General features: G+C 38.3%; 2 protein-coding genes across 5 annotated transcripts; both read right to left on the bottom strand.

The window, feature by feature from the left end:
* Positions 1 to 18,996: 18,996 nt before the first annotated feature.
* LOC141419886 (serine protease 27-like) lies at positions 18,997 to 26,888 on the bottom strand. Of its 4 annotated transcripts, none has more exons than XM_074063984.1 (9): positions 25,944 to 26,888; positions 25,261 to 25,429; positions 23,649 to 23,908; positions 23,358 to 23,491; positions 22,936 to 23,236; positions 21,468 to 21,603; positions 20,879 to 21,126; positions 19,947 to 20,080; positions 18,997 to 19,428 (listed from the first exon to the last, which is right to left on the bottom strand). In XM_074063984.1, the coding sequence occupies exons 1-9, from the start codon at positions 26,098 to 26,100 to the stop codon at positions 19,156 to 19,158; spliced, it is 1,812 nt and encodes a 603-aa protein (XP_073920085.1). In that variant the 5' UTR covers positions 26,101 to 26,888; the 3' UTR covers positions 18,997 to 19,155. The 4 variants fall into 4 exon arrangements, with proteins under 4 accessions (XP_073920085.1, XP_073920087.1, XP_073920088.1 ...); XM_074063986.1 differs by having other exon boundaries at positions 23,649 to 23,804; positions 25,370 to 25,429; XM_074063987.1 differs by lacking the exon at positions 25,944 to 26,888 and having other exon boundaries at positions 25,251 to 25,394.
* A 3,041-nt stretch (positions 26,889 to 29,929) lies between these two features.
* Positions 29,930 to 60,135, bottom strand: LOC141419413 (uncharacterized). Its single transcript, XM_074062202.1, has 3 exons — positions 59,890 to 60,135; positions 58,358 to 58,442; positions 29,930 to 35,135 (listed from the first exon to the last, which is right to left on the bottom strand). The coding sequence occupies exon 3, from the start codon at positions 32,549 to 32,551 to the stop codon at positions 29,930 to 29,932; it is 2,622 nt and encodes an 873-aa protein (XP_073918303.1). The 5' UTR covers positions 32,552 to 35,135; positions 58,358 to 58,442; positions 59,890 to 60,135.
* Between the last annotated feature and the right edge of the window lie 11,954 nt (positions 60,136 to 72,089).

Genomic DNA, 72,089 nt, shown 5'->3' with positions numbered 1-72,089 from the left:
TCTGCCTTTGGGCCAGGGAAATTCTAGATCTGCATGCGTGAACATTTGTCTGTTAATAAGGGCACTGCCTGAGGCTAGCGTTGAGTAGCAGATATTGTCCATTGCCTACTGAGGCCCAGAAGATGCTGTATTTTACACGAGTCTAAAAGCTGCAGGTACCTGTTCAGAGTCCTTGAAGGAGTTTGAGTGTCCTATGTCCACTTTGAGACTAGCATTGATGCAGAGAGTAACTTGAATTTGATTTTCTATTTCATTTTGAAGGACATATAGAAAAATCCAATGTCATGTAGCTTTCCCCCAGCATTCCTTTATGAAAATTATTATTTCACCATGTGTGGTTAAATCTTTGATCAATTTTAGGTTAATTTTTATTGTCAGTGGAAGATTGTGGTATATTCTTATTCTTTTAATTGTGAATATCCAGTCTTTCATTAATATGTACAAAGTTCTGTCATATTCCATTGAGTGGGGTACACACTGTGATTTGTAAATTACCTAAGCATACATTGGGGTGTAGTTACAGTTGGCCTACTCTATCCCACTGGTCTACATTCATATTTATGCTAGTGATGAGCTGCTTCCTTTATTACAGTGCCATGTTGTGTTTTCACATTACACACTGTGAGGTCTCTAGTTTGTTATATTTATGATTGATTGGTTTTATGGTGTTAGTGGAATTCAAAATGGATTTTATAATTTGTTTATAATTTCTTAAAATAGATTAGTGAGATTTTGAATAATATTGCATCCTGTTTAAAGAATCCTCTTAAGTAGCACAGACATTTCACCAATGTTAAGCCTCTTGTCTGTGGAGGGTAATATCCAGAATTTCTTTCTTAACTTGCAGAAAAATCTTTCAGTATCATATATTGAGCATAATGTTAGCTGTGGAGTTCAGTTGTTTTTTTATAGTTTGTGATTGTCCAATGAGGTAGTTCCTTTCCATTCCTATTGTGATAAATACTTTTATTCTAAAATGGGGTTAAATTTTTTGGCATCAAATAATGTAACCATATGTTCCCCTTCTCTTGCTGTTCAGATGATATATTGCATTAATTTATGGCTATTGAGGCCTTTTTCAAATTCAGAAATAAGGACACTTTGATAATTTTAAGTACACTTTTTGGATGCCATGTATTGGTTTAGCTAGATGTTAGGTAATGATTTTCATCAATATTTATTATAAATGTTGGTCATTTTATTTCTTTTCTTACAGTGGAATAAAAATGATTCTAACCTTATATAAGAGTTCCATATTAGAAAATTTTAGAGAAATGATATACATATGTCTTCAAATGTCTGGTAGAAGTTACTGGTGATGCCAAAGATTCTATCCTTTGCACTTACCTATCTCCTTTATATTCTATTCTATGTGACAGTGACTCTGTCACCTACATTCTATTACTCACTTTAGATGCACAATATTTCTTTTACAGTGGGTAGTACTATTTCTCTACCTTTGTTCACCATTTGAAATTGCTTAAACTCCTTAATCTCATTACATGTATATATTGAGTGGTAAAATTGTAGCTAATAAATTTTATTTTTAAAAGAATAGATGTGTTCTAGTCACTATCATTCCATTGTCTTTCAAATAAATTATACTGTGGGGTTAGAACAAGGTACAGAAAGTCTTTTAAATTTTATCCAATGCAATGAATCTGTACATCTCTTTGAGGAAAACTGGCACATGTACTCAGTTGATCGTCATAACAGAAACACAAATGATAGTCCCAAGAATGAAAGCCACTTGAAGTCACACTTGGTCTATGTTAGTTCTGAGTTATCAACCACTGGAACTTCTGTTAATATCCACCCAAAGCCTAAGAGCTGTGCAGTTACAGACAAGAAAAACAAAACACAATCTTAGACAGGCTGATGCAAAGTCAAGATCACTATAACAAAGGATGATGATGTCATTAATATCTATACTATTCAGGTACTGGGAATCACTATGTAACAGTGACAAACACATGCACACACACACACACACACACACACACACACACAGAGACAGAGAGACAGAGAGAGAGAAACAGAAAGGAACCCACTTAGACTGAAGAGTACATACTCCCACAAAAATATGTGATGCTGATATGTCAGTTTACATCATGTACTGTATAAATTGAGTTTTATGCTCTTGGAATGAACATGCAAGAGGAAAATCACAGACAAGTGCCAAAAAGCATGAATGGTTATACAAGCACATGGTGCTAGTGTTATGAATACATATCATGTCCTATAGAACATGGAGGCACATATAACAAAGGCACAGACAGAAAGAGAATTTAAAAGGAAGCTGAAGGGGCACACTCACTACTCACTACAATGGCAACACATGCACAAGAATATATACACTCTGAATACGGTCATCATAGAATAGTACCACAAGGTGACATTTCAACTCCAACATGGAAATTTGAAGTCCTACTTCTGATTGTGATGTCAAAAAAATGAAGGTACATATGCACTCTGTTGTTTTTTATAAGTATCACCATTCTTAAGGGGGAATCAGCACTCAAATCACTGGTCTTATATTAAATTCAAACTTCCTCAGTGTATGTTCATTCCTAACATCCTTATTTTGACCATTTACATTATAAGTAAAATACTGCAATTGAATTTATGGCCTTGTAAGTGGCCTAAAAACAAAAAGGAAATTTAAAGGGATAAATGAAGAAGTGAGGCTTTGGGGCATGCAGTCTAGAATTCATTCCTCAGGAATAGTGTTACATGGTTACATTAGGGTTATACCTGTAGAGAGTAAATGTGCTCCTACATGAGCAATAAAATTCTGCTTCATGATTGATTTCACCCCAGTAGAAAAACACAACCATTCATCTATCCTCCCAATGCAAGGCACTAGGCAGAGTATCAGAAGAATCCCTAGAGAACTCAACTACTCTGCTTGCTGAAACACAAGTTCTGTACCCCTCTATCAAAAGCTGGAAATGTCCATCTCACACTCACTGATTGTGACTGCAAGGGGAGGCTGGTAGGTATGACTGAAGCAAATTTGTGTCCTTAGTCAAGGACACAAATTCCTGTATACCATTGCCCATCACCAAGAGACTTCAGGAAAATCACATCATACCTGACCACACATGGGGGTGTTGGTCTGCTATAGCAAGTCTGAAAGACTACAGTTTCCATCTCCTGGTCATGTCACAGCCATTCCTGCTTTGGATCATGCCCTCATGGACAGTAACAAGCAAACAGGGTGGCTGGACAATCCACTAACTCTGGGACCTCATAGTCCTGGAAAGGTACCTTATTGAGGGAGGAGACACCAAAGGCCTAAAGACTGGGTGGTACAGACTGAGTCTCTGCAGATGATATAACATGGGCCCAGTGTTTACTGGGGTGTTTCCATAGCTTCATGAGGCTTCGATAGAGAGAGAATAGGCGATAACGTGCAATAGGAAGAGGTACTATTGTTGAACATATTGACAGTGGCTGAGGACACACATAATTGGAGCAAGAAGCAGAGGATGACAGCAGGAACTCAGTTGGGTGAAGGCCCATCGCAGCAGGTTCAATGCATGGTCACAGAGGCAGCTGGCCCACAGTCAATCCTGAAGGGCAATGTTCCAGGGCATCACTAGCTTCTGAGCAAAAGTGTATCCTTACATAAATGTACTTATGATGGCAACAAATCAGGCAGGGGGATTTGAGGATCCTGGAGGAGGAAGAATATTAGTTGGCTCAGGGTGGTCTCCTAAAACCAGGTGTTTGAGAATAGTGATGGGCTGAAAACAAAGTTAGAAAAACATGGACAAAATCTGTGTGTGGATCTTCTTGCCCTGTATGTAATAGGCAATTGTGGATGCAGACTGGCAGGCAAGGTCAAACACAAAAGGAAGTATAATATAAAGCACCCTTCATTCAGTGCATACATTAGAAGGGCATGTGTTCTTTGGATTGACCAAGACAAACAGCAGTCTGCATAGATACTCTTGCAAATGTTCTAGTCCTATTACCTAATGCCAAAAAAAGAAAGTTGGTCAAGTCTGGAGTCACAGCTTCAAGGCATGTGCTCTAGATATGTAGGCCCTAGTTAAAGGCAGCATCCATGAATGTATGTCTAGGAGCTATGAGATCTTTGTGTCAGAGTGGTTCCAGAAATAGCCATCAAGGGCTGTTCAGACACTGAATTAAGTAAATTCAGGCAAAAAGACACATACCCTTGGGAAGGCCATCTGCAGTGGCTGTGCAGCACCCAGGATACACGGGCCATGAAGAATTCAGGAAAACTCTGTATTTTAATCAGAGAATAAAGAGAATTTATATTCAGAGTTACTAATTTATATTCAAGGTTATTTATTTTTGGCAGTACTGAGACTGCCAAAAAAAACCAGGGTCTTCTCCAGTTTGCTAGGCAGGCGCTCTTCCACCTGAGAGATGTTCTCTGCCCTTTTTGACATTAGGCGGTTTTCAGTTAGGATGTTGTATTGTTCCCTGACACCATTCTTGGACCACGAGCCTACTACTTTTGGTCTCTTGTGTAACCACCACACCTAAACATTGTATGCACATAGGAATAAAAAAAAAAAAAAGAGAGAGGAAATGAAGCCCAGAGAGGATAGGTCACTGGTCCGAGGTCACAGCACCCCCACCAGGCAGGGTTTCAAGATGCAGCTGAATTTTGGCCTTGGTGTGTCCCCACAGTGTAACTCCAGGCCTATGAACAGAAATAAAATCTTTTTTGCCACCCCCCCCAAAAAAAGTTAATTTCAGAGAATGGGTCTTTAAATATCAACAAAATCCCAAAGCCTTACTGAATCCATAGTAGGAGCCAGGAATACTGTCCTTTTGCTTTTTAGCTAAGGCCATAATCTGTAAGACTGTCTTCCCAATTTTTAAATACATGGGTCACTTGTAGGAGATAAACAAAAGCTTAGACAGAAAATTAAAATATTTTCCTTGGTTCTGTAGCCTGTGTATAGGTATCACTAAAGGTTATGGTTCCATAACCATAACTATGTGGTACCTTGGCCAAGACAGCAGGCTTGCCACTCCAGGGTCACCACCTGCAGTGACCTGGATAGGATCTGTTCCATCTCCCAATCTTGACAGGTCTGCAGTGAGAAAACAGCCCATCTCAAGTGCAAGACTTAAAAGACAAAACTTACAGGAAAAATTTTTAGTAGAGTGCTTAGTCAGATTTAGAAGTTTAGAGTTAGGTACAAGAAGTTTAGTAGATCAGGACAGAAAAGCAGCTCCAATCCTCAGCCATATGCTGAGATTTAGATTTTTAACTGAATTTATGTTTTTAAACTTGGGATGCTGTGAGTCAATGGGGAGGCTGAGAACACTGAGAATGTAATTCAAATAGGACTTTTTTTTTCTCCCCAACCTTCTCTGTCTCTGTTGTCCTGACTGGAATGGCCAGTCCAGGGAGGAGACAAGAACAAGCTACTTAGTAGGAGTGGTGAAAGAGGCCTTCATCATGGCTAAGGGATCTTTAGAGAGAAGTGTTTTAGAGTTCAACTCTTTTCATACCTTTTGACACGACGGAAAGGGAAAGGTTAATATAGAACTGGATTGAAGTCAGAATATGAGGAGGAGGGTTTTTTAATGGAAGATGGAGAAAGCAGAGAAGGATTTTTCTTTAGGAAGAGAATATAATAAGAAACACAAGAAAGACAGGTGAAGGGTCTAGAATGTAGTTAAACAAAGGCCTGTATGGAAGGGAACCTTAGACCATGTCCCATAATGTTGGAGGTAGTTTTTGAGATTGCACTGAATTTGGAAATTGAAAGTGTTCTGTTCTTGTCAATAGTTACAATTGTCTAATTTATAGCAGGTCCCATTGTGTTGCAGTACAAAATCAGCCCTTTGTGCCTAATTATTTCTGTGAGACCCATGGTTTGGAGGCTTTTGAGGAGACATCCCAGCAGACTGTCCATCACAAACAGAGTTCTGGCCCATTTTTGTGGAAAAAGCAGTGAGTAATGTCCTCAGTGGTCCTACTTAGTAGGACAGACATATCAGAGGGCCAGAATATCCTCCCAACCTATGCCTATGAGGGAGTTCCCCTGAATTTTTTGAGTGGCTTTCAAAAATAACAGGTAAGTACACCAAGTAAGGAAGGAGTCTCTTGTCCAGCATTGGGATTTCTGAGATGGAGTCCTGGACTCTGATAGTCAGTGTGAGAGAAACCTGGAAAAGGGAAAACTCACCAAATTGAAGGCTGCCTGGTATTGGATGGGGGTCCAGGGATGGGGTGTGGTCCCTGACATTCCATCAAAAAAAGGAGACAGAGAAAAAGATAGGAGAGATCAAGTGATGAAAAGAGAGGGAGAAGCATCAGAGGACAGGGGAGGATGACACTAGTCTCTGCTCAAGGTCTTGGAATTTGTATGGGACAAGCTACTGCTGCCAACTGCTTCCCACTGCAAGTTCTGACAAGTGACCCACACATCAGTCCCAGGTTTTGTCACCAAATGTTAGATGAAAGAGAGGCACAGAAGGAGCATCAGGAGATGGCTCAACATCAGCACAGGCTTTATTCAGCCTGCTGAGGTAGGTTTCCAGCATTAACTAGAATGCACTGCTGTGTACAGGGTTACATTAGATACAGGAAAATCAGGTAGAAAAGTAAGAGGAAGGATGCTGTATGGAGAAATTTTCTTGTGGGTCATTAAAGAATGCAGTTCCTGTGCAACTAAAGAAGATAAGCTATGGTTAGATCATTAGTCCACCCAACTGTCCTAGCCACCCAAAGACAATGTTTAACAACAATCCCTTTGTTAGTCCTTTGTGTGCATTGTGGTGTTTCCAGTAAACCACCTGTAGTGGGAGGGAGTCTGGACCTAACATGGCTTCCCTTACTGTTAAACATAATAGCAACATTGGTCCTTAAGGTCCTGTAGCTCTGAGGTGATTCAATGATCTGGTGTCTGATGAAAAGTTTCATTGTTGACCTGTTCTGGAGCACATCTGACCCACAAACTCCTTTCTCAGCAGATTGACTCAGTTTCTTCTAGAATTCCTTCCTTCACTCAGTAGGCTCCTTGACCAAACGCAGCTGTTGAAAAATCTGAGCTGTCAGCCATAGTCATCAACCAAGTTGAAGACTTGCTGCTCAACATTATGTGAAATTTGGAGGTGAGGAGTTGATCATGGAGAATTGGGAAGAGGAAATGAGTCCTACCAGGATACAAGCTCTCCACAGAGTAGACCTGGAGAAGACTGCCCTGCATCCTTTCCAGTCTCACAGGTAGAACAACTGCCCCAGGCCAACCACTTATAAAGGGTGATGTTTTTCTTCTGTGACAAATCCTACTTCTTGGACCCTGTGATTTCTGAGGAGTATAATCTCAGCATTACTAGGAAAAGGGTTCTCCCTGGATGCATGCCTACCTATTGGGGGTTGTATTTGAACTAACAGTGCATGAACTCTGACACTGTCACCACCTTTATTTCAGGCTCCAATACAATTGCTGAGGTTGGGCTTCTAGATGTGATCTTGTGAGACTTTGGGAAGTCCCAAGATAACGAGTATGAGCCAACTCCTTTACCTAACAACCATCCCTTCAAGAACATCACCAAAGACTTGTGGCTGAATCCCCTGAACTACTATCCTAGGGAAGATGATATCATCCTCAGAGTCAATAAAGAATAATATGGGTGAGCAGCAAGTGCTGGAGTCAGAGCCTTCTGTCACTATGTCACTACACATATTGCCACAAAGGCTCTATCTACTCCCTGACTTCAAGTAGTTGGGTGTATAATGTTCTTTCTCTGAGGACATTTGAACCCTGCCAACAGCATGCACACAGCTCCAAGAATACTTCTTTTAGGTTGGGAAATTTTGAGTTTTTCGATGAGGGTGTTTGAGGATATCATTGGGTGTTATGTCCTTTCTGCCCATGGTGGAAGTCAGAGTAGTAGAAGTGTTTTCCAATCAAGAATCCAGGCCACCTTGAGTTTTTATGTGGGCTGTCTCCCCATGCTTCTCCCATTTCCTTTTCCTCCATTCTTCATTTCTCCTAACGCATGATACTTTTAATCTATATCTGCATCTGTCTGTCATGCCTTCCAGACAAGGTTCCTGCAATTCACGTTGTTTATCAACCTGGACTCACCATCAGAATCTTCCTGGTTGGCCATGACAGAGTGTCTGATCCATACGTGTAGTCCATGCAGGAGTCGTGGCACCAGGCCATGCTCATAAATGTGGATATGAGGTACCATCCTGGAACCTCAGTCAGTATCTGTATCAATCCCAGGTGACATGTTCTCATGGAAACACAAGCTACAAACATGCAGTATGCTGTTGTTTCAGACATGAACAAGAACACTTCTTTTAGGTCAAGACCCATGAGAAGGGGTCCCAGGAGGCACTGCCACATCCATTTATTCTACCAAAAGCAAGAGTCCTTTTTTCTCATCCACAAGGTGCTTCATAGTGAAGTGAACACAGGCAGTCAAGAATCTCCATCATCACTTAGCAACAACTAAGACCACTGGGCATGAGGGTCTTGGTTTTGCAAAAGAAGGGAACAGTCCCTAAGACCATTAGGGTTCTCAGCCTGAAAGTGTCTTGACAGCTATCTGCCCTCTTGTCCAGATGAATTCCACTGTAGGAAGCTGAAACCAGCACCAACCCCTCTCTTTGGCAGTCCTGTGAAAACTCACCATGTCATTTCAAACTTGTTCTACACTGTTTAGGCTGCCATTAGCTGCACTGTGACATGACACAGAAAACATGTATTTGACCAGACACATGGAATTTTACTGTTCAGAGACCCACTGTTTGCAGTTTCTTACTCAGTGCAGACCCACCAGTGTCATTTCCTGGACATGGTACTGTCATTCAGCATCCTGTTCCAAAACAGAGGCTGACTGGTACCTAAAGAAACTTCCCACCTTTCTAAGAAGGCATTCATCTGCCAACCACAAGTGTGACAGCCTGCAGGACTTGCCATCACCCAACTGGTGGTTTAAGTGCATTTGAGAGGGGTTAATCCCTGAAGACCCACCTCCACTGCAGTCTCCCAGGAGTTCCAGAGGGTTACTGCTCTATTAGCCTGTTGCCCTGGTCACAGCTGTTCTCAGGGTCAGTATCCCTGCATGGTGAGTAAAGGAAATGTGGACTCTCTCTGTGGGGTTCCAGAGGAAACAAGCAATGAATTCTACATTGGTGGTCATGCTAGAGTGGCCATACTCAGGCTGCTGAGCAACACCCCAGAGCTGGGGAGGACTGAGCTATGCATTCAGGGTCTGGAGGCTGTAATGAGACAGGACCTGCATTTCCTCATGTGGGTCCAATGCACTGAAAGGCTTGATAGGGATAGAGAGGGTGGCACTAAGGGAGGATGTGGAGATGGTGGAGAGCCTAACCAAAATACAGCTGGCTGCGGCAGCAGTAGGAGGAGCATATTTTCAGTGATCCTAGGAACAAAGAAAGGGGCTCCCCCAATCCCATTCTGCCATGGAGAAGTTGCAAGACCTCCAAGCATAGATCAGCACACAGAATACAAAAGCCAACAGGACATATGCTCTGCTGAAGAGGAAGATGGCCCTGAGGTATAGCTGTCACCTTGGTCACAGACCACCCATTATCCAAGACATCCCTGCATTTTAGAAGAGAGCTCTTTTTTTTCAGTTACAAACTCAGCATAAAGTTTTTTTCAGTTACAAACCCAAGCATAAGGTTGCTGGTGTAAGTGTTGGTGAGGGTCAGTGCAGTGCTGGGATTCGAAGGCTCCACTACTCATGATGCACAATCAGAGCAAACAACAGGTGGTTTGATGGCATTGGCATAACTATGAGGAGAAAGTATGTGAGAATTTTGGGATGAGTTCTTGTCTTATGATTTGGGATAGAGACGCAGGAACAAAACAAAGCTTGTAAGGAAGCCTAGCATAATTACTTGAAAGGAGAACTACAGGGAATTTCTCAGAAGCATAGCCATTAGTCTGACACGAAACACTCCTGAGAGCTTATCTCATCTTTCTCTCCCTTATTGTTGGCAATGGGCAAGAACTTGCACTGTCAGGTTCACACACTCTCTTTCCTGGGTGTGTAGCAACCTAGGATGCCTGGGATGGATTCAGCCTGGACCAATGTAAGCATGTAAATGTGCCCTACCAGATTGTAGTTACATTAACAATGGATGACCCTAGATGATTTCAAGGCCACACCATGTGGGAATTTGGATTGGTTCCACATAAAAGGGTCTATTTCTATGTGATAGTGAAGGTACTCATAGGATTCCATAAGAAAGGACCACAGAAGATCCTTTGTAGCATACAAATTTCTTTTAAATGCCTGTCAGCTCCTGGGCCCCATAGCTCCTTGCCCAACATATTGACTCAGTTGCTTACAGAATTCCATCCATATCTCAGCATGACTTTTGACCAAATTATAGCTGGTGAACTGCCCAGAGATGTCAGGCACCATCTGTGACCAAAATGAGGACCTGCTCAATTTTATGAGGATCTTGGTGGTCTGTGTTTTAACTTTGATAACTGGGAATACAAAGTATGCTGTATCAGCACCCAAGCTCTCCATTGAGTCAACCTGGAGAAGACTTTCCTACATTCCTTCCCAGTCTCACTGGTGGAGGAACATGATGCTTTTCTTCCTTGTGAACACCTACTTCCAGAATCTCATGAACATTAAAGAGTAAGATCTAAGTGTCAATGGTAAGACATTTCTACGGGAATGGTTCCTAGATATTAGAGTATTATTTCTGAACTCACAGTGCATAGACTCTGACACTTCAGGATGTGAAAAGGGGCTTCCAGCATAATCTGGTGGGTTGGGAATTCAAGCATAATCTGGTGAAGTTCCAGCTGGTGACTGCATGCCACATACCTGACCTTTTTGGAATGGCTAACAGCCCACAAGGGCCCAGGCTCCAAGAGGATTGCTGAGGTTGAGTTTCTGGATGTAGTGTTGTGAGACTTGGGGTTTCCCAATCTCACTGGGATGGGCCCCATACCCTTTACACTGTTCCACTCCCTACCAGATCATCATCAACTATTTGTGGCTCAATACCCTGCCTACAACCATAGGGAGAAGGCATCTTGAGAAACAATGGAAGGCAACAGAGGTGAAAAACAAGCTGGGCATGCAAACCTGTCAGCATGATCATTAAGGCCCCACTGTACATCCTGTGTATGACCCCAAATCATGCACTGTGTGTAGATACAAAATCAGTAGCCAAAGGAAGTGCAGTGGGATTTGAACTGGGAGTTATTTGGAACTCATACACTGTAAAGGACCACACTGTGATATGGGCTGGCATGAATGCTAATTGATTTTGAACTCCATTTTGAAGATGCTTTAGGATCTATAGCAAGACCTACCTCACTGTAGATATGATTTCCCTAAGGCCCTCAGTATATCTACTTACACACTGCCACAAAGATAGTACCCTGAGTCTTCACATTCTCTGAGAGTGTCCCAATTACATTGTGAGAGAACAACTGAATCCTGCCAGTGCCAACAAAATGCACTCTACTCTAGGAATTCTTTCCTTAGCCTGGGGCATATTTGAAATTTGCTCATGAGGATGTTTATTGAGAACACATTTTAGGATGTCCTCCTTGCCCAGATTGGGCGGGAGAGTAGTAGCACTGTTCTCTAATCAGAAATCAAGCTAAATGAAGTTTTTAGTTGTGTGGCACTGTAACTGTGAGTAGGTCTATATTTTACCTTGCTCTGTTGATTCCCATACATGACAAACCAGCTCTCTCAATAAAGAAAATTGCAACAATTTTGGATACTCTCCATCAGTTCTTCTGAAATAGCTGCACAACACAGGCATCAAAGCTCTCAAGCATAGACAAGATGGCAGGAAGGTCACACTCTTGTCAAATGTACAGAGACTATACCATCCACCTCTCATGGCCTGAGTCCTTGATAAATGCATCCACATCATTATTACTTTCTGTGAGAAATGAAGAGGACCAACAGGATAAAGACCACAATTTGTGGTTGTTTTATTTACTGCATGGCAGTCCTTATGTGCAGAGTTCCAAGCCTGGGAAAGGGAAGCACAAGCTGATTTTTGTAACAGTGTAGGGGTCACAGATCAGGATTCTCTCCAAGAAGAGGAGACTACCATATGGTTGACATCTATTCTCAGAAGGAAAGAGGTGTCTGCAGTATCTGCTCTGTCCAAGGACTACAAGGGATACTACCGAGAAGAAGCCAGTTATAAGGGTGATAAGCCTTTAGCTCATTGGACTTGATATCATGAATCAACCTGAGGTTCAGGCATGGAGTGTATTGGGAGGACATAAGCAAAAGAACTTGGCTAATCTTTATCAAGTGAGGGTTGCCCCATGGGTAGTCTGTGGGGAACCCATGCTTCCCTCCACATTACAACAGGATGTGTGTTGTTCTTTTAAGCCACTGCTCTACTAGACACACTGTCTTTTTGCTTTGAAAAATATGTGGGTAGCTTTCAGTGATTTGGGGTCACGTGGATTCTGCACTAACCTGTTTTTCCCCTTGTGAAATGGCATGAAGACAGAAGTACCACAAGCCAGTAATGTTGAGTGGATTCCCTGTCACTGATGTCAATTTGCATTAGACTGTAGAATGTGAATACTGATTAGGGATACCATGACTAAACTTAAACCTGGCAACCCTCAATTGCCTTGCCAAAGCAGATGTGATCCTGGGAGAAGCATTCCATCAGGCAAGGGATTTCTTCTGTGACAAATCCTACTTCTTGGACCCTGTGATTTCTGAGGAGTATAATCTCAGCATTACTAGGAAAAGGGTTCTCCCTGGATGCATGCCTACCTATTGGGGGTTGTATTTGAACTAACAGTGCATGAACTCTGACACTGTCACCACCTTTATTTCAGGCTCCAATACAATTGCTGAGGTTGGGCTTCTAGATGTGATTTTGTGAGACTTTGGGAAGTCCCAAGATAATGAGTATGAGCCAACTCCTTTACCTAACAACCATCCCTTCAAGAACATCACCAAAGACTTGTGGCTTAATCCCCTGAACTACTATCCTAGGGAAGATGATATCATCCTCAGAGTCAATAAAGAATAATATGGGTGAGCAGCAAGTGCTCCACCACAGCTGAGGCTGGGCTTTGCACAGTATGGGCTGGACATTTCTTCTTGCTTTGGACTAAGATGTTTTTACACCAGTGTTAAACTCCTTCCCTTTCCATGTTTACTTTGTCACCATGAGGAATTCCTTCTAACCACATATTTTGCACACAAAATCTATGAAAACAGACACAAATCACCTAACTGGTAGTTCCTGTGCTGCATATTTAGCCTCTCCAGTCAATTCACTAGTGATAAGCAGCTGTCCTGCAACCTTTGACATGAATACTGATCACTGCTGATCCTCTCAGACATGAGGCAAGTAGACAGGCAGGTAAATGAAGTGCATGAGATATATGGTCTGTCTTCTTAGAATACCAATTTCCACATGTTCAGGAATTGATAGGTCTTTTTTGCTACAGCTTTACCAACTCCATGCCTCTATGTGCTTTTCAGAGTTAGCCCATGACTCTGACTCCCCTTAACTGGAAATAGGAAAACGTTGTCACGGTCCAATTTATTGGGAGTAGCACACTAAGTTCTTTTTTTTTCTAAAACCTAAAATCTAGGCGATCGCAATGTTTTTGGTCCATTTTATTTGATCAGCACTTCCTGGAAGTGAAGGCCTTAGGCACACAAATAAAAAGGGAAAGAAAAAACATCAGTGTGTGCAGAAACATATTTTTTTAACAAAACTGATCTCCCATCACTGGGTCAAGACAAAGCATAGATGAATTTTCACAAACACTTTCATTTGCAGTTTTTGTGTGGCGAGTAGTACACCTAGAAGATTGTTACATCCTTAGGGAGACTTCAGGATTTACTGTGAATGGAGGTTGTGGTCACAGCAGGTGATTTAACAGGAATGTTTTCTGTGTGTGTATGTGTGTGGGTGTGTGTGTATCCAACAAATAAGGGTTGTGCCAATGGAATTGTTGAAGGGTAATTCTTTTTTTTTATTATTCATATCTGCATACAACACTTGGGTCATTTCTCCCCCCTGCCCCCATCCCCTCCCTTACCCCTCCCACCCTCTCCCTCTCCCCTCCATCCCTTCCATACCCGGCAGAAACTATTTTGCCCTTATCTCTAATTTTGTTGAAGAGAGAGTGTAAGCAATAATAGGAAGGAACAAGGGTTTTTGCTGGTTGAGATAAGGATAGCTATACAGGGAGTTGACTCGCATTGATTTCCTGTGCGTGTGTCTTACCTTCTAGGTTAATTCTTCTTGATCTCACCTTTTCTCTATGAAGGGTAATTCTGTTGGTGTGTGGATTCCATTGAATTAGACTGAGAAATGTAGAAGAATGCAGCTCCCACTATGAGAAAGCACACTTTCCAGACAACAAGATCAGGTTTTTGTATGTTCCCTGTGGAATTCTCCAGTAGACAAAAGTAAATGGAATTCCAAAACTAACACAAAACTTATCCTCTAAGTGCTTTCTTTACATCAGGGTCTTTCTGTGCACATTTAACCTATTTCCTTTGAGCCCTTAATTACACTTGCAGTAATGCAAAGAGACAGCAAGTGGAAGCACAAGAAAAACATACTGGGCAACGAACCCAAAAGTGACTAAAAGACAGGTCTTTTGGTTGTGAATGCCAAAATTCTCATGCAATGTAATTTGAAAGCTCTGGTAAGCACAGTGCATTTATTTCTCTTCCTGTTTCATAAAGACAACACTGAAACTGGTTTTCACACTTTCTATCACAACCAGCTGCATCCTTCTGGATGGTCACAAATTACCAACATTAATTTTCCCCAACTACACTGGGTTTACCTTCCTGTTCTTGCCTCGCAATTGTTTTCTTTTTGCTCTCTTCATTCTCCTGTTCCCTTCTCCTCCAGTCTCCATTTCTTCTACTGCCTGGTCTATTGATTTTAATCTCTCTTCCAATGCTCACCAGGCAACTATTCTGCTATTCATGTTGAAATATCAACAAGGATTCAACATCAGGATCTTCCTGGTTCACCACGACAGTGGATGGAGGAGTGGTGGTTAAGTTATACCCCAAAATCTCGAAGGTCAGCAATGTATATTTGTCAACACCAGATGATGCTTATGAAATGCTGCTAGTCAGAACCTCAGTCAGTATCACAGCAATCCCTGGTGGCAACTTCTTATCAGGACACAAATTTCAAATATGCAGTATGTTGTGTGTTAGACACAAGTAGAAATTTGTTAGAGACTTATGAGGAGTAACACCATCACACACTGCCACATCCATTCATTAAACTAAAGCAAGAGTCAATTCTTTCATGCACAAGATGATTCACAAATGGGTGAATATAGGCAGTCAAGACAGAGACTTGTTAAATTTCACAAGGTATGTCCCATAAGCAGTCTCCATTGAGTGATAGACTTGGAGAACTGCTAATTCAGGCTGTTACCTATGTACTAGTTGTGCATGCTGAGGATTAGCACCCTAGCATGATGCCAAGAAGGGAGTATGAGCACTGTGGGACTCCAAAGGAGATCAGGATAAGATCTGCCCACCAAGTGGCCTTTCATCTGGAGTGGGCTTTCTCAAGCTACAGAACAGAGCCCCAGGGCGGGAGCCTTAGGCAATGAAGTTAATGTCTGTAGTCCAAGATGAGACAGGTTGTTTCCTGAAGAGCTTCTGATGCAATTTGAAGCCTTGGTAGAGATGGAGTGGGCGGTGTTATGGGAGGAAGTGGCTGGTGGTGTTGTAGGTCATGGAGGTGGTGGAGGTCTTAACGGCAGTGGAGCAGGGCAGTAGCAGGAAGAGTATGTCGTCAGTTATCCCTGTGTGGAATACCACATGGCACAGCAAGGAAGGGGCAATCAAGCAGCTGCAGGAACTCCAAGCCCAGCCCAGTTTACTAAATGCACAAGCATAGTCTCCACTGAAAGGGAAGATGGCCCAGAGGTGCAGACTTCTCTTTGATCACAGATAGCCCATTTCCCATGCCATCCTACATTTTGGATGATAATTTTCTTTTTTTTTTCTCTTACTGTCACACTGTGCCACCAGTGCACAAGGATTCTCATGTTAAGAGGGGTCAGAGGCTTTATAATATGAGTGTGCAGGCACTCTATTGGACATCATGCACAATCAGAAAAAAATATGGGTGGTTTTATGGCATTGTCATAGTTATGTTAGGTATAAATATGGGACAACTTCTTGATTGGTGCTTGTTTTGCGACCTGGGATAGTGACCTCAGACAAAAGGGAAAGCTTGGAAAGGAAGTGTAGCAAAATTATTGACTGTCTACTAAAAGAGTTGAAAAGAAACATCCTGCAGGGAATTTCACAGGATAACGCCATGCAATGCCATTGAGAGCTAGTCCTATCTTTCTTCTTGTTTTTTGTTGGCAATGGGTTACAATATGCACTGTTAGTGTCACATACCCTATTGTGTGGTTGTGTAGCCTCCTAATACACCTAGGCTGATTCATGCTGAACCAATGTATACATATGACTGTACCCTGCTGGGTTACAAGCACATTAGCAATGTGTGACCCTAGATGCCCTCCAGGCCCCCCCATTCATATAAGACTGGTTCTATCTGAAAGGTACTGTTTCAATGTGAAAGTGTGGGTGCTGTTAGGACCCTGTTAGAAAGGAACAGAAGGTCTAGTCATTAGCCTTGTGCAACCATCAGGCAGTACCCCCAGGGTCTGAAGCTCAGATTCCTGGGCAAATACTACACATTGCCAGAGTTGGCAGTGCAGAAACGAACAGTGTAGCAAACTCCAATCCCTGGAACCACTAGGTGACCCAATGACCTCATGCAGGACAAAAACTCCCATGAGACATTAGGTCACTTGATATTTAATAAAGGGACTATTAAGGCTCTCCACATGAAAGTTTTTAGGCAGGTATCTGACCTTTTGCACAGCTTAGTTCCACTGCAGAAAGCTGAAACCTAGAGCCCAACGACAACCTATGTGATAAAAACTATCCATGTTACTACAAACATCAGGTCATTAATTTTAATTTTAGGTTGCATTGTGACATGTCACGAGAAAGTCACTATTTGGCCAACGTCACTGGGATTTTCTCTGCAGGAACACAATATTTGCTCTCTATTTTCAACCTCAAGACTCCTACATAATTATTTCTTACAGAAGGTCATATGTGTGGTGCTGCCACTCAGTTCCCTACTCCAAAGCAGAATCTGAGTAATATGTAATGACAATTGTGATGTTCTATGTTTGTATAGGATAGAAATGAGCTCCACCTTTGATTCAAAGCAACTTGGCTCTAAACTTCTGGTCTAACAGCCTGAATCTCATGCTTCCACTCCCAGCTGTACTTTATATGAACAAAGAGGGGTTAAATCCTGGACACCTGCCACTAATAAGCCCTTTTTCTGGAGTGCTGGATCTTTGAGACCAGGTCCTTCAAGCTTTGCTTTTGTCACACATATCTTTGCTTAGGATCAGTATTATGAGTAGAGTATCATCCAGGGGCAACTTGGTACACTGGATCTTGCCACACTAATTTAGATTCTCTTTGAGAATTAAGTAGTTTCTGCATAGATCAGTATTGTCAGTGTTTCTCATGTACTGGGCAGAAAATTTGAAAACTCACAGTGTTGTGTCAGTTACACAAACATGATGCCCTATATTTGGCATCATTAGTGAGAATGTACTATACTTTCAGAAGTCTTTTTGACTGAACATTTGGTGGATTTTTTTCCTCCCACCCTTCCTCTTCATTATTGATGAGACCCTCAGTTTAAGACTATAGCACATTTTAAATCTAGCATCATAATTATGCCACTTTAAATTCACAGTTTATTAATGTGTTCTTTTCTTTGCTTCACTAAATTATTAGGCTTACATGAGAACTGAAATGCATAAATTCCTGTAGGAATAGACATAGTTGCTAATTAGTTTTTATTATATTTAATATGTTTGTCTTTGTGGGATTTAGTGTTCTTAATCCTATATTTCTACCATATATTTTTTATCTGTCAGTTTAATTTGGATAAGTTCTCTTCTGTCCCATTGTAATCATCACTTCTTTTTTATGTGGAACTGTCTTTAATCAGTTCCCTCCCAAACACAAGTTTAATTTTTCAGTATTTTCATATTTTCCTTATTGTTATATAATATGTTTTATCATTTCTTTATCTTTATTCACCATACCTTCCTTTCTTTACAAAATGGAGACTTACTTTGATACTATTCATTGATGTACAACTGTACTTAATGGTGAAGCTTATATTATTCTATTATTTTATATACATGAATATGTATAAAATGTAATGAATACATCAGGCACTGTAAATAACTAAATAAAATATAAAATAATTAAATGTAGTATCATACAGTATAATTAAAGTCTGTTCTTTGAGGTGATTATTAAATTAAACAGGAATGATTTATATTGTGATACTACTAGATTTGATGTGGTTAGTGAGATAATTCCTATAGAGACTAATGGTCAAGTAGCATATACACATATATATCCTGAATTAAAGGATAATTTGCCTCCTAGGTAGGTTGAAGCATGTTTCCAGGAAATTTTTTCATGCTGCTCACAATAGCACAGTATGTAAATGTAGTGTTTTTTCCTATGAATGATCATGGTTGAGTGCAGGTAACTAAAACTATTCATAGTATTCATTCATGTGTGCATTATTTATTGACAGCATGCAAACTAACTATGTTTATTCATTAAAGGTGCTATTTTGTTGGGATAGAACATTATATGTTTTCCAAATCAAGTCCTTATAAATTGCTAAAGGGATAAGCACTGTTTTGTGTCTTAAAAGAAAATGCAGATGGTTTAAAATAGATGAGGTATGTTAATAGTTGTAAATTATAAATTTGTAGATTAGGAGATTTACAAATGTCTTTTTGAGGTTTGATTTCCCTATCTTTGTAAAAACTTTATTTTCTGGTAACCCATACCTGGAGTCATTTTCTTGTTAAATAACAACTTTGATTTATTTGAAATGAATATAGTTAATCAAAGAACAGTCATTAATTCAGGCAGTAAGCATAAGTCATTTATTATGCAGGGAAAGACTAAAAGAAATATGTAGGAATAGCTTATAGGGCATAAATCAATATTTTCTCTTTATTCTTCAGGTATCTTGACTATCATAGTATGAACAGATGTATACTACCTGTTCTAGTCACTAGGCTACAAAAACATCTGTGCTTCAATAATAATTACTGAGGAAAGTAGCAGTGTGGATGGATATTTAAGGAAACCAGAGGACTTAGGTTTTTCTATCCAAGGCATACGGTCCTGGTTTAAGGGATGGCCTGCTTTTGCTAAAGTGGATAAAATCCAGGAGAAGTGTGGGCTCACTATGGTAGCTAGAGATTTGAGACTGGTGAAGCCTATCTGTCTCCATTTGCCATTGCCAGATATTGGTCTGCACATAACAGCACTGCCTGGACTCACTGGCTCCTGTAAAGTCAAATGTAGAGACAGATTTAATTAATTAACCTATTTTATTATTTAATCTTAGATTTTATAACTTATAGATGTAATATAGATGATTAAGTATATTGTTCTTATCCCAAATGTGTTCTAAATAATTATGACAAATAAGATATTTGATATTTAAACTATACAGTTCTCTTGTACAATTGAGAAAATAGAAAATGTTGGACTTACTGAACCTTAAGATAAAGGGTAATGTAATTATAAGAAAAAATATATAAAATGTCTAACTTGTGGGTAGTATAACAAAAATGTCCAACAGTTGTTTTATGTGAATATATTATAAAGAGCATGTGTCAGATATAATATAGATTATTAGCATATTTAGAAGTTCTACAATTTATTTAACATGTGTTCACTCTTACTGAGTAAGGATTCACTTTCTTATATTCATCATTCAAAGATAAATTTTTATAGAAGGACAAGCTATAGTTTCATGATTCTGAAAAAAAAGGGAAAGAAAATAAACCTCATCTGCTCACCATATTTGTGTCATAGCCTTTGGCCTGAGTAATGAAGCAAACAATAGAACTGCCTATGTCTGGGTAGAGGTAGGCACAGCTTGAAGCTCCCATAACCTGCATCTGTAATATTTCTGGGTTCTCATCTGTCTCTCCTAGGAAAATAGAATATACAAATAGTTAAATATATAGGTTACAGTGAAGCAGCCAAGAAGATGATTTAAACGTGTACCTCTAAGTTATTATGCTAAGAAGTTCTGTTGATTTTCTTATCACTACCATTAGCTTCTTACCCTCAAGTCATTCCATTCATTTTACATTTCTTTTGAGTCATTTTAGCAAATATAATTACTTTTAAATTTCATTTCCTGAAAATTAAGTTGTATATTTTGATTTATAAATCAGCTGGGTGTTGATAGCTCACGTCTGTAATCCTAGCTACCCAGGAGGCAGAGATCAGGATTGTGGTTCAAACCCAGCCCAGGTAAATAGTTCACAAGACCCTATCTCAAAAAACCCTTTATAAAAATAGGGCTGGTAGAGTGGCTCACAGTGAATGCCCTGAGTTCAACCTAATATAGCAAACGCCCCCAAATAAAAAGCCCTCCAAATTCCAATTCAAGTGAATATTCAATTTCCTAAACATGCCAAAACAAAACAGAACTTTTTTCCAAAGTTAGAAGAGTTTGGAACCTAATCATCCCTGTTTTATTTACAACATTTGAATGTTCATATAAACTTCCTCTTACGATATCCTTAAAATCCTATTGAGTCATCATCAAAACAATCATTGAATGAAATAAAAATACATGTACAAATAGGTTTCTAATCTGAATTAAGGTCCTAAAATTAGGTATATGCACAATTGTTGTGAGACTTCTTAAACTTTAAGTTAAAAGTATAATCTTTATTTTTTTAAAGCTACTCTCCTAATGAGCAAAACAATCACTAACCTGGTTTAAGAATTCTTGGCCCAGAAAGCCAACATTCTGAGCTATTTAGATTCTTCAAGTGCCCCAATGGTGCTAACATCTGAATGGAATTTTGGCCCTCTTGAAGGAGTACCAAAGCTAGATCATTTCTTGCTGCTCCACTCACCAACCGGAATCTCTCATGAAGTAGGATAGTAGTTACTTTAACAACTCTCAGAGGTGCCCCAGGATGCCTAAGGCCCAGTATCGCTATAGTGTCTTCTGGATTCCTATGTGGATACATAGAGATTACTTAAAATGGATTCACTACAGAACCTGTACTCTTAAAAACCACATTTGTCTTTTTAAGATATGGTACATGAGCCTTGCATTTCACCTCCACAGAAATCAAGATACCAAGAAGTTAGTACTTGGGAAATAGGATTTCGGAAGAAAATACTAATAGAGGTACATGTTAAATCAACTCAATGTTTGCCTGAAACAAATAAGTAATGGACCTAAGAGGTGATTTTGGGACAAAGAAAGCAAAATTTGCCCAAAGAAGGCTTAAACAAACTGACTTGGTGGTAATGGATTATATAGTATTTGAAGAAGCAGGACATAAACTTACATGTTCCTGACACAATGGGCAGCAGTGAGAACCCAAGAGCTGCTAATTATGGAGCCACTGCAGATTTGACTGCCACAACTGATGATCATAGCCTGCCAAGGCATAGTATATCGCAGAGAAATACGATCTGCCAAAACTGAGCAAAAACAAACAACCAACAAATGAAAAAAAAAAGAAGCAAAAAAAAGCCAGTAAGAATAAATTTCATAGAATGTTATAGCTTTCTAATTTTAAATGTTTCAATCCCTTTAAAACACATTGACATTTTAAAATCTGACTTAGAAACATGAGCTTCTGTATCTTTTGCAGCTATGATATTTCCCTGAAAAAAAGTTCCTCTTATCTTTCTATACCCATTGTTTATTTATAGAGCAATTTTAAATTGTCTCTAGTCAATAAGTGGGAATATATATACAATGAAAGATTGCTGCTCCATAGGAAAGAATGAAATTATGCTATTTGTGGGAATGGGTAGAACTAGGGCTCATCACATTTAGTGAAATAAGCCCTGCTCAAAAAGCCAAGTATCACATTTTCACTCATATGCAGTAGAAGGGGGTACAGAGAACTTGACCAAAATATAATGTATGCATATATGGAATTTTCACTTGAAATCCTCTTGTACTATTAATGAATCCTAGATAAAAAGAAAATTTATGAAAACAATCTGACTATAAAAAGAATAAAGTGATAAAGATGAAGGTAAAATCATAAATAAGATCCTCATTGTAGATTTCTTCATCTGTGTGAGAAAGGATTTGAAGTATATCACCAAAGAGATGATATGGCCTCACTTATTCTTAAAAATCATTATTCACTATAATATGGCAACTTGAGATAGCTAGTAAATACTTATTAAGTAGATTAAAACACAGACTCTGGGACTGAAATATTTTTCAAAGGCAGTAAGATCAAGTAAACAATGAGAAATAGTCATTGATGATATTGTGATAGGTTTCAGAATAGTCAAGGGAAGAAGAAAGATAATAACCCTAATGTAAAATAAATGCACACAAGAGCCTACAAATCACTATTTATCACTGACAACAAAACAAAACGTCTTTAATAAAAAATTATTGTAACATATACACAAGGTGCTATATAGTAGTAGAGTACTCTCTGTTAGAAGAATAAGTTTTTGAGTATCATTGTTAGCCCTACTCTTTTTTGCTCCCGAGAAGTTGATAAGTTATTGCAATATTCTACATGTCAGAGTAATCAATCAAGACAATTATATTAATAACCACTGGCATCTATATTCTATAACATTATGAAAGTTAAACAATATTGTTAATTATGACGTTTCTTTTTAGACCGATAAATAAATCACTCCAAAGATTTCATAAATTTAAAAAATATGCATTTCTCAAGAAAAGAGTTTTCTCTTCTCCTTTCACTCTTTTGTATTTCCAATCCCTTGTTAATTTCCTTCTTATACTTCTCTTACTATAATTTTATTGGGCCTTACTCTGAGGTTGTGGCAGAGAAATGAAGTGGGGTCGAATAGAAGCAGTTGTAGAGGTTAAAACTGAAGCATTCCTAGCAGGAGAGACTGAAAGGGAGATGGAAGCAGAGGTAGTTATGAGTCCTTGTTGGGACCATGGTGCATGGCTGAGCCATGTAACTCCCTGAATCCAGAAAATGAAAGGGCTCACTTGGCTGAAGACATAGGGCTTTGTGCAATGTTCATCAAAGTGACTCAAGATTCCCACCTGTACCCATGTATCCTTTTGTTGTATATGGCACACCAAAGGTGCCCCCAAGTCACCCTGTAAGAAAGAGGGAACAGAACAGAGTATCAATTGATTATCTGAAGGATGGTAGGAGGTATCTTGGTGTTGGAGGATAATCCTTTTTATTTCTGACTTTCACATTCCCTTTAATTGTCACCTTACAGCCAGCCTCCCCCATAGCTTTCTTGGCCTCCACACAGAAAGTAAATTCATTCAGCTTGGGCCAAAACTGGGCACAAGTGCTGGCTTGCAGGATGTTTAGGTGCCTTTTTTGCAAAATTCCAGGACTTCCTGATGGAAAACAGAGAAGAAATGTTTGTGAATTTTGTTGATTTGCTTTAGACTAGATTAGAGAAATATAATAAATGCTCAGTTACTCAAGAAAGGATATTACTATTTTTCCAAACATATCATTCCATTCTAATCCAGTGCCTTTTTCATTATTCACCTCTCATGAGGGACCAGCTGGGTAACCAGCAGTCATACAGTTGTATATTCTTCTCTTGCTCCAAACTTTCCTCCAGACAAGTAGGAAGAACCAGGGGTTGAAAATGTAGTGGCTGCTTCAGAAAGATTAGCCCAGGTCCAAGAGGTCCTTTGGGTCCTAAGTAGGGCAGAGCACGATGAATACCAACAGTCTGAGCTTGGGTAGGATCCTGTAGATCAATAAGACCCACTTGGACCAAGGCCAGAGCTTCTGAGCTTTTTCTGGAAGGAAAATTCATTAGAAATATTATTATTTCTAAATTTCAATGTGGAAAAAAACCCTTAGATCATATGAATCAGATAGGGTCCATGTAAGCACCAAAATACTATTCCTATTCCCTATTCAGTCAGCACATGTATTTAACACTAGGACATTATTAATGATATTAGGTCATCCCTAGGCTCAGTAGGCATGAACGTCTTCAGAAATGAAAAGTAAAGTATTGGTGGAGTGTAGCTCAAGTGGTAGAGTACCTGCCTAGCAAGAATGAGGCCTTGAGTTCAAATCCCAATACCATCAAAAAAAGAAATGAGAAGTAAATTACTTTGTCAGTATCCTTATTAAAAAGTATTAACCTACACTATTGTACTCCCTAATATTTATAGTGCTTAATACTTACTCATAAGAATTTTGAAAATTAGGAACTGAAATATCTCACATAACATGTGAGAGTTCGACCACTTTTTCTACATGAGCCCTGTTTCTCTTATCTATATTAATGGTTCTACTTCAGTATGTTAAAATAAGGAAATAAAATGTTTGCCAGAAATCTTTTGAGCTAAATAGTATCAAAATATAGATCGACAAATTGAATTTTTAGGACAGCATATCTGGAGTTATAAAAAGCTAAACAGAAACTCTAATAAGATGCCTATCCACTGGTTATGAGGTTACATTCTGATAAACCAATCTTAAGTTGAAAACATTGTAAGTTGAAAGTACTGTCATACACCAAACTTAATTAACAGCAGTGGTTGTTAACATGCATAGCTTAGCAACACAGTGGGTAACACAGATGCTTGTCATAATGACTATGTGATTGCATGGCCTACTGGGAGCTACCACTCACTACTACTGACTAGCATCATAACAGAATATCATAATACGTACTAAATATTCAAAGTTCAAAATATAAAGTATGATTTCTACTGAATCCATGTTGCTTTTGCCTCTTTATAAAATCAAAAAGTAATATGTGTAAGTATAGGTTATAATTTAAGGTTATAGCATGCTTTAAAGGTATAGCATGCTTTCCATCTTCTATATAGGTGAAATTATATAAAAGCAAGACATAATTTTACAATTCACAATGTTTTTTATTTGGGTACTAAAATTAACCCCAAGAAACATATTAACATAAATTTTAGTGGTATATGAGGAAAAAAGAATAAAATAGGAAATGGTTGTTAAGAAAACAATTCAATCATTTCTATAGAAAAGGAGACTCATCAAATTTGATTATATAAATAAAGAACATCTAGTTTGTTCAAAGAAATGTATCCATTAAAAAATCATAAATTTTTCATCACTTTATTATGATACATTAACCTTGAGATGGCTTACCCAGACTTACATGAAATTGGCACATCTTGCTGAGGTAAGAATCCACTGTTCATTCAAAATAGAGCCAGCACAAAAATGGGAGAAAGAGAGATGCATAGAAACCATCCAGGGAAATTCACCTGTTTCTGCCTCCCAGCAATTGGGACAACGGGAGACAAGGCCAGGGCGTAATCCACACTCTAGAATGAATCCACATGTATAACAGAGTAAAGTTAGTATTATTATCCTCTTCATTGAATTTCCTGACTTTCTATTTTAGGAACGAGTTTGAAAATTTGATGTCCTGAACTTTGAGGAAGTGCTTGGGATTATTTTCCTAATTCACAATAAACTTAGGTATAGTAACAGAGGGTATCTGTATACTTCTCCTGATAAAGATAATTTGACTTGTTCTGTTCATTCCTCAAGGAGAATAATAGAATCTATTTAAGCAATCAGATATTTTTGAAATATTATGCTCTGAAAGGAGTGGTACTTATAAAACTTAAGTCATAAGCCCTTACTGGAAAAATAAGGTATTAATCTCTCAATATTTAGAGATCTCTTAACTATTGGTTCAGAAAAATATCTTCAATTTAATCCTACAAAAATCTATGAAAACCTTTTGTGATCTACTCAGAAATTTGGTTGCCGGCTTCAAAAAGACTCTTTATCTAAGGTAGTAAGTCAAACAGATGACTATATTTAACTTGCCTGTGGTCTCGTGAGAAACAACAGCTGTCTTGAAGAGCCAGAGAGCCTGGAGATTGTCTTTCCAAATCATACCTAGGCGACACTCAGCCAGGGAAACATTGAGAGGCTGTTGTCCAGACTGATGCTTATAGTTGGGTCCAGATAGAGATCCAGGCATCAGGGGAAACTCTTTTGTTAAACTTATTGCTGGAGGAGCATGCAGGGATGAGAAAGTGTGAGAAAAAATAGTATCTTCAATAAACTTTGAGAAAGACAGTTCCTGGAGCTGACTATCAGAAGAGGTTGAGGGCAAAAGCACAGGAGAGAAGGCCAGAGAAGAAAAGTTGAAGCAAGATGGGAAAACACAGTGTGAAAGATAAGGACAAGAAGAAAAGACTAAACAGGAAGGGAACAATGTACATGGATATGTAAGAGAACAAGAAACAAGGAAGGAAAAGCCTGGGGAAAGATAACTAAGAGAGACAGAAAGGACATCAAGGCTTCCTTTTGTGTCAATAATTTCTAATATGCTGCCAAAGTTCTTGTGACCAATTATACTAGGAAACCACTTGCTCGACAAGGTAAGAAGGAAAATGCTTGTGAGCTGGCTTGGCTGGAGATAACTGCTTTTAATTTTTCTTTCTATGGTACTTATCTCTGTTGACAAAGTTATAAAATACTGATGTGCGGTAGAAATAGTCTCAACAGGTAAAAATGTTACAAGCTTAGACTTGTTATCCAAATGATCAATTAGCAGAGTTTTTCCAATTGTTCCAGTCTCAGGAGAAATCAGTGACACAATTTTGTCAGCTTTGTAATGCAGTAGTTTTGTTTTAGGTTGGATCCAGGTTCTGAATTTATCAGATACAGGAATAGAAAAGAATGTTATATTAACTTGAGGCTTGGTCCATGGTGTGGCTGGTTGAGTTTCAGACTGGATCCAGGGTGTAAATGTTCCTCCTTTTAGCATTGTCTGTGGTTTGACTACTTGAGACAAAACCCAGTATCTAGTCATAACAATTTCAGACTGGGTCCAGGGTCTGACTTCTTGGGTTTTTGACTGGATCATAAAAGAATCATGATGAATTGTGCCAATTTCAGATCGGATGAAAGTACTGAACGTACCGAATTCTGAATAAGTCTGCAGTCTGACAGTTTTTACTTGAAGGTAGAACCTAGTTCTGACTGTGTTAGCTTCCTGCTTGTCCCAGGGTCTGGTTGCTTGAGTTTCAGAGTTGGTCCCAAGGTTATCTGTAGCAATTCTTTTCTGAGTCCAGTGCCCAATTATACCAACTTCAGTATGGGTCCCAAGACTCACTGTTTGGGAATAAAGTTGAATCCAGGATCTAACTGTGTTACTTTGAAACTGTAACCAAGGTATTACTGTACCAACTTCAGTCACAGGTGAAATTTTTCGTACTTGAGTTATAGTCTGCATCCAACTTTGGAATTTTTGAGTTTGAGGCTGGCTCATGGGTGTGATTGAATCTATCTGAGTATGGAACCAGTATATTATTGTATCAGGTGGGGTCCAGGAAAGAATTTTTAAAGTTCCAAATTGGGTCCATAGTTTAGTTGTAGCAGTTTCCTGCTGAGTCCAAGGGTTGGTTATACCACCTTCAAACTGGGCCCAAGAAAGTATCCTTTGAGATTCTAATTGGAACCAAGATGTAATTGTATCATTCTGAGTTAGAGACCAAAGTGTGGCTCTGCTATCTTCAGGCCACATACTTACTGCTTGAGATTCAGACTGGGTCCAAAGTTTTATTTCAGAAGAGGTCCAGAATCTGACTGTATTGGTTTCAGTAGTGATTCTTGTTTGGACAGCATTGCCTTCAGAATTGTATCCAGGTCTGACTATATTAGTTTCAAGGTGGATCCAGGGATGGGCTATTGTCCTTTCTGGCTGAAACCAAGAAAGAACTTTTTTAGATTCAATTTGAGTCATTTGCTTTATTGTATCATTTTGAGTTAGGGTCCATGGTGCAACAGTATTCATATCAGACATGGTCAAGTGTTTTGCTGCTTCCATTTCAGCTTGTGACAATAGTGTCACTGTTTCAGGTACTGGCAAAGACAAGCACCTAACTTGTTGAGATTCAGCCTGTGTCAATGCTCTGATTGTACTAGTTTTAGGTTGGGTCCAGGGGTTGACTGTGTTTGTTTCACTTTGGATCCATGGTCTTATTGTACCAGTTTCAAAAATAGTCCACAATTTTACTGTATATTCTGACTGGGTCCAGTAGTCTAATGTGCCTATTTTGAACTGGATCCATGGCATGACTGTAGCGATTTTATGTGTGGCCTGGAGCTGTACTTTGTCACTAAATGATGTGAAAGTAGTGAGTGTTTGAAAGGTTGTTTGAATCCATGGTTTTTCTGCCTGAATTTTAAATGAAGCTTTGCTAATATAAGAGTCAGGCTGTGGCAAAGATATGGCTGCTACATGCACAGGTACTATCCAGGATAAGATTGTTCCAAATTCAGGTAAGGTCCATGGACTACTGTTTTCAAGTTCAGAATGTGTCCACAGAAGAGATGCTTGATTTTCAGATTGAACCAAGGGTTTGGTATTATCTGTCTGATGTTGCACTGACATTCTGAATGTGTTAACTTCTGGCAGTAGCCAAGATTTCTTGGCTTCAGTTTCAAGAATTGTTGAAATTGTGCCTTTGTCAGTTCCAATCTGTACATAAAAGTTTACAGTGGAAGAGGCAGTCTGCTTAAAAGTTGTGGCTATTGAAGCTGCAGGTTCTGCCCAGGTTTTGACTGCTAAAATCTCAGCCTGGATGCCTGTTGTGATTTTGGAAGCTATAGCCTTTGACCCTGATTTCGTTGATGTAGATTCATTTCATATCCCCATTGTGATTTTGAAAGTTATAATCTGTGTCTCTAGATTTAAAGATAAACATTCAGCTTTGGTTCTCTGTTCAATTGTGGAAATTGTGTCCTCTACCCATGTCTTGATTTCTAGAGATTCATTCTGGGTCCATGACATGAGTGCATCAGGACCTGCCTGCATCCAGGTAATTACTGCTGGAAATTTAGCCATGGTCCATGAGGTGATTACCTCAAATACAGATTGTGTGGAGGTAATTACTGATGGAGACACACTGTTTCCATGGGGCAATTGTAGGAAATACAACTTCTTTCCAAAGCTCTTCTGATGTAGGTGTAGCCTGAGTCCAGGACATCACTTTTTCAGATACAGATTGTACCCAAGGATCTAATATTTGAAATTCATCCTGTATCAATGGTGCAAGTGTTTCAGATATAGACTTTAGAGATTCAGCCTGGGTCCGAGGTATGAATTTTGAATCCTTGGGCACTGGAAAGGGATCTACTTGTGGAAATTCAACCTGGGTCCAGGGTATGGTGTTTGAAGATGTAACTTCTGACCAGGTATTTATTGGGTGATATTCAGTCTTTATCCAGGATATTACTTTCAAATCTCTGTTGTCTATGCAGGGAGATAATGTTGAATATTCAACCTGGGTCCAGGGTCTGACTTTAGCTATTTGAGCTTCTTTCAAGGATTCTACCGGTGAAGATTCAGACTGTATCCTGTGTATGACTTCTGATGCTTTAGCACTCTTCCATGGGTTTATTTGTGGAGATTCAGCCTTAAACCATGCAGTTGCTATATTTCCCATTCTTAAGAAGGAATTAAATGTTGTAGAAATAACTTGTATGCACAATTTGACTGTTTCAGTTACAGGATCTGTCCATTGTTCTTCCACATGAATGCATGGTGTGCCTTCCCCAGGCTCAGACTCAACCCAAGGAGATATAAATGGAGTCTTAAATTCTGACTGGATATTTACTTTTGGAGATTCAGTCTGTATCTTGGATTTGACAGTTATAGTTTCTTCTTGGTTCAAAGTATTTATTAATGGAGATTTAGTCTGTGTCTTTAGTGTGACTTTATCAAGTAGAAATGTGTAAAGATTTGTTGCTAAAGATTCTGTCTGTGTCCATGTTGTAATTATATCAACTACTGACTCTGCCTAAGTATTTACTGCTGGAAATTCAGCTTGTGTCCACTGTTTGACAATTTTAGCTGTATCCTCTATCATAGGAATTTTAGATGCAGCTTGATGCTTGAATATACCAGCCTCTGGCAGTGTCCAAATCTTTACTTCTGAGAATTCACCTGGATTCCATGATGAGACTATTTCATAGTTAACTTCTGTCCAGGCCTTTTGTTTCTGAGACTTAGCCAGTGTCCACATTGCTATTGTATTAGCTTCAGGCTTTGTCCAGTGATTTGTTGTTGGGCTAACCGCCTTGTTAAAAAGAATGACTTGATTAAATATAGAGTGTGTCAAGACATTTGCTGCAATAGTTTGGTTTTGAATCAATTGTGTGAATATTTCTGTTGCAGATTGTACCTGAGAATTTACTGACATAATTTCAGCTAGGCTCCACAGGGTATCTCTACCAGTTACAGTCATCGTCAATGGATTTACAGCTGGTATTAGGGTCTGAGTCCACGTTGTGATTATATCAGATTCAAACTGTGTCCAAGGACTTTTTGCTAAAGAAACACCCTGAACCAATGGTGTTACTGTATTATCTATTGCTTGTATCCATGGATTGATGATTTCAGAATTAGCCTGAGCCACCTGTAACACAGTATCAGTTTCAAGTTTTGTCCAGGAATTTGTTTTTGCAATTTCAGCTTGATTCAATATATTAGATACAGCTTCTGTTGGATGCTTGACGTTTGTGAATTGACTATTTGTCCACTCTGTAAATGTATCAGTTTTAGACTGTGTCCAGTGATTTAGTGTAGATGCAGCAGATTGGTTCCACACTAAAACTGAATCAGATGTTAGTTGTGTCCAATGTCTTACTGTTGGAGACTCAGCCTGGTGCCACGGTGTGAATGCAGAAGAGACAGATTGAATCCCGGGGTTTACTGTTAGAAATTCAGACTGAGTCCATGTTGTGAATATATCAGCAATAAGTTCTGTCCAGGAAATTCTTCCTGGATATTCAGCCTGAGTCCACAGTACTGTTACTGTATCAGATACAAGTATTGTCCATAGATGTACTCCTTTTAATTCAGCCTGGAACCAAGGTGGTTTTATTCTATTTGATAAAGGCACTGTCCTTACACTTACTGGTGGAGATTCTAGAAGAAGCTTTGATGGTGTGATTGTATCAGTTACAGATTCTGACCACAGATTTCTAGATACAGGTTCACTCCGAAACCGTAGTGGTGTGATTATATCAGATACCATCCGTGGCCATAGATTTACTGAGGAAGATTCAGTGTGGGACCTGAAAGGTATGACTTTGTCAGACAAAGGCTCTGGCAATGGATTTCCTGCTAAAGATTTAAAAGCCTGGGGCTGCTGTGGGAGTATACATAAATGTTCTGGTGAAGATTCAGTCTGAAGCCATGATGCTGTTATTATTTCAGTTCCATGCTTACTCCATAGACTACATGGAGAATATTCAGCCTGCAGCCATTGTGTTGTGACTCTATCAGCTCTAGTTTGTGTCCACAAGTTTGTTGGTGGATATTCAGCCTGAGCCCATGGCAGTGTGACTGTATCAGATAGAGGTCCTGATGGAGAATCACTCTGGAGCCATACTGTGACTGTAGGAGCTACAGCCTTTGTCCAAAACTCTACTGTTTGAATTACAATATCAGTCCATAGTTTAATTGTATCTGACATAGATACACTCCATAGATTTATTGTTGGAGACTCTCCCTGAGACCATAGTGTAAAGCTATTGCTCATTGTCTTTGTTAAAGGACTTAGTACTGGAAATTCATCTTTGGACCACAGTTTTTCTACATCTTCTAGTGTGTGAACCCATTGATTTACTACTGGAAATTCATCTAATGTCCATATTGTGACAGTTGTAGATTGTGACCTGGGATTTCCTTTTGGAAATTCAAATGTTTTATTAGTCCACATAGCATCTATATCAGATACAGTCTCTGACCAGAGATGTATTTCTTGAACTTCTTGCTGAATCCATGGTGCAGTCCAAGGATTTATTCCTTGAGTTTTATCCTGAATCCATGTTTTGACTACATCAGATTCACCTTGTATCCAGAGGTTTGATGATTGAGATTCAGCCTTGGTAAAAATTATTTTTGTTTCAGATAACAGATGTGCCCGTGAAGTTGCTGGTGATTTAGTATAAGTCCATTGCGTGACTATATCAGTTTCAAACTGTTTCCTGGGATTTAATGCAGACTTAGTTTCATTCCACAGGGGGACTGTTCCAGTTTCAAACCATACCAAGGGATGTATTGATAGAGAAGCAACCTGGGTCCACAATGACACTGAATCAAATTCAGAGACAGCCCATGTATTTACTGCTGGATATTTTGTCTTCAACCACAGCATGGCCATATTACTTACAGTTTTTGTTGAGGGACTAATTTCTGAAAGTTCAGCTTGGGCCCACAATGTGACAGTATCAACTACATTTTTGGTCCAAGCATATATTGCTGATTTATTCTGGGTCCATGTTGTCACAGTATCAACTATATGCTCTAAAAATGGAATTAATATTGGAGACTCAGCTGAGGTCCAAGGTGTGAAAGTATCAATTTCAGATAATGTCCAGGGATGTAGTATTGGAGATACAAACTGGGTTGACATTACGGATATACCAGTTTTATATTGTGTCCATGCCTTTAGTTCTTGAAAATGAAACTTTATCTATGTTGTAATTGTCCAATTACTTATTATTGGAGTTTCAGCCTGAGTCCATGATATGACTGTGTTAGTTTCAGAGTGTGTCCAGGAATTTATTTCTGGAGGCTCAGGCTGTGTCCATTGTTTTACTGTACTGTCTTCATTTTGTACCCTAGATTCAGATACATCAACATCAAGCTTCTTTAAGGTATTGGTTGTATAGCTGCTGTGTTGTAGCCAGCCTTTTAACTTATCAGCCATAAATTGGGTCCAGGGACTGACTATTTCAATTTCAGACTGTATCCAATTGTTAGATGTTTGAGAGACTGTTACCATATGAGTATGCAACCAAAGTCTGACAGTGCCATCCTGAGTTTGAGTCCAAATTCTAGGTATAGTACGTTGGGTCCAAGAGTACACTTTTTGAAATTCATTTTTCTTCCTCTTTTTAAACATATCCATTTGTGTGCAGTACCAATTTAAGATTCTACCAGCTGTAGTCTCAGACCAAGAATGGTTTGTTTGAGACTCAAGTTGATTCCAGGTCCTAATTATATTAGTTGGTGTCTGAAACCAAGCTCTGACATTATTAACTTCTGGTGTTGTCCATGGTGTAACTGTATTAACCTTAGACTGCATCCATGGCCTGAATGTAAATGCTTCAGATTTTTTCCATGCTTGGATACTTCTACCTTCAGACTGAATCCCTGTTCTGACTATATAAACTTCAGGATGGATAAAATGTCTGGGAGTTTTAAAGTCTGTTTTTGTCCTCAGTCCTGTGTGATCAGACTTAGACCAGAACAAGTATCTAGCTGTACTAAATTCAGGTTGGCTCCATAGTATGACTGTTTCAATTTCATTTTGGGACCAGGACCTAATGGTTCCTGCTTTGGGCTTCAACCAATGTTTGTTTTTACTTTTTTCATCCTGGGTTCTAGGGCTGCCTATTTGAAATCTATGCTGAATCGAGGGTCTTACTTTTTCAGGTTTAGTCTCTATCCAAGGTTTGAGTTTATCAGCTTTCAGCTGAGTTAAGGGTTTTCCAAACTGGGTTTCTGAATAGGTCCAGGTTTGGACAATGTCTGATTCAGGCTGAGTCCAAGGTCTGCTCATAGCACCTTTAGACTGAATGAAGGACTCAATCACATTAGCAATTGAATGGCTCAAGGACCATACTGTATCTTTAGTTTTCATTTGGTATTTGAAGATAGTAGCCACATGCCCACTCAGTGTATCAATACAATCCATTTGGCTTGATGGTCTCATCTTACTGTCTTCATATTGGGTCCAATGTCTAGTAGAATCACCTTTAGATAAAGCCAAAGATAAAGGCATATTGAATATATAGGATATCAGATTTGATTTAGATTCAGGGAAAATCCAGTGTATATCTGTTTTTTCTACAGTTTCTTGGGATCCCAGTATATCCAACACTGGCTGAAACCATGGTTCCAAAGTATGGATTACTGTAGTATATGGGTTTCCAACTTCATTGAGTGAGGTCTGTGTCCATAATTCAATCTTGTTAACTAGTAAAGGAACCCATGAATGCATTTGATAGTTTCCTAAATTAGCACCAGTGTTTACTGTTTCAACTACATGATATGTTTTAGTTATAATGTGCTCTTTACTAGATTGATTCCACATCATTGTTTCTGTTTGATCTGGCACAGTGTGGATGTGTCCAAGATCTATAATCAGGGGTAATTTCTAGCCAGGATCTACCTATGAATTGGCCATGTTTAGGAAACACACTAACTTTAATTTGAGAGTGAACATTACTAATATCAGAAGAAACTTGGGATCCATCTCTGTCACTTGAAAACATAATCCAGGATCCACCAGCATTAATTAATGATAGAGTAGGAAGCCCAGTTATGCCAGCAAATGGTTTAGTCCAAGATGTTACTGAATCAGTCATACTTTCATGTTGATATTTCATTGTATCTCTATACAGGTCTTGAGATACAGGCATATCAACATTTTGGGGACTCTGATGTCCAGAATTAATCAAAGATGCAGAAGTATCTACTATTGGGGTATTCCAAGGACTATTTATTTCAGGAAGATCCCACGTTTTGGCAATTGGAGAAGTCCAGAATTGTGCCATTGCAAATTTGTGAGCTGAGGAGAGCTGATCATTTTGAAAGTATAACTGCTCACTGCCAGGAAAAGAGTCTCCATTATTAAAAACAGAAAGCACTGGAGGAGGATTCCGTCGCTGTCTGTACACTGGGGAAGTGCCTAATCTTCTCCTCCATGACTGTACAGAATATCCATGGGAGGCCAAAACAGCAGAGCCCGTGTTAGAGCTAAGCCTGTCTTGCAGATCATGTACTATTCCAGGGAAAATACTGCAGAGTGGGGAAAACATAGGATCCAGTGGCTTCTGGGGTGCTTTGGCAAACTGTCTCCTCCATGATACATATGGGGCTGTCTTGATGATAAGAATAGGATCATGACATGCCATTGAGGATTCACTGACCAGGCCTACCAGTTCCCAGTGACTGCCAAAGAGACAGAGAACAGGACTGCCTTGCTGTACCTGAATGAGGAAACACAGATAATCCATATATACACAACAGATCATTGTAGTATAAACTATGGAATATATATATATATATACTTTTATGTATGTCTATAAATAACATTTATAAGTTTTTCTACATGTTGTTTTATAAGTGGATTAAAATATTACATACATATTTTTTCTATCACAAATATATTACATATGACATAATGACAACAATAAAATGTTATATAGTACATGTGTCAAGAGCTCTAAGATACAATCTAGATACAAAATGATTATAACCCTTGTTAAAAGAGGAAAATGAAATGCTAAAGGGAAGTTAAGGAAAATTTCCAAATACTAGAAAAATCAGCTATGTTTTCAATATTATTAAGTTGATGTAAGTTTTCCCTCTAGTTGTATGTTTTTGTTTAAAAAAATCAAGTCTACATTTGTTTTTTAGGAATGAATATTGAAATAATTTCCTTCATCATGAATTTTCATAGCTTCTGCATCTTCACATATAACAATTTCTAATGGCAGTTTTATTTTTCACTCCCTATTTATTTTGTGTTGTTTCCTTGTGTTCACTTTTATATTTATAAATTTTGTCTTATAAACTAAATATATCACAGAAATGTCCCATTTGAGTTCCTAGATCAGGCACTAGTTAAAAATAAAACTAGTGGTGAACATATATTTTCAGTACTAATTTTTATGCTATTCTATATTCTCTGAATCCATAACTACCTCTTATATCTGATCACTTGTTTTCATACTCAAGTTATATTTCTGTAATTGAATTCTATATGAATTCTAAAAACCCAATCCCAGACTCTAACCACCAATTTGTTTTTCTCATTGTTTCTAAAGGTATTTTTGTAAGTTCCCTACTTCTCAGTGTTTTCTCAATGAAAATATTCCTGCTTTGTTATCTTAGTATAAATGTCTCTATCAATCCTTACAGAATTTTACATGTATTTCTATAAACAACCCCAATGGTAACTTTGCCCTTATAGTAAGTACCCAGCAATCTTCTTGGGGGTGACTCCAGATACATAAGTTATTATGTTTAGCCATGTGGATATGTTGATGGTGGCAGAATGAGAGGTCCAGAAGCTTAACTGATAACTTCTTGATACTGGTCCCAAAGTTATTGTGTTCTGAAGGAGCAGAGATGGAAGGATGTGAGATATGGGTTATTCTCTCTTGTACTCATTTTATAGCATACCTTCCTAAGATTCATAGAGTATATCTTTAAATCATTACATAGATTTTGTGAAGTACTTTGACATTTCATTCCTTGTTATTTCACATGTATTTATTTCAACTTGTATTTCTCATATACTTGTTTTTCTGTTTTCTTTATAGTGAGTAGACATTAATTTTAAGCACTGACATTATCTGTGTTTGCTCTTGCAAAGTGGAGTAATATGGACCCAATTGTTTATAAGATTTTCATGAACTTTGTTTTATTTCTCCACTAATTTGCTTTTTTAAAAGTATCAATTTTATGAACGACATGATACAGCAGAATATGATTTTTGTGGCTTACTCTGATATTGGTATACTCTGCAGTGTCTGTACAGGCAGTTATAACAGCTTTTCCAGAAGATACTATAAGTGTGAGAAAGTGGAATTTCTTTCCTCCTAATAGGGTACTGCAGGAGGACCACTCCTATGTCTCCTTTGACTGGATCTTTTCCATCTTATGGATTAAAACTGGGATGCAGGCAGATTTTATGGCCAAGTAAAATACCCTCTTGGTCAATGACTCCTGAAATATCAGAGAGCAAGTGCTTCCTACTGGAATAGAAAGGTGAAGAATAATACAGTAATATTAAAGTAAATAAAATCAATAAGGTCTCAATTAAACATAACTGTTTGCCAGTGTAATGTCTTTACTTATTTAACAGTGTAATCCAATGACTTTCTACTTTGTATTACTGTACTTTTACCTTGAATAGTGTTTAAATTTTAAACCATCAAACATTCCTACAGTAATTTTACACGAGACAAAAAACCCTTTACTGCATTAAAGTTCAATGTGAATGTAGATAATAATAAAGCAGTTCTAAAATGTGTATATAGTATGGTTCTTTTTCTTATGGTTTTAGCTATACTCACAATTTAGTCAGACAGCTAGCTGTGGACAGGATCCACCACCGACTCAGAATAATGCCTTGGCAAGTTTCATCCATGGACACTAGCCATGGGATGTTGCTGGATGCTGACAATGGGGCAATCGTTGGGGTCAATGAGTTTAACCACTGCTTTTGAGAATTAGGTACTATAAAGGGTCAGATGGGGAAGAGGTAAACGTAACATAAAAAAAATCTTGTTGAATGATTAATGAGAAATGTCAACCTATTTTTTTTGTTTGATGAAGAGGGAAATAGGAGGAAGAATGAGAAGAGGTAAAAATAAGGGGGAACAAAATGTAGGATAAGATAAAATAGGATCATGAAATAAAAATAGGAAATTAGCTAAATGACAAAGACAAGGGGAAAAAAAGGAACATACTTTAAAGTTTGATGGAAAACAAAAACCAAGTACTAAGACAAAGTCTCAGTAAAGTCACGAAAAAATTCCCAATTACATATAACTTACCACCACAGCAGTAAAAAACCAATCTCCAAAACTTATAGAAGCAAAGTGGAGCTCTCATCATGGTTCAAGAAAGTGTGAATGCAAGGTAAGTTTCTAGGAGATAGCTACAAAGGTTGAGATTGAAATTTCAGGCTATAGAATGTCTGACATCATAAAAGCTATTTATGAGACATATGTATTCCTTTTATTATGATCAAATGGAATATACACATAAGAAATAAATGGTGTTAAAGGAAAAGGTGTTTTTTAAAATTAAAATTGAGGTGAATTTTTATTCTTTATTTCAATATTGCCAGTTTCACATACCGTAAAAAGTTATGGTATACTTGGCCTTCCTTTGGGACACTTTTTATTTATCATATAATAACTACTAATTAAAGCTAATTATAGATTTATGTGACCTGATTAAAAATAAGTTAATGGAATGTTGATAATGTTTAAAATCACCTATAGATCAATATAAAACCATATTTACATGTTTACTCACCTACTCACACATATCCACCACCATCTCTCAATTAAAAACTTACATACAAATATAGAGGAAACAATCTCTATGTTGAAATTCGCTTCCTACCAATGGAAATCTGGCATAAGAAAAATCTACTGTGCAGTTGGCATTTATATAAACTCATATAGAGTATACTCTCATATAGAGTATCCTTTGTCCTAGTAGAGTTTCAGTTTGGAAGAAAATTGTATTACTAAAGTTAACTTATTCTAAACAGCCTAGAATAACTAAAATCAATTTTATAAACGTAAATTTACATTTCATATGATGTGTGTCATGAGATAACAGGGAGGAAATGTCATGATATCAGAGATCAATTTTATTTCATCATTCTACTTTGCATTTTCCTCAGAAAGCAGCCTAGGAATGATTTCAAATTAACTTCTTTATTAATCTTCATGCTCTCACATAAAATGGCAAAAAACAAAAGGACTTAGAGGAAAGTATTAGTGAACCAGCAAAATTTACTAAAATATCCTACCATAAAAGTTTCAACATCCCTTATATTAGCTGAATATAGACACTCAATGATCATCTCTTCCTCTACAAAAAATAAAACAAAACAAAACTAGCAAATACATATCTATATTTTAAGATGGGTAGAACTGGAAATCATTGAGAGAAAGAGATAGGAGCCATATAAGAAATAGAGACCAGGATCAAAGTCACAGAGAGTAAAATAAAGAACACTGATTTCTGTTCTTGAGCCACAAAAGATTACCCACCACGGGTAAATGGGAAAGTTACAGAAGGCTTTATCATTGTGGACACCAGAAACTAGCTACAGACAGGCAACCTTGTAAAACCACTTAGGGGAATTGTGCAATCCACACAAAAAAGAGGAACTTGCATTATCTTTCCCTCAAATTCTAGAATTAAGGCTGCTATAAAGTGGACAACTCCAAGGGGATTTACTTCCCTGGAGAACAATGACAATCTTGCCTCATACTGCTCTCTGGTATTGATTCCACCACAGTGTATCTGAAAGAAACTGTTTGGCTGAGCTGCCACCCCAATCAACCTAAACCACCAGTATAAGCTATCAAACTCCAGGGCCAGCTAAACTGCTAATCTAATAAATCAAGAGTGTGTGCCCTCCTTTACCAAATTCATAACTGGCTTGAGTAGCTGCTGCAATAGTCTGGGCTATTTAGATGTCACCAGAAACTATTGGACCTGAGTGTGTATTCCCTGCATCATGACCTCTGCTGCCAATGACAGTCACTGTTCGCCTCTAGGGCACACTACTACTGCTGTGCTTGATGTGCTTGTATCACCACGTTCACTGTCAGAGTGATTAACAGTGACTGGGCAGTCACTTTTACTGTTTCTTGTATATGATAGCTGCCTGGACCACTAGAATAATTCCTTCATACAGCTGGAAAAGATACACTAAGGCTTTATTATAACATCCAAAACAAATGTAGCCTATCGAAATGATACCACATATTTTCTTCAAAAGAAATTCATGTGTATTGAAAATAACATAAAAGCAACAGAAAAATGATCAACAAGAAAGGCAAAAATATGAATATAGAGTCACAAAAATATGAAAAAAGTGAGGTAGAATGATATTACTCCTGCATGGTGAACAGAGGTAAATGCTATAATTCTATTTATTCCACAAAATTTGTTTATCAACATACTTCAAAGAAAAAGATACTGAAAAATGCCAGATAAAGTATTTTTTAAATGATTGTAAGGAAATTCAAGAAACACAAAAACAATGAAATTAGAAAAAATATATGATATGAATAAATATTCAGCAAATAAGAGATGTAGAAAAATAATTGAATAGAAATCTTTTTTTATTTATCCATTTATTCACATTTGGGCTATTTCTGCCCCCCATCCTCCGCCCCCACTCTCTCCCCCCCTTAACCCCCCTCACTTCCAGACAGAACCTGTTCTGCCCTTTTCTCAAATTTTGTTGAAGATAAGACATAAGCAATAATAAGAAAGACAAAGCATTTTTGCTAGTTGAGATAAGGATAGCTATACAGAGATTCCTAGCATTGCTTCCACACAAGTCTGTTACAACCCAAGTTGATTCATCTCTACCTGACCTATTTCCTAGTTCCTGATCCCCTTCTTATATTGACCTCTGTCCCTTTAAGTCTTCTGTATTATCTCCTCTGCAGTGGGGACATCAAACATTTTCATGGTTTGGGTTTCCTACCTTTCCCCATTCCTCCCATATGTGCTCTCCCCTTCTCATGTGACCCAAGTCCAAATACATTGCTGTATTTGCCCTAGATCTAAGTCTACATATGAGAGAGAACATATGATTTTTGGTCTTCTGAGCCTGGCTAACCTCACTGAAGATGATCTCCAGTTCCATCCATTTACTTAAGAATGATAAGATTTCATTCTTCTTCATGACTGACTAAAATTCCATTGTGTATAAATTCCACATTTTCTTAATCCATTAGTCAGTAGTGGGGCATCTTGGCTGTTTCCATAACTTGGTTATTGTGAATAGTGCTGCAATAAACATGGCTGTGCAGGTGCCTCTGGAGTAATCTGTGTCTCATTCCTTCGGGTGTATCCCCAGAAGTGGGATTGCTGGATCATATGCAGATCTATGTTTAGATTTTTAAGAAGCCTCCATTTTCCAGAGTGGTTGCACTAGCTTGCATTCCCACCAGCAGTTTATGCAGGTCCCTTTTCCCCATATCCTCGCCAACACCTGTTGTTGGTGGTGTTTTTGATGATCAAGCCACCATCTTCATCCAAATTCCCAGGGTTGGAAACCTTGAAGGAGTGGCCCTACTTGGAAAGGAAAGAGGCCTTTGAGAAGAATCCATGTTCCTATTGTAATAAAGATGAACTTTGGAAAAGTTATTGCTCCAAACTCTTAAATAAAATGGACTGATTTTAGCCAAAATATCAGAAGGCAGTGATTGATAATGACATTGTAGAGGACTAAGGAGGTCTGGAGGCCTCCACAGCTCTCTTGGCTTCAATCATTTCCCTCAGAAGCCCCAGGTAGTAGTGTAGTGTTAACAGAGAGGACAGACAGGTTAGGACCAGACCTCTTCCCGCTTTTCTGATGGCTTACTGGAAACTCCCCATCTGACCCCAAAGACTGACAAAGGGATAGTTGTTAACCTTTACCTCCAGGTGGGTGCCCAGGTCAGTTGAGCAGACAGTGGCCTTATCACAGCTTACCTTCCTGTTTGCCCAGCAATGGTATTCCTTAGTGACCTCCCTGGTTCTTTTCCACTGGCCCGCTACATCTGTCCGAAGCCTGTATGTGGCAGTGGGCTCTAGCTCTCTTGCTAGAGATGCACTCCACAGGCTCTCTTCGAATAAAGCCTTTGCTGATGTGGAGCTACCTCCCACCTTTCCTTCTGTGCTTCTCTTCAGTCTGGCAATAGTGATGAGGGGTGGGGTGGGGAAGGATATCAGAGGGATCGATAATGACTTTGTGGAGGACTGAGGAGGCCTGGGGGGCTTTGATAGTCCTCTAAGCTTTTGATGATAGCTATTGTAACAGGGGTGAGATAGACTCTTAGTGTCATTTTGATTTGTATTTCCTTTATGGCTAGAGATGGTGAGCATTGTTTCATGTGCTGTTTGGCCATTTGAATTTCTTCTTTTGAGAAAGTTCTGTTTAGTTCAGTTGCCCATTTCTTTATTGGTTCATTGATTTAGGGAGAGCTTAGAAATCTTGAAATGGAAAAACTCCATGAGTCAAACAAACATGAGTTTAGGGCCTGGGGTTCAATTGAGAGAGAATTTGATAAGTATGTGTAAGATCCTGTTATCAATCACCAGCATATAAAGCAAATTAATAAAAATTAAGTATTATAGATGAAAGCCCCCACAACAGACTAGATGAAGTAAGAAGAATAATTAAACTTGAAGACAGTCTCTTTTGAAATATCACACACAGCTACACACACACATAGAGAGATAGATAGATAGATAGATAGGTAGATAGATATACACATATACACACTTAAGTGAGGGAGTTGTGTTACATCATTGTGTGCAAGACAAAGATAAGTTGAAGAAAATGCAAGAGGAAATACCAAATTACATTTAATGTGATAAGCAGATCTATAAAACTTGTAAACCAAGAGACAATGGAATGACAAACTCTAAGTTCTAAAAGAAAATGATTATTAACCAAAAATTTTATATGAGGCAAGCCTGCCATTCAGAATGAAAGGAGAAATAAAGAACTTACAAAATCAGCAAACCTTGGAGGTAATCATGATAACATCACCAGTCTTCCAAAAGATGCTTAAGTAGCCCTACATCCCGAAGTGGAGAAATTTAACTATAATCATGATAGCATGTGAAAGTTCAAATCCCACCACAAGAACAGATTCACAAGGAAGAAATGAAAAAACAAAATTTACTAATGCAATAACCATCCATCATACCATAAAGATGAGTAAGACAGGAAGAAATGCATAAAGAATACTCAAAACATTTAGAAGAAAATGAAAAAATGGCAGACATAAGTTCATATATTTCAAAATCATCATTTTTCCTTCCCTCTCTCCTCCCACATTTTACAAACTATATTTGACAGGTTTCACGATGCTACCTTCATATAAAGTGTATTGCATGTATATAAATGAAGACAAAGTTTTTAAATAAGCATATACTTATATGTATATACACTGACACACTGAACAAATTAATGTGCTTCATTCTTGTTATCTTTGTTGTTTTGTAGCACTGGGTATTGAACCCAAGGCCTCCTGTATATGAGACAAGCATTTTTCCAGACTTAATTTTGTTTTTCTTTTGTATTTTGTTTGTAAGATAGGGCCTCATTAACTTTGTCCAGAGTGGCCTGGAATTTGCCATCTTTTTGCCTCTACCATCCACATATCTGGGATTACAGACATGTTCCTATGTATGTATGTATGATGTATGTATAAATGGCTATTACAGTGAATCGAATTCAGATATCCATGATTTTGCATAGTTACCTTGATCTATGATAAGACAACATGCAATTCATTCTCTTTAAAATATCCATGCTAAATGCAGTATTTCACTATAACCCTCAAATTATACTTTAGATCTTTAGACTTGTCCTATAGTCTTCAGTTTGTACCCTTTGACATATATCTCCTGACATCCTCTTCCATCTACATCTTCCAAGTACTCACTGTTTTGTTCTATATCTATTCAACTTTTTTATTTATTAAATTATGCAGGTAAATGAGATAATGAAGTATTTTTGTTTCATTTAGGCAGATGCCCTCTGTCTTCATGTCTGTTGTGGACAATGATTGGAACTTCTTTTTAATGATCAGTGATAGCACATTGCACTTCATGTATGTGTGTGTAAATCCCATATACGAGGGAGACAGTGTAGTATTCATTTTCTGTATCTGATTTTATTAAATAAAATGTTCTTCATTTTCACCTTTTTTGAATATCTTTTACTTAATTATATGTAAGTTGAAAAGTTAAAATTATATGGAAAGCTAATACATAAACTTTTGCCCCATATACCAAGATTTAATGACTTTTATGTCAAATCCTGACACCTAAAACATTAGTAAAGACAAATTCCACTCTGTCTGGCCAGCACATCAATTGTATTTTAACAATTGGGAAGACATTTTTATTTCTACTTTACCCAAATTTTAACAGAACTTATTTAACAAAATGTATTCATGGTTCATTCAAATAAAGAGGAATGTAGATTAATTATCACATACATTTAGCAAATTCAGGTCTACTCATCTTACTAGTGCCCATTTTCCTCAAAATCAATAAATATAGAATTCTTAAAACTCAATTGTAGAAAATATATATTCATGATACATATATTTCTATGGATGTGAAACAAATACATAGGGAAAATGGATTCATAATTTTCATTTAAAAAAAGCTCTTTCATGTTAATGTTAACAGGTAGAAATCTGGGCAAGCTGCTAATGGCACATATTTTAAATATTTTCTGCTGTATTTTGTCAGGTCTCTTAGTAACCTATCTTTATGCCCAAACGTGACTGGGTATGCAGCCTTTCAGGCTCAGAACTTGGTGAAAGAAGTAAACACAGTATAACATATACAATCCTAACTTAATGTATACAACAGGAAGTTATAACACGGGTTTCACACAGGCACACTCAGAAGTAAATGGAAATACTAAAGAAGCAGAATCAATTACCAATATGATGGGTTACACAAACAGTATTTAATCAAAGACTAAATTGTACAATTTAGTCAATTTAGACAATTGACTAAATTGTAACAAAGTCTGAACAAGATTCTCTTCTTCTCAACTGTTTGTCCTTGAAAATAAGATCAGTATCCATCCTCTAGCACGGAGGATTGGTAGCACACTGTAATTTTATATTTTGCTTATACAAATAGTACAAACTATAAGTGGCTTTACTTATATATAAAACAGGAAATTTTCCTGCTGTCATTTCTCTGTATTTTACATTAAAGCTCAGTGTAGATAAAAATAGCTATTATGGAAAAGAATCAGTTTAGCAGTTGAGAAATTTGGGGAAAATAATCTAGTTAAGCTTAGAGTTTCATAGTTGTAGAAAAAGAAGAGAGTCTCTGAACAGAGAAAAAAAGGTTTTGTCATCCTTTTGAGACAGTATTTTCAGTGAGGCAAATTTGTTTTGACTTGAATGCATTTTAAAGCCTATATGTACATGTATTTTTCTACATATATGTTATTATACATACATATTTGTGTACTTGAATATGCATACCTGTATAATACATATACACATGTACATCTAATATACATATATGATAACAAAAATATTGAATATACATTAAAATATATTACTATCTAAACATATATATATGAGATAAATGGGCTTGAGTGTGGTGGTGAATATCTGCAATCCCAACATTTGTGAGGAAATGGCAGGGACATCATGCGTTTTGAGACCAACTTGAGTTACTTAGCAACTTCCTGGATTACATAATGAGACTCTGTCTCAATAAATAAATTAATTAATTAACCTGAGGATTTTAAATGCTTTCTAAAATAGATGAATGTGTCATTACCTAGAGTCTGAGGAGAGAAAGGGAAAGAAGAACTGTTTAGGCAAATCCTGACATTATTGAGGGATAGTACTAAAAATGAATTCATCTAGGTAATTTCATTCAAAAGCAAATACCAAAGATGAAGTTATTAGGACAAAGGTAAATTTACAGAAATTACTCTAAAATAATGTTTATTGGAACTTCAATGCTTATGGAAGCTTCCATTTGCTATTTTTGAGATATGGTCTCACTTTAAGCCCAAATTGGCCTTGACCATAAAACTCCTAATTGTGCTTTTCCACCTAGCTTGGATGACAGTTGCATACCACCATGCCCAACCATAATTTGAGATGGGGTCTCATGAACATTTTTTTGCCCAGGCTAACTTCAAACTGTGATCCTCCCAATCTCAACAAAATAACTATAGCAACCTAAGAGACAAAATCAAGAATGAAGTACATCTTAGCAACAAGGATGGGAATCTTTATAAACAGGAGGGAAGATCCCTCTTACATAGGGAGAAGAGATTATGTTAAGTAAGAGGCCTCATAAATAGGAGGGGAAAGGCCCCTCAACAACAGATACTAAACAAATGAAGAAAATTTGGACAAAGAAAAATACCTGTGGAGCTAGAAAACATAACCCCAGAGGAGAGAGTTGTGTTGGGGAGGAAATGAATAAGGATGGGGATTACTTGATTGGTCTAGATGTGTACACACAATGCCGTAATTAAGGTCTATTAACCTCTCCAAGTGAGACTGCTTTGGAGTCCATTTCTTATACCATGTAATGTTAAAGTCAAAATATAGAGAGCGAGTAAAGTTTCAACATCCCTTAGATTAGCTGAATATAGACACTCAATGATCATCTCTTCCTCCACAAAATAATTAATCTTCATGCTCTCACATAAAATGGCAGAAAACAAAAGGACTTAGAGGAAAGTATTAGTGAACCAGCAAAATTTATTAAAATATCCTACCATAAAAGTTTCAAAACAAAACTAGCAAATACATATCTATATTTTAAGATGGGAATACACAGGTGCAGTCTGAATGGCAGGTAGTACATGCAGGAAGGTGGTGGAAAGGTTGAGGGTTTATTAGGACAAAGGTAAATTTACAGAAATTACTCTAAAATGATGTTTCTTGGAACTTAGATGCTTATGGAAGCTTCCATTTGCTATTTTTGAGATATGGTCTCACTTTAAGCCCAAATTGGCCTTGACCATAAAACTCCTAATTGTGCTTTTCCACCTAGCTTAGATGACAGTTGCATACCACCATGCCCAACCATAATTTGAGATGGGGTCTCATGAACTTTTTTTTGAACAGGCTGACTTCAAACTGTGATCCTCCCAATCTCTATTTTCTGAGAAGCTAGGATTTCCTTTTAGAAATCTTCATTTCCTTTTAGACACCATTCCTATGGTCCTAAATCTAAAAAAACCCTTACTAGCTAGCCGCATATTCAATTCAGTATATACCGTACCTGAAAAAAAGATACAAGAAAGCCTCAACTCATGTCATTGGAGGTGACATTTACATCAGTGTACCCAGATTCAGTTCAAGTTTACCTGGCAAAACTCCAGCCACAGTTTTCTTGGGAGTTAGAGCCACTTTGACTAGGTGTGGGATTCTTTCATTGACTAGGTTTGGTGTTCGCAAAAACACCAAGCTAACAGAGAATTCATACACACATGGCTCAGTCATCCTCAAACAGCATGAAAAATACCACAAGGAAACCATAACCTAAGGGAATCCCAGAAATAATGTAAATGACAAACTCAGTTCAGAAGATTAATAGTCAGCTTGGAAGCTCAGATTGCTACTCAGGGAACACACATTCGTGGACCCAAACTCAGCTCAGGTAACCACTAACTACTTTAATGAACCCTTCACAGCTCAGTGGATGTCATACATACTCTCTATAGTGTCCTCATACTCGGCATAAGACATCACAGATCTACTTCAGTGAATCTGGCTCACATTAGACAAGATATGTTTCAATTGTGACATAATTAGTTAGCTTAACAATAATTGCAGGTAGCTGGAATTGCAACTCACAGGACTTAGTCTCCTACCAGAACTCCCTAGACCTACCCAAGTGGATTTATGGACATACCTCAGAGAAATCTCAACATACTTCAGGGGTCCTACATCCAATTTAAGGATGTACAGACCTACCTGGAATAACTCAGATTCACATAAGATACTGTCCCCAAACCTCAGAGAGTTCCACAACAACTTCAAATGACCCTAACTCATCTTGGGAGACCAATCTCAGAAAACAATGAATGATTCAGAAGATACCACATACCCTAAAACAAATAACCAATCAGCCAAACAAACCACAGCATCCTCATTTTAGGGATTAGGATTTAGCTTAATCATAGAACCATTTCAGTAAATCCAAAATTATCCTGTGCATACCTTGACTAGATGGACCAAAGCACTCTAGACCTACCACAAGGAGTCTAAGACCAAACTTAGTAGACCAAGGACTTACAATAAAAGATCACAGAATCAAGATAGTAAATCAAACTACACTCAAGAGAGATAAAACCAGTCAGATGCCAATGACCCACATCTGTAATCCTAACCAGTTAGGAGGGTGAGATGGGGAGAGCCTTGGTTTGAGGCCATTTCCAGCACAAAGTAGTAAGGCCCATCTCACCCAATAGCTGGGCAGTATGTGTACCTGTCATCCCAAATTATGTAAGAAGTTGAGATTAGGAGGATCATGTTCCCAGATTAGCCTAAGCAAAAATAATTTCATGAGACCCCATCTCAAAGGAAAAAATATTGGGAATAATATCATGTGTGCCTGTCACTCTATAATGGGAAGCATAAAATAGGAGGATCACAATCCAGGTTGGCCCAGGCAAAAAGCAAGACTAGCAAAAAGTGCTGGAAACATGGCTCAAGCGGCAAAGTGCAGCCTCACAAGTGTGAATGGCAAGTATGAAATCTTTGGTTCAAATTCCAGTATTGCAGAGAGAGAAAAGGAGACATACACACACATGTCAGAAAGAGAGAAAGAGAGAAAAGGAGACAGGACCCTGTAATCAACTCATAAGACTACAGATTTGAATGAGAAGGCCTCTCCCTACTTCAAGTCTTCTAGTCTCTACTCTCCTACTCAGGGTAATATTATAAGATGACTCAGATATCAGATGACTCAGTTTCTCAACTCTCTTCACTAAAGCCCAAACCAATCTCAAGTCCTAATATCATGGGATACAAGACTCAGCTTAGAAGAAACCAGATATACTTCTGGGTACCTAGACTCAGTTTAGCAGATTCCAGACATACAACAGAGAAACTCAAACCCACCTCAAAGGACAAATTCTATTCAGGCCTCCAAAGACAATGTGCCAATAGACCACAGCCTTACACAAGTGACTGTACTCTGTATAGAAGACCCTATCGACACACAGTGTACTAAGATACACTGTAAACTTTCCATAGGGGACCAAGAACATCTCAGGTATGAAAAGGCTCCTCAAACTTTCCTACATGTAAGACTTGGGGCTAAAGAAAAGTATACATTTGATCTATAGTTAGCAAAAGAAGACCCTGATGTACCCATATTCCAATATCAGGATGGTTTAACTTCACTCCTGGACCATCAACCTATCTCAGGAGACACAGACTCAGCTGGAGCATAGCTAGATATAATGCAGTTTCATATACTACTAAAAATGCATAGACAAGTTACTGAACATCACTTAACAACCTCAGGAAATCCAGAATCAGTTCAGTGGGCACTCAAATTTATGTAATTCATGCCTATATTAAGAGAATACTTCACTTCCATAATATAATATAAAATCGAGGACTTGTTATGATGTGGATATCTAAATGTCCCCCAAAGACCTTTATGCTCAAGGGTCTGTGGCATTATGAAGTAATAGAAATATTAGAAGGATGAGCCTAAAGCAAGGAAGTTGTATCATGGCAGTGTGTTCTTGAAGGGAGTATTTGGACCCTGGACTTAACTCTTACTTTTTTGCTCCTGGTTGTCATGCACTGGGCAGCTTTGCCCCCAACATACTTTCCCTACAATGATGTTCTATCTTACCACAAGACACAAAATAATGGAGAAAACCTTCTATGTAATGAAACTTCAAGACACAATAAATGTTTCTTTGTCAGAGGGATAGAAAGCTGACAAGTCAGAGCTATTTACTCACTCCAGTGAAACCCAGACACCATTCATCTAAGGTACCTCAGATTCACATGCAATTAGCTCAGAAGATCCTGGCCCCATAGGAAGCTCCTGGCTACCTTAGTTAGATCACAGAACTATATGAAGGAGTATCATAGCCAAAAGATCGAAGACAAAACTTAAGAATTGAAAATGCCAATCAACCTCTGGTAATCATAATCCACATACTATTGGGATAGCAGAAACTATTCCAGCAATCCACAGATCCACATTAGAGTCTCAGTTGGGGAACATTCTAGTGTACCCTATCCTTTGAAACCTAGGGCCAGTCATCCTAGAAAATATAGTAAGGGGTACATACAGGGAACTCAGATCGTATTCAGACCTTCAGGGGATCAGCTCAGAGATTCCTAACAATATGTCAGGAGTCTCCAGATTTAAGCCAAGGGGCTTGACATCCAATAATTATCACAAACCAATGTAGACTCATATTAAAGAACAGATAGACACAGGTTAAAGAAAATGGAACAAGACCTACTAGGAATTTCCCACCTCACAGTGTACAGTCTCGTTTCAGGCATCCATATACAGTCCTCCTGATAGCCAGAACTATCCACTGTTCTCATAGGAAATAGAAGAAACAACTTAGGTAGCTACAGACATATATTTTACACCATCCAGTCTCAATTCAAATATAACCAGATCAAAAATTCACAAACGACAGTTTGCGAATGTGTCTTAGAGTCACTGAGTTTGGCCAGTGGTCCCTTGGAATAGTATAAGTTAATTTATTTTTATTTTGAATTAACATACATTAATAATAAAGGAGATTTCAGATTTTACTGTGACAATTCCATATATGCATATGGTGTAATTTGAACAAGGTTGTTTGTTTGTTTCCTGTCTTAATATAATTAAGATGAGTCTAGTTTGATTGTGGTGGGTCTGCGTTTGCCTGACCTGAGTTAATCACCTTATCTAAGTATTATGTCCACTAAATGCTTTTAGGGACAGTGACCTCCCTCAGTAGCCCTAAGTAGGTCCAAACCTACCAGAGAAGATAGTTTTTTAACTCAGAAGATCCAAATTCAAACTATTATGGGATCTCTAGATCAGGGAGCAAGCCAAAACTCAGCGCAAGAGTCCATAGAAAACACTCAGGTAGAGAAATAGCCCCATAAGCTATTGCCATCCTCACCTTCTCACCACAAGGCCCAACCTTCTCAAACCCTGTATCTACCTCAAGGACCCAGGAACTACTAAAAAATTTCCAGGAAACACCCCCATTCTGTTGTCTTCATTTACAAGTCTTTAGAACATGTTGGGGAATCAAGACTACTTCTGGGGCTCACATTCCCATTAGATGACTTCATACATAGCTGACTCACAGACTATGCTAGCTCCCACTGACCCTACTAAAACAACACCATGGAAACAAGACTGACTATAGTAACACTATATTTGCTCAAATAATGCATATTCCTCTTAGAAAACAATTTATCCTAGACAACAGAATTGTGATCCCAAACCCACATCATGAGGTTGCAGACCCACTTCGGGGATCAAGATTCTAATAGGAGACCTCAGACACTTATCACAGGGCTGTAGACATTAAACAGACAGGCAGTGTGCAAATCATCTTAGAAGACAACACTTGCACACAACAACTCACTTCAGTGACCTAAACTAGGGAAATTACAGGAGATGTCAAATTAAACTCAGGAGTTGCAGCCTCCACTGAGGAGAGAAATTAGGTGATTTTGGAATCTACCTCAAGATATTCAGATCTACTACTGTGGTATAGAGACTCTAAATCCAGCCTCATTTCAGGAATACCAGGGGACATTATATCCATCAGCCAGCTCAAAAGATCCAATAATTGCTTCACTATATGTCATACCCAATTCAAAGGAATACAAATGCACTCTCAGGGACTTTTATTCTTCTCAGTCAATATTAACTAACCTCAGGAGACACTAGACTCACAAAGGGATTTAGAAACCCATCTCAGCTGAGAACAGCCCTATTTCCTGGATACTTAAACACATTTATAGAGCTCAAGACATAGTCCAAGTTAGCCATATTCAACATAAGAATCTGAGTGCATGTCAGGGAAATGTTGTGTGAAGAACAGACTTCATGTTCTTTTATGTTCCTGAAGACAATTACTTTGTTATTGAATTGACAACTATTGGAGGAAATTTTACAGGAAGAACTTGATGTAAACTATGCCTAAAACATAAAAGAGAGAATAATTATTAAAGTTTGGAGAAGTAGCCAAAATCAACACTTGAGCTTCAAGGAAGCCAGCTAAGAAAATTCTAGGAGAGAGTGCCCGAGGCATCCTTTTATAGCAGAATTAATATAATGCAGCAGATGTGATGATTTTCCCAGTTAGTAAGCTAAATGTTTTGGTTATGACATAGACATCAAAGAGGTCTCAGGAATGACACAAAGCAATTGCTTACTATAGTATCTATGTGCTTAGTCTACCTGTGCTTTCATCCTCAAGCAGACTCAAGACCCCTGAGCACTTGAAATTCCTGCACGTGTCACCCATGCATCATATTTGGCGACACATGAAGGGACCAGCCATCACCTGAGGTCAGTATAGGTTGTGCCAAACTGGGAAAGACTGCCTAGGAATGTGACCATGAACATCTAGCACTCCGGTGAAGTCTGTTTTCCAGGAGAGACCCCACCACCACGGCCTAACTATGGTGGAACTCTCGGGTCGACCTTTTCTCCCTGTCTCTCTGTCTTGTTAAGGAGGATTTCTTCCTTGGGAAACTGAGGAAAAGGTCCGAGCCCATTACAGGTTTCCGGCAGGCAATCTGAGGAAACTCGGACGCCAGGTGGGGATTTATACTGCACTGCCAATGCTACCTGGGCAGAACTCGACTTCAGTGCACCTAGGCTTTTTCTTTTTTCCTCTCCTTAAACGCTGACACTCTCTGTCAAGATCTGACCAGCTTAAGGTGAGGTCCGAAAAAAGCCAGTGGAAAGGAAAGTTTGTCTTCAAGCCACCAAAGGGGTTCTGGCTGGGGCACCCCCTGGTGTCACCCAAAGGGTGGAGATGCAAGTTCCTGACCTGCCCTGAGGCTCCAAAAGCAGCTAAGTCTTGGACCCTTCCAGCCATGTCTGTGGCAAACACACAATCAGATCTCTTATGCTTCCTTCATGGTTTCTGTGGCCTGAGATTGGGGGTCATCTCTTGCTTCCAGTGCTCCAGTACTGCCTTTGGGCAGGATTGACCTGGACAGCAGAGATGATCAATAATCCCTCATGCCTGGAAACTCTTTTTTCCCCCAACCCTCAGCCTCTCCTTCCCCTTTCGTGGGCAGTTCAGGATGAGTGTCCGCCTCCCCACTTTGCTCTAATGGCAGTGAGTTTCTTTCTTTAGGGTGTTTGGGAAAAATCCTTACAGACACCAGAAAGTGCTAGTCTCCAATTTAGGTTTAACTGTCTTTGTCAAGCATCAGGTTAACTGGTTAAACAGGTTCTGCAGCTGCCCTCAGGGAAAGAAAAAAAAAACAGTTAAAAGGCAAAAACCACAGGTCTCAGTTTTTTGCCCCTTTCCAGAGCAAAAGCCTCCAGATGCTCTCTCTCTCTCACTCTCTCTCTCTTTTCATAGAAAGCATATATGCCTCACAGGATATATATGGGGACAAAAGTCTACTTCATCAGGAGTCCCCATCCATGCCTCTAAAGCAGTCCTCCTTCTGGCCATGCAAGCCCTCTTGGTTACATTGATAGAGTTATTTTTTTAAATTACAAGCGTTCAGCTGGTAGAAGAGAATTAGGCCTACCTGGGTCGCAGTGCAAACAGGCAAGTCAAAATAGATGAGAGATTGGTCAAAGATCATCTCGGGGGGGTGGGTACAACTGAGATATCTATCTGTAAATCCTCCAAGGCTTTACCCACAAGGGGCACCTGAAGGAGCAAGGGAGAGCTGGATGCCATCTCCCACTAGAGTTTCTCCTCATCTGGGGATGCTTAGATAAAAGGAGAAACCTCTATTAAGGTGACCAATTTTCCCTTGTTTCCCTTTTTTAGATGGGAAATCAAGCCTCAAGGATCCAGGAAGCATCCCCCCTTGCCTGCTTATGAAAACATTGGAAAGATCTTGATCCAGAAAGTCTTCAGCAAAAGCCACTCAAGTTTTACTGCACCCAGGCTTGGCCACAATATCCTCTGGGAGATGAGGAAAGATGGCCAGAAGGCGGGAGCCTTAATTATAATACCATTCTTCAATTAGATATGTTCTGTAAAAAGGAGGGAAAGTGGACCGAAGTTCCATATGTTTAGTTGTTCTTTTTCCTAAGAGACCACCCAGAATGGCTAAACAAATGCAGGCTAGATACCCAGGCCATGGTAACCCTTTGCAACAAGCCCCCAAACTCCCTTGAACCAAAAATCCCATCTTATGCTCCATCAGCTCCCTGTCTTCCTCCTTACCCAGCTACCTCACACACTGAAAGCTGTCCCACAGGACTCTACCCACTCCAGTTAATTCCTGGAGGGCACAGAGCTTATGTTTCTTTCAGAGTGAGTGAACTTAAAGAAATATAAAAAGGGATTTAGGAAATTACACAGAAAACCCAGATGAGTACATCCAGGCATTTAGAGAAGTCAGCCAAAACTTTGAACTGAGCTGGAAAGATGTAATGCTATTGCTATCTCAGACCCTCACTTCTCTAGAGAAACACTGGGTAGTAGCTCAGGAAGTCACAGCTGGAGACAATTATCACTTAGATAAAAGTGGCCCTACTACAGTCCTGTCACTGATGTCAATTTGCATTAGACTGTAGAATGTGAATACTGATTAGGGATACCATGACTAAACTTAAACCTGGCAACCCTCAATTGCCTTGCCAAAGCAGATGTGATCCTGGGAGAAGCATTCCATCAGGCAAGGGATTTCCTCCACCACAGCTGAGGCTGGGCTTTGCACAGTATGGGCTGGACATTTCTTCTTGCTTTGGACTAAGATGTTTTTACACCAGTGTTAAACTCCTTCCCTTTCCATGTTTACTTTGTCACCATGAGGAATTCCTTCTAACCACATATTTTGCACACAAAAATCTATGAAAGCAGACACAAATCATGTGGAGTAGTGGAACAGTTTTCTATGTGAAATTTTAAGTATGTTAGGACCGTATCAGACAAGAACACAACAGATCCAGTCATTACCACTACTGAGATTATCAGGCAGCTCCCACAGTTTCCTAAAGCTCAGATTCCTGGGCATACTATGAATTGCCAGAGTTGGCAGTATAGATAGGAACAGTATTATAAACCCCAAGGTCCAGAACAACTAGAAGATCCACTGATGTAGAGTAAGACAAAAACTCCCACTGGACATTTTGTCCAGCAGTCCCTTGGTACAGAAAAAGAGGAAAATGGTCCCTATGACCATTAGAAAGCTCTACCTGAAAGTGACTAGGCAGGTATCTGCCCTCTTGAACAGATGAGTTCCACTGCAAGATGAATCCAGCCTCCAACCCCTCTATTTAGTATCCCTGTGAACACCAACCAAGTCACTCCAAACCATCAATTACTAAATTGTTGAGGCTGCCATTAGCTGCACTATGACATGGCACAGAAAAATCAGCATTTGGCCAGACAAATGGGGTTTTTCTCTTCAGGGATGGACTGACTGTCAGTCTCTTCTTATAAATTGCAGACTCACTTGTGTTATTTCCTGGTGAAGGCTCTAGATATGGTGTGGTCACTTAATGGCCTTGTTCAAAACAGAGACTAAATGATACCTAAGTATGCTTTTGGACTTCATGTTTGTGTAGGATGGATGTTTCCTGCCTTTCTCAGAAGACATCTTTGTACCAGTCCTCCAGTCTATCAGCCTGCACAACTTGCTGGTGCCCCCAGTGGTGGTTTAAGTACATCATTGAGGAGTTAAATCCCATAATTCCTCCCCATACTCGGTCTAGCAGGAAGGCCAGACCTGTAGTACTGCTCCTTTAGTCTGATCACTGCTGTGTGTGCCCAGATACAGAACCCCTGCATGGACAGTACAGGGGATTGCAGATCCTGGTGAGCTTCAGAGGAAACAAGGAACAATGTCTGTGCAGGGTATGGCTTTGCATCTAGAGTGGCCATTACACAGACTGCAGAGTAGCACCCTAGAGGCCTGGGTGGGGAGAACTGGGCTGTGCAGCCAGTATCTGGAGGCCAAGATAAGGCAGACTCTCCATTTCCTGTTGGGGTTCCGAAGCACTTCGAAGCCTTGGTGGAGATAGACACGGCAGTGTTAGTGATGGAGGTTGTTCTAGGTGTGATGCAGTCACTCAGTGCCCTGGTCAGGAGCAGAAGCTAAGTGATATGTTAGGATACTTGCAGGCTTTAGTGTTTGTGAAGGATGGAGATACCTCCTGCCTTTGACAGAAGAAACTTCTGTGCTAAGACTGTGGTCTGACAGCCTGGAGGTTTTGGTGACTGTCCCCCGCCCCCCAACACACACACCAGCAGTGATTTAAGTGTATGGAGAGAGGGATTAAATCCCACAAGTCCCACCCTATACCCAGGCTCCTGGTGTTACCAGTGCTGAGAACCATCACCCCATCAATTTGAGTATAAGGGAATTCAGGACCTGTTTGGCTCCAGAGAAAACCATTATAGGGTCTGCTTGTGGGGTGGCCTTTCATCTGGAGTGACCCATGCTCAGGCTATAAAGCAGAACCCCAGGGGATCAGGAGGGGAGGACTAGGCGTTGCAGTTACTATCTGAAGGCCAGGATGAAGCAGGCTCTCCAACTTCTACACAGGTTCCCATGCACTTCTAAGACTTGGTGGTAATAGAGAAGTCTGCATTAGGGAAGGAGGTGGTCCTGGTGGTGTTGAACATCAGGGAGTTCTAACCAAGTTAGCAAAGGGGCAGCAGCAGGAAGAGCATGTCCTCAATGATCTATGTGTGGAAGACAGCAAGAGAGGGACTCCTCCAATCTTGACTTGTAACAGTAACAAGGGGCCACAGTCAAGATGGCAAAGGCTGCTTAGCAAAGTTTTTGTGTATTTCCCTAAAAAATTGTAAATAGAACTGTCACGGGAAGCAACTAAGTCAATCTGTTGTGCAAGGAGCTTGTGGGTTAGCAATGCTCCGAGACAGGCAAATACTGGAACTTTCTACTTTACACTAGATTGTGGGATCACCTCATGGCTCTCCGTTCTTAGGGTGTATAACACCGTGTCTGTTTGACCTGCCAACTCCAGCAATACACAGTATTTGCCTTTTTGCTTTATTTTTTAAATGGATATCTTATTTTTCCCAGGCCTAAACAGCAACCTATTTATGCATTTTCTGTAGCTGGAAAGACAGGTATGTACCACATGCCAAGCTTATCTATTGATATTGTGTCTAGGTTTTTGTACTGGCTGGCCTAGAGCCAATCAGCCTCCTTCCAACCTCTGTAATGTGAGTATATAGTCATAAGTTCCAGCTCCTGGTGTTGGTTTTATTCTTTACAGTTTTTAATCACTCATCATTAATGCATAACTTTACTACAAATTTCTTAAAACTTCTAGTCCAATATTGTAATTTCCATTCATTTACTCTGACCATTCGTCTTATTATGTTTATAAAAATGTGGTTTTTAATATAAAAGCACTATCAATGGTACTTATCAAAATTTAACAAAAACCCAACCTAATATATTCTATGTTTTTTATTTTTTTTTTTTACCATTTTTATTTACTTTTTATTGGCATATATTAGTTGTACAGGGGGAGGTTTTGTTGTGACATTTACATATGTGTTTACAGTGTATCTTAGTTTCATCCCCTTCCATCATCCTCCTTCACCCCTCCTCTCTGGCTGGCCCGAGTTGGCATTTCCATTGGCTGTGTGTGAGAGTTCCAGTTCAGGCACACCTGGGTAGAACCCTCTTGTATTGCTGAAACGCTGCAACGCCCCTCTGTTCTCACATTCCCATAATAAATGCTGTGGACTGCTCGCTCTGACCTTAACGCTTCTTCTTTGGATCCACAATTGACCTATCTCAGACAGTTTGTGACACACCCAGTGGGAACTCTGCTGCTTGCTGTTTTGGAGGTGACTCCAGCGTGGGGCTGGCTACACGATAGTACATACACAGCCAGGGTCACTGGATTTTGTTGGTGGATTGAGCCCTTTATCATTATTTAATAACCCTTTCTGCCCTTGGCAATTGTCTATGGGAAATCTACTCTATCTAATATGAATAGAACCACTTCTATTTTCATGTCTTTCCATCCTCTGATACACACTAAATAATAGCTTCTTGTGGCTATCATAGATGGGTCATCTATATGCCAATCCATCTTCAGTTGACATATTAAAATCATTTACTTAAATACAAGTCTGCCATTTTATTGCTAGTTTCTGTGTGTCTTCTTGTTCCTGCATACTCCTTTTCTTGCTTTCCTGTGCATTAAATGAATATTTTTAAAATTCCATTTTGATTTATTTATAGTGTTTTTGGTATATCTTCTTGCAAAGTTTTGTTTGTGGTTTTTCTGGATATAATATATAATATACTGTGGTGAGGTGTACAAATTTCACTTCCATGTATGTCCCCTTACCCTCCCTCAATTTTAAATATAATTGGTTAAGCATTTCCTCAGTACACACTGGGGACCATATCAGATGGCATTATAATTTTTGCTTCAGTCATCAAATACAGGGTTTTTTGTTTCTGTTTTTGGCAGTACTGGGGTTTGAACTCAGGCCTCTCTCTTGCTAGGTGGGCACTTTACTACTTGAGCCACTTTGCCAGATTGTTCTGAATAAAGGTTCAGTGTGTGGCTTTGTAATTAAAAGTAAAAGTTTATACTAAAAAAAAAGCTAAGTGAACCCCAAATAGAATAAAATCAAAGAAATTCACAATAAGAACCATCATAATTAAACTTCTGAAAATACTGACAAAAAAATCCCTCAAATTCCAAGAAACTAAGTTGAGAGAAAACTGAGATGATGACTTACCTACAGTAGAACAATGATTTAATAACCGGATTTGCCATCCGAAACCATGGAAACCAGGAGGAAGTAACACAGCAGTTTTCAAGGGCTGAAAAAAAAAACAACCAAATAGGTTGTTCATAGTTATGAACCCTAGATAAATTCTATGTTTCTGTTGAAAACATCCTTCCTAACCATAAATAAAGACATTAGTATTCTATGTTTTTTAAAACATTCTCTTTTGTTACAAATTTTTAAACATTTCCAATTGTTAATGTAGCCCCTAAACCCATTTCTACAGACTTCCACTTCAGCCTTCTTGTGGGGTGCTGTGAACATCTTAGTGATTTTTTACGCCAGTGGTGGTATGTTGCTTGTACACCATGGGATCTCCCTAGATGATCAATGACCAACAAATTATAGCAAATAATTTTTTTTGCTGTTACATGATATACCATGTATTTGGGAAAGAGACTGAATTCTATTAACTTTGATAAGAAATTTGGTGTTTTACTACATTTAAACGTTGTTTGAATTTTATTATTTGTAATTCCCACCTCTTTTTAATTAGCATGCATGAATTGTTCAAAGGAGTTTCATTGTGATAGCTCCAAACAAGCATATACTTTAAGTTTAACCCTCTGTTTTTTATGCCGTTTTATACAATTTTAAGGGTTTATTCTATTCTTGTACATGCATTTTGGGAATTTTCTGCACTCTTTCCTTTGACTTCATTTCTGCCAGTAGTACTCATTTAATACAGTCATAATTTTTTAACTCTAGAACTCTTGAATTTCAGTACAAGTCATTCTCCAAATAAGTGGGGTTTTTTTGTATTATTTTGTACTGGGAGTACATCGTGCCATTTACAAAATGTCTTGCAAAATATCACAGTTGAATTCTCCCCCTCCCATCATTCTCCTTTATCCCCCCATCCCTGTTAAGTTTCAACATGCCTCATTTTTCCATTTTCATACATGAGCACATATTTCCACCATATTTACCCTCCAAAACCCTCTACACTATCCTTTCAAACAGCCACTTTAAATCCTCAGTATACTGTGCTTTCAACACTTTTGTCCTTGCTTATATGCTATACTGTGTAGGATTCCCTTTAATTGGTGCTTATTAACATAGCAAAAACATTTACAAATGTAGATATGCTTCTTAACTTAAAATAGGTTTATATTCTATAAACCTATTTTATAAACCTATAAAATATAAACTTTTAAAATAGGTTTATATTTATATTTCAATAGCTGAAAATAAAAACAGAAAATGAATTTAATACATCTTCCCTTCTGTAACAATAATATACTATTCTTTTTTTGCATTCCCCGGTGTAGTAGCTAATTGCATACTGCATCTATAATCTGAAACTCTTTCCTTACCGTGAATCTGAAATTCTACCTGAATGCAAAAAATGATCTCAATCAATAAATACATACAGGTACTTCTATTTTATTTCTTAAACTTTAATATTGAGTTTTAAATAGGTTTATCTCATCTGTAAGAAACTAACTCCATTACTGTGTCTTTTACTAAGCAGCATTTACCTCATCCTCCCATCCCATTAGTGCTTCTTGTTGGGGAAGGAGCAGATCTTTTAGAAGGAGGACCCCCACTTCTTGAAGATGGAACTCTTTTAAATGGGAAGGGTCCCAGAACAACTTCTTCTGAGATTAAAAGTATATCCACCATCATCTGTATTGAAAACACAATATTCTTAGTTAAGTAGTATCAATATTTTAATAGCCAATGTTTAGCTAATACTTATAAATTGCTATTAAAATATTTTGGTACTAAGAATAAGGTATTTGTCAAAACTGACAGATTTAAAAGTATGTTTTATCATAAAATTCAAATACTTATGTTTGTGTAATTCAAAAGTAAGTTTGTAAAACTCAGAAAAGTACTCAAAAATACTCATTTTGTATTGGTGTGAAAGAGGTGTGGGGAGAACTGGAGAGTAAAGTAGGAGTTAAACCTTGTAATTTAATTATAGTTAAAGTCCAGGTAAGGTGAAAACAGTTAAGTATTGGGAGAAACAGAATTAAGCATTCTTTATGTAAGTGTCGTGTCAAACAATCTTTTTTTAAAACATCCTACTGACAAAACCCCAAATACACAAGCCTACACACAAATATGATCCAAAACTCAAGGAGATATCCATTAGAAGTCTGAACTGTCAGTATAATGTGAAAACAGACTTACACTTTTTACAATTTATACAATAATACTAATTGACTTAAGTTCTGTTAACTTTTAAGAGCATTTAAGAAATATATGCTAAATAATGAAAAATAATTTTTATAACTAGAAACATATTTATATTCCAATTTCCTAGGAAGATTATATTCTCATATATGGCAGAATATTAATTGGCAACTTTCATTGTCTTCAACTCTGTAATTCTACTTTAGAAAATTACATCCACTGAATTATAAATTTGATTATGAAAACAGCTAAATATTTGACACAAATTCCCTTAAAAATTAGATATAATGTTTAACAGTGGTTACAAGTAAAAGTTTCAAATAATTTTCAACAGTTTCTTCTAAAAAATAAAACTGTATTCCTTTTCCTATCCAGTACAGAATGGCATCTCTGAAAATAGTACATTAACACCAGATTTGGAGTGGCTATGTCGGTTCAGTATTCAGGAGTCAGTTAAAATTTCTTCATCTTTCTATATAATAAAAGTGTTCAGTGATTAAGCACTGATTAAATCATCAGTTCAACTGAAGACTTTAGAGGGAAATTGGATTACTAATAATTATTCTTCATGTGTTTATACCTAATGGAAACTGTGAGCCAAATCTCACTGTTAAGTTTCTTTAAAACTTTAACATGAAAGTAAAACACGAAGAAAATACTGTGTTCATGTATCAAGAGTTTAACATTATATTTCAGAAATAAAGGCAATTAGCATCCATGGATCACAATAAAGAAAGTTTAAACTTGCTGAAGGTAATTCAACAATGAACAAATATATGATAGAGTGAGCATAAAATGCATTATATCTTTTGGAATTTGAATCAAAACTATTATTCCTGTAAAAGTAGGAATTAACTGTTCCTTCTTGTATGTCTTTCTACTTCCATGAACTGAAATAGCACTTTTTGGGTTTTTTTGCAAACACTATCCTATTTCTTCTACTATTCTTGTGGGGTTTTCTTCTAAAGTTTAGCAGTTTTTTGGAGGCTAACAACCTAGTCACATTTACACTGGAATACTAACAAAATTAAGTATAATGTACGTTAATTAATATGGTGTTTCAATCTCCTTCCAACAATTTTTGAGTGATTATGTAACAAAAAAGAACCATGGGTAAATAATTGTAGTTATATGGCATTTTGCCAACTTAAAATTTGTAGAAAAATGGCCAGGCATGGTGTCTCAAACCTGAATCCCTGCTTCTTGGTATACAGAGATTGGGAGGATCTCAGTTTAAGTCCATTCTGGGTAAAAATCCACAAGACCACATCTCAACCAATGGCTGGGTGCAGTGGTAGTGGGTGCCTGTCATCCCAGCTACAAGTGCAAGTACTAACAGGAGGATCATGGTCCATGCTGGTCTGGACATAAAGTGAAATACTAATCTCAAAAATAACCAACCAAAAAGGGCTCACAAAGGGGCTCAAGATGCAGAGCTCTACTTAAAAAGTACAAGGCCCTTAGTTCAATCTCCATTATTGCCAAAAGAAAAAGCAACACTGGAGAAAAATGGGAAAGATCTATAAATACTGTTACTTGCTGAACAGATCTAGATTATTATTAAAAGATTCCTACCTTTCCATTCCTACCTTAGCATCTGCAGGGCTTTCAAAAGTAATAAAAGCAAAGCCTCTAGACTTCTTCGTTTCTCAATGCTTCATCAATAGAACTGTAATACATGTAAACTTTTAAATTATGTAAACATAAAGGTTAAACTTCCATTCAACAAAATTGTCAGTCCTTAAACAATCTGTCACAAAGCTCTCATACAACAAACACAGCATTATCATCAACCATTTAAAAATCATCTTAAATGTAATCTAAAATTTTGTTTCATATTATATTAGTATTCTCAATATTATATGTAAAAGACTTCACAGTTAGCCTTTCTCACCACATTTCACACCAACACCCACAGCATATTAATTGTTTTTATCTTCAGTAGTAAGAGATGCTTAGGGCAACACTTTACCCATCCCATGCATCAGTGCTTTTGTAAAAATAAGGAAATGTTAAACCCAGAAAATGACAGTCCTAGTCATGTAAAGTTTCAATAAAAAGACATTTTTATAGTTTATATTTACTTTGAACGATACATAGATTGATTCTTAACTTCAATTACCTTCTAGTATGTGTCCAAATTTTCCAAACACTGCTTCAATAGACTTTGCATTGGTCTCTGCATTGAGGCCTCCTATGAAGAGTTTTCCAGGCCGAACAACTTGCATCATTTTGCTGTTAAGTGGGCCAAATGGTTCCAATTTTTACACTACATTTAAAATTCAAGAAAAGTACTGTAAATAGACTGATAATGTTTTTTACTTCTAAAAACTGAAACCTTTTAATACATAAGGCAAAAAGTAGCAATGACATATTAGGCCAAAGTTCTGGTTTCTATATGTATCAGATTAAAAAAAAACTCGGTTGTAAAATGAAATGGGCCCTGTGCCTGTGGCTCATACCTGTAATTCTGTCTACTCAGGAGGGAGAGATAAGGAGGATTGTCATTTGAAGCCAGCCCAAGCAAATAGTTCATGAGATCCTATCTGGAAAATATCCATCACAAAAAAGGGCTGGTGGAGTGACTAACAGTAAAGGCCCTGAGTTCAAGCCCCAGTACCACAAAAAAAAAAAAGAAATGGAAAATACTATTGTAATCCTTTTGAGTTGAATATTCAGGTTGTAACTTTTAAAAATTTACATTGAAAAATGATACATCTTTATGGTTCACAATATTATAGTGGAATGAGTAAAGCTAAATAACATACCCATTCCTCACATAATTATATTTTCAAAGTGAAAACATTTCATATGTATTGTTTTAGCAATATAAAATAAGCAATACGAATTACTTATGGTCATCTGAGTTTTCAAAGCGGTCGGTTTTCACCTAAAAATATGTTAAAAGTTATTTTAAAAATTCATTTTTTGAACCCAATTATTTTTACAAAATGTACAAATTCATTTACAAAATGCTACGTATTTTCCAGTTTTTCCCCTTATCATGATTACATATGTAATACTCTCAGCTTAAAATTGTGTTTGCCAAACGTTTACATACTTAAAATGCTAACTGCTAAAAGCAATGAAAATTGTAGCCTTTATGAGGCAAAAGTAAACTTCGGCCACAATGTTTAAAGTAACTGACAGAAATTATAACAAATACCTAAAGTTTTGTTATTTCAGACAAGCAGGTAAGGATTTTGCTCTTGGAGTAACAGGACAAGTTTTTAATTGTAGTGACAGAATATCCTGCCTTTTTTTTCTATTGTGACTCTATGTTGTCCCGGAAAAGAAAAAAAAAGCGTAAGTGAAACAAAATGGCTCCCGGCAATACGTCCAACAATCAATCCAGGACTAGACTGCTTGTCCAAATATAACAAAGGAAAAAAAATAAAGGTGAACCACCACAGGAGGGGTAAGGAGTTAAAATAGTAATAAGACTGATTTTCACTCCAACAAAAAGGTTTTCAACCTTTTTTCCCTTCCCAGACTCCACAAACTTTAAACCCATCCCCGTACTCAAGAACAAAATCCGGGTTCTTTGCCGGCTTTACTTTCTAAGGGTCCCTACATAAAGGGTATTTTTAGCATAACGAACCCTAGCTCCTTCCCATACACACGGCTTTACACATCCCCATTACTTACATTACATATACAATATTTAATTAAATATACACATTTGTATATATATATATATATATATACACACATACACAATGTACAATTTACTCGTACATTTAAAATTTTCCAATTAAATCCTGAGAGAAAAATCAAAATTCGGGTATTTCTCATTAAACGAAATGATTTAGCTTTGCGTTGTCTCTTCTGTCACTCAAACTCACTTTCGTACTTAAATTTGGAACTTCCTTACCCTCTCCTGGCTTTCTGCTCTTGTGTTAGCATTGCCCAGCGATGTGAGCTATCCTAACGGTCCACGGCAACTGCGCAGGCAAGTAATATAAGGGGCTGGGGGACCCGGATGTGATGGTTGAAGCGCCGCAGAGGAAGTAGGGAATATGGAAGGTCCTAAAGTGAAGGGGTGACCCGAAAATTAATTTAGAGGTGCAGACGTGTATACAGATACTGATCGTACAATGCAAAAGGTAAGGTAGATGAACAGAACGGATTCTCCAATTTCTTTGCTTTACTTCATTACAATTGTGTTTTAATCAAGTTTAAGTGATAATCCACAATTTGTCTCCCCCTTCCAAATGTTAACGATATGGTATGCCCACATGTCTCCAAACGGCACTATTTTTAATTTGCAAGGGAAAAAATAAGCAATAAATAAACTTGTAAGAGGTATACAAATAAAACAATAAATAAAAATTAGGAAAGACATTTAAAAAAGGAAGTTACAGATCCAAAGCTTCTGTATCTTGAAAATTTAATTCTCAATTTTTTATTCAATAGATTGATGTAGTATCTGATCCAAACTTTCAAAATTGATAAGAACAGAGTTATAGAAGACAAATTCTCCTGAGTTTTTGTATAAAAAATTGTACCGTTAAGTAAATAAAACTCTATTCGGTAAAAAGTACATTTTCATTCATGATAAATATTTTTGTATTATCTATCACATTACTTTTTCTTATTTGAAAAGTGTTCCTTTATGATACAAACCATCATTTTCAGTGCCTAATATCATATTCTAACAAATTACTCTCCACTCCTTTTATTGTTTTTTGGCAATACAGAGGTTGAACTCAAAGCTGTGAACTTCCAAGACAAGGGGCTCTCTCACTTGAATCACATCTCCAACCATTTTTGGCTTCTAGTTATTTTCCAGGCAGGGTCTTGCTTTTTGCTAGAGGCAAAACACCTGTGATCATCCTACCTGTGTCTCCCACATGTCAAGGATCACCCGGGCACAACACCCTGCCTGGCTCCTTGGTGAGATTGGGGTCTTACTAAGTTTTTGACAGGGCTGGCCTTAAACCGCTATCCTCCCTATCTATGTTTCCCATACTTCTTTTTATACCCTATACATTCTGACCATGATAAGCAATATATTACCAAGTATGTCTTCTTTGATATCTTAAGCTTTCCTTGCAATATTCTTTCTTCAGGAGAATAATCCATCAGTGAAACCACATACCCAAAATAGATTTTTATATATTTATATAATTTATGGAAAATTGTGTTTAAATTGACAGTTAAAATTCTTAATATTTTTCTGAGTATTTTATCCTCATACTTGCCACATTCTTACAAGATAGACATTAATTTGGGTAAGGCTCTGTAAGTATATATCATCTCTTCTCTTTCATTTTGAACAGGTAAAATTTGTGACTTGTTTTAGTTAATATTCCTTGAAGGAAATTACCTTTATTAATGATTTTTGAAAAGGTAATAACTATATTATAAATGATAGAATGGTATGTTATCATGAATTGACAATTGCATGAGCCAGTCAGAGGATATCATAGGAAAAACAGTCATGGAATTAATATATTGTAGGATTGAGGATGTATTTTGATGGTTAAAAGAAAAATATTTACATACCACTACTTTCTAAATAATATTAGTGTCAACCACTTATTTGAATTATCTAAATATATTATCTACCAACAAAGTTTTTGTGACTCATATGGCACCTTTATTTTATTACACACGTTTTGGGCAAAAGGAACATAATGTACAAAACTGAAATTTGCCCACAGTTTCCAGTAATGTATTGACAGGAGAGCTGTAATTTTTTTTAAAAAGTGTCTTTTCATAACATTCATTACTAAAGAAAACCAACTTTTATGAAGACATATGGTAATAATTTTCTGAGATGTGTTTTGAGCAAGATTTTTGTTATTTATTTCTCATTTATTCATATGTGCATACCTTGTTTGGGTCATTTCTCCCCAATATCTTCTGCCCCTTCCCTCTCCCCCCCATGCCCCCACACTTCCAGGCAGAAACTCTTCTGCCCTTATCTCTAATTTTGTTGAAGAGAAAACATAAGCAATGATAAGAAAGACAAAGAGTTTTTGCTAGTTGAGATAAGGATAGCTATACAGAGAGATTCCTAGCATTGCTTCCATGTACAAATGTGTTACATTCTAAGTTGGTTCATCTCTAACTGTCCTTTTTTCTAGTTCCTGATCCCCTTCTCATATTGACTTCTGTCGCTTTAAAATTTCTGTAGTAGTTCCTCTGCAGTGAGGACATCAAATCCTATCATGTTTTGTGTTTCTTACCTGTCCTCATACCTCCTGTGTGTGCTCTCCCCTTATCATGTGACCCAAGTCCAACCGCATTGCTGCATTTGCACTAGATCTAAAGCCTGCATATGAGGGAGAACATATGATTTTTGGTTTCTGAGCCTGGCTAACCTCACTGTTTTGAGCAAGATTTAATCATAGATTATCTCTTCATTAGAAGCATTAATGACTATGAAACATTATAATGAATATTGTCATTAACACAATAGAGAAACAGGCTTCCATCAAAAATACTGGTAGCTTCACAAAAGTGGGGAGAACACTGGTGTTTGAACTCAGGGACTTGTACTTGCTAGACATGCACTATAAAACTCAAGTGACAAACACAGCCATTTTTGAAGTTATTTTTCAAAGAGGACTTCAGTTTTTGACATGATGTCTCTTGGATCATGATCCTCCTGATCCCACTTCCTGAGTAGCACTGCTTATAGGCATAAGATATCACACCCAACTCTAAGGTCCAAAATTTATTAAGTATGTAAAGATGGTTAAATTCCCTAACTACTGAAATTTATGCAATCAGCAAGAAGAAGATAATGATCATTTCTATCAAAGTATTTTGTTGTTAAATAATGTCCAGCACACCGTCAGGGCAATACTTAAAATATAGCTCAGGCCTCAAAAGAGTATAGATATTATAATTACCTTAACATAGGCATAACTTGAAATTAATATGTAATCCTGTTTTAGAGCAACATGACAAAACTATAAAAATATGTTTAAAAAGAATTGAGAGACAGGGCTGTCTGCTGTCTCCACTCCAATTCAATACAGTTTTGTGGAATTTCTAGCTAGATCAATAAGACAAGAGCAAGAAATAAAAGGAATTAAAATAGGGAAGGAAGAAGTCAAACTATCCCTATAAGTCCCAGATAGCTTTTCTCAGTGGCCACTAACATCTCAGGCTTCATTAGTTCTCTGCCGCACAAGCACACATTTCCTTAATTATTTTAACTACCTATCATAACCGTTAATTTAGTTTTTCTTAATATGTGGTAACCAGACTTGTGTGCAATAGCATAGGGGCGTATCTCCTATGCTCTTAAACAAGGATAAAACAGATTTTTCAGTGTTCTTCTCCAGGCCCTTCCCAGAGATGCCCAGGATTGTGAGGCATTTTAGATGCAGCCATACATGGAATTAAGGAGTTCAATTAAAGAGTTAAGAACTCTCATGTGCATTATCCTGTAGTTTTTCTTACATTTCCCTAAAATGTGCTCTACTAATCTTACACATCACTTTTATTGAACTTTATCATTTTTCTGCCTGTTTACAAGAGATGTGTGTTGGCACTTTGGTATAGTTTATATTTGTTTGCTTGACATTTTTCTACCTAGAATGGTCACATGTCCAAATACTGGTTCTCCTTCCATCTTCACTGTGCATCAGAATGGAACTTTTGGAGGGCTGCGGATATAGCTCAGTTGGGGAAGTGCACACTTAGCATACTCCAGCCAAGGCCCAGTTCAATCCTCAGCACCACAAAAAGAAGAAACAGAGAAAAGAAAAGGCATAGCCTTGCTAATGGTTTTAAAGCAATGAGAAAACTGAAGCTAAACCTATCTTTCTCAGATCACATAGGTAGCAAGTAGTGGCACCACATCTTAGTTGTACAATAAAAAGCAACTTGAGTTGAGATAGTAAAGCATTAAGAAAGAAACTAATAGGAAAACAAAGAAATATGCAATCGGGAAACCACAAAAATAGGTGAGTTCATGGAATTTTGTCTAAAATAACAACAAAGTCACAAGGCTGACAGATACTTCCAGAAGACCTCTCAGCATGTCTTTGGAATTGATAATAAAAACTGGGGACAATTTTCTACCACTTCCAGCTATCTACAATGAGTGACCACTTGGAAAGAATATATATAGCTGTCCATTACAGTAGACATGCAACTTGGAAAGAATATTCAGCTGGCCATTACAGTAGACCTTCCACTTGTAGAAGCTGTTCAAGATTTTCTAACCTTACAGGTTCTCCAGCTCTAAACTCTATGAGAATCTGGCTGTCAATCTCAGTAGCTTTCCCTGAATGTGTACAAAGTATTTTTTACATAATTTATTCTAGGCTGAGAAATCATGTGTGAATTTAGAAAAACAAGAAGGGAAAGGTGACAAGTCAATAGCAAACTTTCTTATGCTCATCTGGTTGAAATACTCAAAGTGTATTTTAAAACAATTCTGGCTAGGCACTGGTGGTTCACGCCTGCAATCCTAGCCACTCAGGAGGCAGATATCAGGAGGATCATGGTTCGAAATCAGCCCGGGGAAATAGTTTGTGAGACCCTATCTTGAAAAAAATCTATCACAAAAAACGGCTGGTGGAGTGGCTCAAGGTATAGGCCCTGAGTTCAAGCCTCAGTACTGAAAAAAAAGTTCTGTATAAAAATAGGAAAAAACGTGTTTGTTGAAAGAAGCCTATTTCTTTGGAATTCCTTTTCTTTTCTTTTTTTTTTTTTTTTTGGCAGCACTGGAGTTCGAACTCAGGGCCTCAGGGCCTCACCCTTGCTAGGCAGGTGTTCTATCACTTCAGTCACTCCACCAGCACATTTCTTTGGTATGCTACAACCAGTGCACAGGAAACATAACTAAACATATCCATACATTTATATCACGAATATATCTAATGTATATATTAATGCATATGCATATAAATGGACACTGTTTTAACTCATCAGCCAGGATCTCCACAGGAGATGAAACTGACCTAGTAAAGGTTGTCTTCTTGACCCCTTCAGGAAAATGCTGAGACCATGAGGGCAGTTTTAATCAAGATGGAGTTCTGTTCCAGTCTAACATGGGATATTTTCAATTCTGAATGTAGAAGGAGAGGCAAGAATGTAAAGGAGGGTTTTGAGTTAAGCCTTTTTTTGTTTTGCATGGCTTTTATGTTTTTATTTTGAAATGCTGTAAATTCAAGAGTACAGGTTAATTTCAATCACTGAAATAAACTAAGATCAGAAGGTCTTAGGTATTAACAAAGAATACAACAATTTATTGCAAACTCTATCTCTCTAGATGAATAAGCTACAAGCAGGAGTACTGATTTTCCCCTATGGAACCGTTTGTTTGCTTCTGACACCTTCTTTGGAGAACTGATTCCTATTTTTAGTAACATATGGCCACCCAATCTCAGTGAATCTAAACTACCTTGCCAATTACACATGCAAAAGTCCCTAAGGATTTCAACAGAAGTCAATAGAAATCATGTATTCTAGTGCATAGGTGGGAGAGAGAGTCTTCAAAGCAGGCTACAATCTTCCTTACTTGGGCAAGAAATACTTCCTTGCCCAGGTGTCCAGCGCAATCTCCTAAAGGAAGGGCTGCAAACTTTGATACGATTAACGAGATTTTTTGGTGGGGGCTGGGGGGTACTCTGGCGATGAGACGTGTGGAAGAGAAAGCACTCTGAAGTGCTGATTCTCCTTTAGTTCAACCTAGGGCCTGCAAGATGACCCAAGGAAGGTGACATCTTGGGGGAAGTCAAGTGCTACAGCATGCTAATCAGGAGATCAGCACAGAGCCAAGTTTCATGTCACCTTTCAAAGCATCCCCATCCCCTGCTCCATCCTCCCTGAACCTTGACAAGGAGGGTGCAGCGTCCCGTCCCAGGTTGGGGCAAACCTCAAACTTTCCAATCCTGGAAGCTCCGCCCTGGCGCGCGGTATCCCGGGCAGCAGAACGTCCGTTGCCCTTTAACAGCTGGCGTGACTCGGGGCCACACGCGGGGCCCCGAGTTCCAGCCCCGCCCGCGGGGGTTCGCCCGTTGGCATCGGCAGTTTGGCCGTTGGCACGGACAGTTTGGCCACCGGCATCGGCGGTTTGGCCGTTGGAAGCGCTGGCCGGCCGTTTCCCCTCCCGCCCCCTCCCAACCTCCCCACTGTCCCATCCCAGGACAATCCCGCGGGATGAGGGAGGACCAAGGCGACTCCAGAGAAAAGTTTTCTGACGCCGGCCATGCTGCTCCAGCTGGCCCGGGGGCAGTGGGAACCCCGCCTCCCTCGAAGGCCCAAGTCCCCTCGGGAGCCGCAGGCCCACTTACCCATTCGTTCCTGTGTACCCCGCAAGGATGAGCTGCCGTTGGCGCTGGCGACAGCGCGGTCCGCCATCTTCACAGCCAGGCTGGGAACCACCACCGGTGGCTCTGGGGCCGCACCGCGCTGGGGCCGCAGCAGCCGGGACCCGGGAGGTCCGGGCAGGAACCCCGGGGGACGGGACGGGGCGGGGCGGGGCCCAAAGAGCCACCGCTCCGCCTTGGGACCCTCAGTCGAGGCAGAGCGACTCTTAGCAGGCCCAGTCGCTGCCCCGGCTGGCCAGCGACTGACTGAAGAAACTCTTACCTGCCACGCTCTAGCCCTGTTGCGCGTTCCGGGCGCCAGCCAATCAGCAGCCTGCTTGCCCATGCTCCGGTTTCCCCTTTCTCACCTCTCCCTAGCAACACAGTCACATTCCAGCCTTCGCCATCCATTCCTCAGTTCAGGGGCACTTATCTATTTATCTATCTATTTAGTTATTTATTTATCCTGCTAAGTCTGTAGTAAGTCTGCTGGGGACTCTAAGCACCTCACAGCAACCTATCTCCCTTCCATTCTCTCTCTGGGCCTCTCCCCCACAGCTTCGGCTTTTCTTTATGTAGTGTTTCAAAGACAGCAGACTTCTTCTTCTGAGATTAAGAGTATATCCACCATCATCTGTATTGAAAACACAATATTCTTAGTTAAGTAGTATCAATATTTTAATAGCCAATGTTTAGTTAATACTTATAAATTGCTGTTAAAATATTTTGGTACTAAGAATAAGGTATTTGTCAAAACTGACAGATTTAAAAGTATGTTTTATCATAAAATTCAAATACTTATGTTTGTGTAATTCAAAAGTAAGTTTGTAAAACTCAGAAAAGTACTCAAAAATACTCATTTTGTATTGGTGTGAAAGAGGTGTGGGGAGAACTGGAGAGTAAAGTAGGAGTTAAACCTTGTAATTTAATTATAGTTAAAGTCCAGGTAAGGTGAAAACAGTTAAGTATTGGGAGAAACAGAATTAAGCATTCTTTATGTAAGTGTCGTGTCAAACAATCTTTTTTTAAAACATCCTACTGACAAAACCCCAAATACACAAGCCTACACCCAAATATCATCCAAAACTCAAGGAGATTTCCATTAGAAGTCTGAACTGTCAGTATAATGTGAAAACAGACTTACACTTTTTACAATTTATACAATAATACTAATTGACTTAAGTTCTGTTAACTTTTAAGAGCATTTAAGAAATATATGCTAAATAATGAAAAATAATTTTTATAACTAGAAACATATTTAT

Source organism: Castor canadensis, chromosome X (assembly GCF_047511655.1).
Source record: "Castor canadensis chromosome X, mCasCan1.hap1v2, whole genome shotgun sequence".
Classification (NCBI taxonomy): Eukaryota; Metazoa; Chordata; class Mammalia; order Rodentia; family Castoridae; genus Castor; species Castor canadensis.
Note: the sequence above shows the minus strand (reverse complement) of the source record. Positions and strands in the feature narration are given on the sequence as shown.

Coding starts and splice junctions, on each gene's coding strand:
- LOC141419886 (XM_074063984.1), bottom strand. CDS start 26,100: ATGCCTGGATCTCTATCTGGACCCAACTATAAGCATCAGTCTGGACAA. Junction 25,430..25,943: donor TGTTTCTCACGAGACCACAG/GCAAGTTAAATA, acceptor GATTCATTCTAG/AGTGTGGATTACGCCCTGGC. Junction 21,604..22,935: donor TTCTCTGCCACAACCTCAGA/GTAAGGCCCAAT, acceptor GTTTTTGCTCAG/TTTTGGCAGATCGTATTTCT.
- LOC141419413 (XM_074062202.1), bottom strand. CDS start 32,551: ATGTCAACCCAGTTTGTATCTCCAATACTACATCCCTGGACATTATCT.